Source organism: Lotus japonicus, chromosome 1, assembly GCF_012489685.1.
Source record: "Lotus japonicus ecotype B-129 chromosome 1, LjGifu_v1.2".
NCBI classification, from domain to species: domain Eukaryota; kingdom Viridiplantae; phylum Streptophyta; class Magnoliopsida; order Fabales; family Fabaceae; genus Lotus; species Lotus japonicus.
Genome location: NC_080041.1, coordinates 69209481 through 69281569, shown reverse-complemented (window position 1 = coordinate 69281569; position 72089 = coordinate 69209481). Strand labels below are relative to the sequence as shown.

At 36.1% G+C, this 72089-nt stretch overlaps 3 protein-coding genes, 1 long non-coding RNA gene and 1 pseudogene across 6 annotated transcripts in view; 4 read left to right on the top strand and 1 right to left on the bottom strand.

Annotated features, from left to right (window-relative positions):
- The first annotated feature begins 18315 nt into the window (after window positions 1-18315).
- Window positions 18316-21518, top strand: LOC130743624 (protein BOBBER 1). Its single transcript, XM_057595861.1, has 6 exons — window positions 18316-18806; window positions 20079-20251; window positions 20402-20450; window positions 20674-20840; window positions 21020-21103; window positions 21269-21518. Exons 1-6 carry the CDS (start codon window positions 18428-18430, stop codon window positions 21305-21307), a joined length of 891 nt encoding a protein of 296 aa, XP_057451844.1. The 5' UTR covers window positions 18316-18427; the 3' UTR covers window positions 21308-21518.
- A 15847-nt stretch (window positions 21519-37365) lies between these two features.
- On the bottom strand, window positions 37366-39992 carry LOC130743596 (uncharacterized). Its single transcript, XR_009021486.1, has 3 exons — window positions 39767-39992; window positions 37784-37898; window positions 37366-37686 (listed from the first exon to the last, which is right to left on the bottom strand). It is a non-coding gene; the product is annotated as an uncharacterized LOC130743596 (long non-coding RNA).
- Window positions 39993-47770: 7778 nt separating this feature from the next.
- Window positions 47771-50316, top strand: LOC130743577 (uncharacterized; annotated as a pseudogene).
- LOC130744010 (uncharacterized) lies at window positions 50312-50956 on the top strand. Its single transcript, XM_057596209.1, has one exon. The coding sequence runs from the start codon at window positions 50312-50314 to the stop codon at window positions 50954-50956; it is 645 nt and encodes a 214-aa protein (XP_057452192.1).
- A 19787-nt stretch (window positions 50957-70743) lies between these two features.
- LOC130743544 (uncharacterized) overlaps window positions 70744-72089 on the top strand; it is a 5383-nt gene continuing 4037 nt past the window's right edge. The window contains exon 1 of one of the 3 annotated variants that reach the window (XM_057595798.1): window positions 70744-71034. In XM_057595798.1, coding sequence (XP_057451781.1) covers window positions 70915-71034 — 120 coding nt within the window. In that variant the 5' untranslated portion in view covers window positions 70744-70914. Of the gene's footprint in view, window positions 71035-71104; window positions 72062-72089 lie in introns of those variants that run through there. The other 2 variants (XM_057595794.1, XM_057595805.1) reach the window with 2 other exon arrangements.

Sequence of the window (72089 nt, the reverse complement as noted above, 5' to 3'; positions counted from 1 at the left end):
TTGAATATACTATGAAAAGAATTTATGAAAATCTTTCTTAAAATGATTCTCAGTTTATGTTTGGAAAACAATTGTAAATCTTTCTTAAAATGATTCTCAGTTTACTTCTCCTCTTTCTCCTTCGTGGAACTTTTCCTTTTCACTTTAAGTGGGTTTGCTTTTGATGTATTGTGTATACGATACGTTTCCTATGACGTCGGCCTCTAAGTCTCCTTGAACTTTACATTCATTGCTTAAGTCCATAACTTGCTTCAGAAGCCTTTGTGAGATAGCAGAGAAAGGGTATTTGGGACTCTAGGCTCCTAGAATATATCTAGCTAAGTCTAAGATACGAGAATGAGGTTCATCTCTCTGAACATCATATTCATATTTTCTATTATATCTAATTAAACATTGTCCAACAGATTATTGTCATAGAATTGGAAACTCAGAGTCATAGTTCTACAATAAATTATGAAAGATTTGAACTAACTTAGTGGCAGTCAATCACTACACCTCAACTATTATCTTAACATAAGTTGTCTGCCTAGGGTGATATAAAACTTCAAAAATTCATCAAAGCACATAGACACTTTCATCAAAATCACAACACATGCAACCAACACATGCTCTCCTTACTATAGTAATTTCTACTTTCAAAGATAGTTAACTTACGTATTCGCAACAAAACTGCACTAAACTCACTACCCATTTAATGAATAAATGAATTTGATAACAATACAAGAAAGTGAACTGAAAAACAACCTAGCTTTTCAAAACTGCAACCCATTAAATAAAAGGATAATAATCTGGTCTAGTATTGAAAATTTTTTGCTTGTATTGTTTTTTAATTTGCCATTTTTAGAGATGAACATGCAGCATCAAAATCCCTTTTTTCCTCAACATCTGATGATAATAATTTCTGTAAAGTGGATTGTTCCCATACTCAATATTTGCTCTAACAAATCTGCAAAAAATAGTATCTTGTAAGTTATAAGTAATATAGAACCCAATGAGAATGAAGTGCTAAATATGAAAACGTAAATAATAATAATACATGTTATGAAGACTAACATACTGGGCTTTCAAATTCTTTTCCAATACATGAACATGAAGAGAACATGTCCAATATAAACAATAGTCCTTGCTCCATCGTTATTTAAGGTAGAGAATACTTCAATATGAACATACAACTTGGTCTTTGGTCTTGTGTGTGGAAACTAATAAGTCAATGGATTTTTAATGTTTCCACTTGTAATTTAATTTCCACGTGGCAGGTTCAAAAAATATAAAAAAAAGCCAAATGAGCTCATTCCGTTAGTTTTTTAACGTTGACTGACGGAGGGGTAGACGGTGCACTGTTTGAAAACATGAGGGGTAGAAACATCGACAAAAATAGAGTAGGGGCAGAATTTGCACAAACTTGAAACATCAGGGGCCAAAAGTGTTTTTTAGCCAAAATAATATTAAAACTTATTGAAGGTATGAAAAACGGTAGAAAGGGGGGGTTTGAATAACGTTTTCAGTACAAAACTTCCACCTTAAAGATTTTGACAAATCTTTCGAGAACTTAAGTGCTAAAGATAAGAGATAGAGAAGCACACAAGGATTTTATCCTGGTTCACTTGATAAATCACTCAAGCTACTCCAGTCCACCCGTTAAGGTGATTTCTTCCTTCTTAGAATGAAGGCAATCCACTAATCAGGTAAGAGTTACAACTGCACTTGAAACCTACAAGTGACTAACAATTACACTGACTTAGCTCACACTAAGATTCACTCTCTTAGTCTTCTCTAGGATCCGATCAACCTTGATCTCCTAAAGGAACTAAACAAACTGTTTATCAAAGAATTGTTTACAAGAGATTTGCTTCTAAAAAGCTAATAGTAAACTCAATGAATTTCAGATGAAAGAAAGCTTAGAATAATTTGAATATGTCTTGCGCGTGTGTATTGCTTCTAGCCACTTCTTTCAATCTTCAGCCTCTATATATACTCCAAGGATTAGGGTTGAGCAATGCATGGGAAATGCTACCGTTGGAGGGCAGTTCTGGAAAATCCAGCTTCTGCTGTGGCTGAGAACGTTAGGTAGGTCGTCAGGAAGGTACACTGCTTTTGTACTTGGATAGCGACTTGACCTTTTAACCTAGGAGACTTCTGATCAGAGGAATGCTTCGTATTGGAACTTGTGAAGCCGGTTGATCAGAGTCAGAGGGAAAGCACAGATCCTCTGACCATTGTTTCTTCTGATTCTGAACTCAGAGGGAAGAACATGGCCTTCAGAGTTTCTTGCTTCTGGACTTCAGAGTTTCCACTATTCAGCTTCTGGATCTTCAGAGTCTTCTACACCATCAGAACATCTGAACCTTCAGTGTTTCTTGGTTATCAGAACTTCTGGATCTTCAGAGCTTCTAGTGACTGAGTCCTCATCAGAGTTTGTATAACTTCAGAACTTCTGAAGCTTTTCCACTGTTCATACTGAACATGGTGAATGCGAAAGCGTTGCTTGGGTCACTCTTTATACACAGTGCTTCTGATTTGTGTGAGATTGAGTTGAGGTCAGAGCCTGTAAATAGCACACTCAGAAAAACACGTTAGAGTACCACAATTGTTCATATCAAAAGGTTAACTTGTAATCATCAAAACATAGAGTTGTACTACTAGATCAAAACTTGATCTTACACTTATTTCATGATTTATTAGAAAGTATAAATATATTCATTATAAGTGAGGGAATTAACAAGATATACAACTCTCCTCAAAGGGATCAAAAAAATGGCAAAGCCAGATAGTAACCATTCTCAAAGCCTAAGATTACTAACCCAAAGAACAACGAAAAAAACTTATTTTATGATATTTTTTTTGTTACAATTTAATGATATTAAACACTTATTACTTAACCTTTTTTCCTAAATTTAAATATTTTAAATTAATTTAAATAATTTTTCATATTAAAATTACAAATAAAATTACAAATTGTTTTTATACTAATAATAAAATATCAATAATTAGATTTGAGTATTATTAATTATTTTCACACAAAAAACTCTAATTATATTTATTGAAATTTCTTAACACAAATTTTCTATATTTTTAATGAAAAACAATTTTAATTTTAATTTAATTTAACTATAATAGTTTATATATAATTTTAAAAAAATATTGTAAGTAAACTCGTGCGTTGTGTAATATCTAGTTAAATGTAAAGGAAGAAAAGGGGCTTGAGCGAGATAGACACAATAAATAAATCTACCTACCTCCACGCTTGTTCCATCCTTAGCTATATGTTGTGGTGGAACAAATTCAACAATGTAATCACCCACAGATAAGAGTGAGTCAAATTCTTTTCTCTACTCGTTCTTCCTTTCTAGAGTCATTGTCTCCAACTTTGAAATTCTCTAAAAACGTATGTTGCATTGTATCAAGAACATATATAGTATTGAATGTACATTTCATTGAGAGAACATATTTCAGATAGTCAACTCACTGAAAATATATATCAAAAATTGAATGAAGGTGACTACACTATCATTTATAATGTTCTACAAATCAAATCACATGTAGCATATGATATAAACATTGTTTTTCAATTAGCTCGCATAGATTGGAAAAAATGTATATATCAACATATTTGTTATGACTTTAGATAAAGCCAATGGAAAATTAAAGAAAGCATTTTTACAGATGTTTCAATAAACAAGCAACATACTTTTAATCCTTACTTTCAATTTCTAAGTCTCTTTGGAGTCATTCACTTATACAATTGAGTTAACTCTTCGTGCCATACCTGATTAATATAGATCACAAGATCAAAAGAAGAAGAAATAATGTCAAAATGTGCATAAATCAAGAGTAGAAAAAGAAAAAATGATCCAAAACCTAAGAATCAGATCAAGTGGGGTCAAAGTCCCTTTAGGGACTGCTGGACCATTCAAACTTCTTTGCCTGAATTTTAGCCTACTATCTTCCACCATACTCAGTCACTTCATTTTGCACTCCAATTTTTCAAGATTGTAGATAGTCTAATTATCAATATCACACACACACACACACTTAGTCACCACAATTTCATCACTTAATTTTAAATTCAACTATAAAAATTCATTAAGATTATGAACTCAAGTATTTGTACATGGGCTATCAATACACTATATTTGACCTGGCCATTTTGCCCCATTAGGACCATAAAAAACGTCAATGTAAAACGTAACCAAGAAAGCAATATTATTTTATGACTACTGACTTCATTTTTACATGGTATTAACAAAAAAAAAAAGATCCTATACTATGAAAGGTTAGATAAATTTTTATGTACAACTATAGTTAAAAAGCATCTAAAGAGACAGTGACATTGTTGCTATGCATGAAACCTCAGTCTCACTTCATTATTGCCATCATGAAGAGACTAATGCCTACCAATTGCAACAGCAAAATATGCAATGGAACTCACGAATCCATCTAATTGTTGCTTCAATCATGGCTTAACTTTAAAAAGTTGATAAACAATGTTTAATTTTCTTAAAGACTAACAAAGCAAAAATTAAAGATAATAATAAAATATGAAACTACAAAAGATATTAAATTCAATCCCGCAATCATAGGGATGGCAAAACGAGCTGGCTCGTCCCGTCCCGCCAATAGCCCGCCATAAACGGGACGGGTTGGGCTAGCCCGCCAAAAAAAAGCGGGCTCAAAATTCTAGCCCACCCCGCCAACGGGCGGGCCAGCGGGCCAGCCCATGGGCCACTATGTTAAGGAAACAAAAAACAATTATTTTAGTAGAAAAACCTAAAATAATTGTTCTATGATATTTTTTTCTAAATAATATGAGAGGATGCAAATAATAAAATTGTAACAAAGAATAAAAACAATCTTTTTGACAGTTGACATATATACAACTATAAATATATAATATATAGAAGAATGCAAATAATAAAAACATGCAAAAAGAAATAATGTATATAGAGCATGGGCACACCAACTTACAAAGCAATACCATAGAATGCAAAGCCAAAGATTAGAACCTGTGAAAGAACTTATTTAAAAACAATTCAAGTCAAGGATACATATTGCCTCACCAACAAAAAATACAAAGAACAAGAACTGGTCAAAGTTTCAATATCATCCATATTTAATATACCAAAGCCAACCATCATCATAAATTAAAGACAACAAATTATAGTCCTTGCCTCCATGACATGACTCCACACACCATAGTTCACAAAATACAAACCAAAAGATACAAAGTTGACATCACAAATCATAATTCATGTCTCCATGACATGATTCCACTCCACACACCCCATTCATAAAGTACAAGCCAAAAAGTACAAAGTTCACAAACAACCACATTCAAAAATCTAAACTATGAGTGGATCATTCATTATCTTCCACATCTACAGGATTGGATGCCGTCGCCTTGGGTGGTTCCACTCTTCCATCATGATCACCATCATCACCATCGTCATCCCCATCTAGAAATCAAAATTACAAAAATAAATAAAATTCAAAAACATATATAAAAACAATAAAGTGAATAAACTAAGCCAAATAATTATATTCATTCAAATTAGATAAGTTACCTTCACCAGCAAAACCAAGCATCCAATTGCGAGTACATATCAAAGCTTCCACATTTTTTGATAAAAGTCGATTTCTATACTTGTTAAGGACATGTGAGCCAATGCTAAATGAAGATTCGGAAGCCACCGTAGTAATTGGAATGCTTAGCAAGTCACGAGCCATTATTGATAGATTTGGAAATCGACTCTTATTATCCTTCCATCATTTGAGCACATCCATATCTCCTCCACCAAAATCCAATGTTGCTTCATCCAAATAAGTATCAAGTTCAGACTTTCCAATCTTAGAGCGTTGTTGTTTCTTTTGCCTATCAAGTTCCTATCATATGTAATAAGTAAAACATGTGAAGAACAAGTAAATTACATAATATTAAATAATTACATTACAAGTTCAAAATACACATAACTTACATTAAACACGTAGGATAGGTCGTGAAGTAAATTCTTTGATTCTTGAGACACTCTAGAAGTAGATGTTGAGGTTTGAGAAGATTCCAAAGAAGTCACTTTGCTAGAATACTTATCAAATAGCATGTACAAGTTTCTCTTCACCAAATCCATCTTTTCTTCACAAGTAGAAGCCTTAGCTTCAACTTTACTATAACAATAACTCAATGTATCAAGTTTCTCCCTTGGATCAAGAACCGCTCCCAATGCAAGCACAACACTATACTCTTCCCAATATTTCAAAAACTTTTCATTCATCTTTTTAGCCATCTTTTTTATGACTTCATCTTCATCTCTTAAACAATCATTTATGACACATTGAATCTTCCAAACTTGCATAAAATACAAGTTGGATGTAGGATATGATGTTCCAGAAATCAAGGTGGTAGTCTTATAAAAAGGCAATAAGACTTGACAAATTTGTGCTCCTCTTTCCCACCCTTCTTCTGTTGGACAAGAGTCATAATCCCTCTCATACCCTCCAAAATTTTCAAATGCACGTTTATATTTAAGAGCACGTTTATAAAAAGCATCAAGTACGTTGAATTCCACCTAGTAGAAACATCAAGACACAAGCCCGCTGAAATTTGAACACCACCAATCTCCTCAATGCATTTCTTGAAGGTTAGTATTCTACCTTCTGAACCCCTCACATATTTGACGCTCTCTCTAATCTTTTGTAATGCAGAACTAGCCACTGTCAACCCATCTTGAACAATCAGATTTAATATATGTGCAGAACAGCGAACATGAAAGAATTGGCCATCACACAAGAGCCACTTTTTGAGACAAAGTCGCTTTTTCAAATCACCTTGCAATTTATCATTGGCATATGCATTATCTAAAGTAATAGAGAAAATCTTCTTCTCTATGCCCCAATCACTTAAAAAATGAAGAATCTTCTTAGTCAACTCATGTCCACTGTGAGGAGGAGGCATATGGCAAAAGTTGAGAATTTTGCTAGTTAACTTCCAATTAGTGTCAACATAATGAGCAGTCAAAGTAATATATCCCTCAGTAGTACATGATGTCCACAAATCAGAGGTCAAAGATATCCTAGAATTAATCTTGGACATTTCTCCTTTAAGTTTCTCTTTCTCTCTCATGAAAATTTTTAAGACACCGACCTTGCAAGTGTTCCTAGAGATAGGAACTGCATCAGGATTCAAGTACCTTATCCAATTTCTGATTCTCCTGAACTCAACAAACTTAAAAGGCAAATCATGCTCTATTATTGCCCTAGCACACATCTCACGTGACACCATTGGATCAATCTTTCTTGATTTCAATTTCCCTTGCATATCTACCATAATCTGATCAATGTTTTCATGCTGGAGTTTCACACACTTAAGAATATGACGCTTTAAATGTGAAGTCCCATAAACCTTACCACCACCCTTGTATATTTGCCCACATCCAACACATTTTACCCTATCAATTCCATCTTCTTTTGCTGGTCCTAACTTCGTGAAATTTTTCCAAACACTAGATCGTGTTTTCGGCTTTTTCTTACTAGGTTCATGAACTTCATCTTCATCAACATCCAGATCATAATCATCATCATCATCATCGTCGTCGTCATCATCAATGTCAAAATATTCATTTTCCCCATGCAAAGCTATTGGAATATTGAGTTCTTCCATTTCACAGTACCTACAAATACGCATAACTTCGAATTTAATAACAAAACACTTCAGATAGGTACAAGAACAAAGTAATATAAGCTAAATTTTATTAAAAGCACAAGTGCCCAGGAAAGAACAAAGTACAATAACAAAGCACCAAGTATTCCTTGGCTAGACATACTGTTACTTGCATATTAAAATATGATTGCAGATCAAAATATGATAAGGCCATGTTGTTTTCGGATTATTTAGTCACATTGCTTCTACTGACTAATCTAGTCTTTTTCAAGTTGTATTTGTAAAACAATGGTGATTGCAGTATCTGGCTATCTACTCACTTGATCCTACCAGGAGCTCAAGTTCATGTGATTGGTCTTGTATGCTCTATGCTATTCCATTTAGAGCAACAATGACAGTTAAAGTTTTGAATGATTTTTTTGGTGTATCTAAACTGTATAGTTGCTGCAATATTTTGTTCTGTAAAATAGTGTATCTAAGGGGAACCCACAAATCAAACAAATATGCTTTCTTAGCCATTAGCTAGTACCATACAATTTATACAGTTCCAGAAATAAAAAGATGGTGCAGTGGATATACACCAAGAAAAATTATTTTTATAGATGTTAGTTATGCACAAAAGTTTACCCAGATTTATGGATTTTTCATTAAAAAAAAGAAACAAAAGAGAGTTATTCAGACTTTTTAACACTTACAAACACACTTGATGGAGGGAGCACCAACGGTGGACGGTGAACGGAGGACGGTGAGCGAAGACAGTGAGCGAAGACGGTGGACGACAAGCAGTAGTGCGTTTTCAGTTTTCACTTCTCCTCAATATCAATTGCTATCCTCTCAGATATTGTAAGATTAGGTTTTTTACTTTTTTAACTTGTTATCATGTTAGGAGACAAAGTAGAAGAAGATAAGAATCCTTAGCCACCCACGTAGACTCTCAATCTATCATTCTTTTTATTTTTTTATTTTTTTCTATTGATTGATTATTCAATTGATTTTTTTAGTGTGTTTACTAAACTTGCACTCTGCTGGGGGCTGTGAGCATAGGAGAATTTTTATGAAAGAGAAAAAAAAATTCAGCCCAAATCAGCCCTCACCAGCACACACCAATAAAAAAAACGAAGCCCGCGGGCTAGCCCGCCCCAGCCCGCCTTCAACCCGTTAAATTGCTGGCTCGAACGGGGCGGGTTAACATTTTTTTTGGGCTACATTTTTCAGCCCAACCCGCCCCAAAACAGTGGCGGGGCGGGCTGAGCCCATATTGCCATCCCTACGCAATCATGAACTATGTGGACCTTGAGATGGACATGGCTAAGAAAGAAATTATATGGTACATTAAAGGAGCTCAAACCATGACTATTTCATACTCTATTAAGTCTACAAACATACCATAATTGTTGTTCCAACACACATCACCGATCAAAATCTCAAACATTCAGCAAAAGCTTTTATCAGCACATACCATATTGAAAAATTCCCTAAATAAACTACAACAATTAAACCCAAGAAAAAATATAAAATAATTTTAAAAGCCTGTGAACACTATAAGAGTTCTTTTTAAGTTACATCTTCCACCTGTAATCCTTTTAATGCTTCCTTTTATTTCTCGTTAAAAAACTCCTTGTATCCCAAACACCCATTCACATGATAAAATTGCTTTCTAAAATAAGCCTATAAATAAGGAACTCAAACTTCAAATATTAAAGACCAATTATAACAACATGATTCAACAGACCAATTATAACAATATCTTCAACTTTTAGGGAAGCAAAGACATATATAACGATAAACAAAATTAATAAGTGAGTGTAATGTACTTAGTCAAACAACAAATTGTTCTTCATAACTCATAATAGAAAGCATCAATAAAAACCAGTTGAATGACAAATGGCTAAGAGAATAACACACATGTCCTACATATGAAGCACTCTTACTCTTACCTTTCATGTGTCTATCACAGAACAAAAGCTCCTAATAGAGTTAGTGGGCCCAACAATTACTTTGCCTTTTTTTTACCCTGACAATCACAATAAAGATAATCAGGACATCTACTACAACTCAACAGATGAATAAATGAACATCCATTAAAATTAAAGAAAAAGGCTACGATGAAAGATGAGTAACAGAAGATTAATAATGATTGATAAATATTAAAAGAATCATTCTGAACCAAAGCATCAATTAGAACAATGCGGAGGGAAAATGGACTCAATGGTTTATTCATAGGACACATTCACCATATCCAAATAACCCTACTCCTGAGTCTCCAGGTATTTTTCCAGGACACACACTCTTAATGGGATTCACATGCCCACTCTTATCTCTCATTCATATCAAAACAATAGAATCTAAGCAGCTGAAAAGGAAGGAACTTGATTGACAATGCCAGATGAACATGAAGAGACACAATAGTTCAACTTATAGCAAAGAATTGGGCGTGATCCAAATCAAATCATAAAAGTTGTAAATGAAATTAGATGGGAGGTAGGGTGTAGGCTCAAAACCTGTAAAGCATAAGCCATAATTGTTTCCGGAGGATTGATGAAGGTTGAATATGTCATCGTTTCGGAAAAGGGAAAATGGAGGATATATGGTAGATGAGCTTCGTAGGGTTGAAGCATCAAACAGTGAACGCGAATCCAGCAAGAGAAAGTACCGGAGGAAGCAATGCAGCTGTGATTAGGTTGTTGGAACGCACGTAATGGGTGTAGGAACAGTATGAGTGCGAGACTGGCAAGTTGAGCGGTGTCGTAGAGGTGATGGACTGACGGCTGCCGAATTTCACGGGAGAAAGCTGATAGTGATAGTATGTGCTAACCCTAGATGACCAATATCTTAGTATCCATTATTAAATAAGGCCCAACAATGACCTAGGCCCAATTCAACAGAAACGGGAACAAAAAAAAGTTGCTCGTGAACAGTGCAATGGAACTCTGTTTTTTTAATTAGTAGATTTTATAGGTATTGATAAATGGCACTATACTTGTTTTGAAATCTCTTAAAATTATGTCATGTATTATGTAATGTGACAATCCAAAATTTGAAATCTAATTTGACTACATAAATCTACTATATTTATTGTTTTCTTAATAAGATATTTGTTTTTCCCTATAAATATAACAAAATAAAATAAAAAACTCTAATGCTTAATTTTGTATTCAATCTTCACACAAAAAAATACATAAAATTTGCTTTAACTGACTTTTCTAAATCAAATACATATTATTATACTTACTCTTTTTTTGAAACGTGTGGGCTGCGTTTGGAAATGATACATAAATATAAGATTTATCTTTCCAGCTAGTTTTAAATATTTTTTTGGTCCCTCCAAAATAAGATTTATTTGGTGTACATCCCTCTAAAAAATTCATTGGAAAACAACGTTAAATTGAAAATAATACCGAGTTTTAGTCTCTTCCGTCAACTTCTGTCCATTATCCACTGAATTATCTGACAGACGATGATGTGGAATGATTTTATAGGGGCCTAAACCAAGCAATTATCCTTTTAGAAGGACTTAAACCAAAGAACCTTGATTTTATAGAGACCTAAACACAATTTTTAACTTGGCTTATGCCCTTATCAAATCATGTTTATTTGGTTTAGGTCCATCAAAGGATATAAGTTGACTGTCAGGGCTGAAATCTCAAAATTATTTTCTACTTAGGTGTGTTTTTCAAAGGAAATTTTTTATAAGGGCCTAAGCCAAAGAACGCTAATTTTAAAGGAAACAAAAACATACTTAAGCCTTCCATGTTTGTGCATAAAATAAAATAAATGTAAGTGTCTTAAAGTTAAATTTACCTCTTTTAGTTATTATTGTAAGTTAAAAACTAAAATACATTTATTTATCAACTAACAGGTTAATTAAATGATTTTTTTATGTAAATTCAATTATTTTCTATGTGTCCATAGTACTCTCTCTGATATCATATCTATCCAATGTTGATTCAATTTATCAACTCAGCAGTAAATAAGTGTTTATGATATTGGTATGTGGATTGATGGTAACGGACAATGGAGGCTAGAATAGATAAGAGAACTTAGAGGCAAAGAGATAGGATTGCTAGACCAATTGAAGTATTGGATGTTGGGTTTCACACATTTAAGGCCTCCTTAAAATGTTAATGATCAAGACTTGACCGACTTTCAAAGAATGCAATGAATAAAATTGTTTCCATCCTTTACCAATCTTAGTATTTCTTTTTCCTCGGCGACCTTTTGAATCGATTATATTGCATGGAATTATTATACCAGATGGTCCTTGTAGAGCCATGGATCCTTCCCACGTGTTCGAATATAATTTGCAACACGCCTAGGGATGTACTGGAAAAAAACATCCATATCAATCAGATTTCAGTCATTTATATGCTAACATAAAAAATAATTCAAAGAAAATTGCATATACCAAATCACTACTTATAGTTTTGTATGGAGTCATTTCCACTATAAATTGACAATGGTATCCAATAAAAGATGTACGTTCTCTTGCTGTATATTGAAGACCCGATGAGCCATTGCCATCTGATATGTAATCTCTTGCATATTGTCATTATATACCACCATAAAAATGTTGAATTTGATATGGATTTCAAGAGACACCAATGAAAGCCAACCAACCCATAAAATTCTCTAATCTCAAACCATCCACTTAGGAGAAAAGGATTAATAACAAACCATATGAGTGTTTTGGTTAGGATCAACCAAAATCCAATCCACTACAAGCTCATCATTGAAGTTTCTAGCAAATGTTACAGGGACCTCAACAAATATCTGTGATTTGAAATGATAATTCAGTATAACATATATATGTAGAACAATGTAAGAATATTATCAATCCAACATCTGACTTTAACATTCGAAACTTATTCAAAATTTGTGATGATAATAACGATAAAAAACTAAAAAAATCCTATATTTACATATTGTTCCATTATATTGACGATTCTTAAGGACTACCATGACAACTAATTCAAGTTAATAGATATAAGTAAATATAATTATATCAATTATTTTTTTTAAATGATATAATTTTATTATACTTCTAGAAAGACATAAGAATATATAGACACAAAGCAACTGGGCATACAATTTAAGCATGCTTCCTCTGTTTTATTTTTTTCTCTACTTTACTTCGTCCCTCTTTATCCCATGTATCTGTTTCTTACTTTGTTTATGGGTGGCACCCCTTGTGCCCATTAATACATTTTTGACTTACCTAAAACATCAACTACAATTTGAGCTACGTTGGTAAAAATCGAGCTGCTTGCCACCACTTTTTTTTGGCAGCTTCCTCTTCCCTTTTGTTTCATTTTTATGGGTGTACGAGTTTTTTAGCACCCATGTTCCTAATTATTAATCAATTTGGCTTTAAAAAACAATACATCTAAACTCATTATCTGTTAATAATGTCCTAACTGAAACTTCATAGAACAAAACTTCTTAATTTCAGGTTTCAAATCATACTAGGCATACCAATAAAAAAAAAAGAAGCTTACTCATAATGTAAAGAAGAAAACGAATCAATACTAAACATGAATAATCTCACACAAGCAAATAAAAACCTGTTAACAAATTACGAATTTGAAACAATATAATTATATTAAAGAACTACTATAAATACATTAGGTATATGATCATAGTAGCGCTTTAATTTAGGATTGTTAGAAGTTAAATTGAAGAAAAATCAAATAAAATATCATACTTTGATAAATGATGAAAACTCAAACCACTTTCACACACACCTTGGCTAATTCGTAGACTTGATTAATTAAGCTGCAATTAGAGGTATTAAATGGTGATTTAGTGCATGGATCAGAACACTTGTCTTCATGGTAAAAAGACAAGTCCAAGAACACTTGTCTTTGTGCATGCACTTTCATGGCCACTTGTCGTCCAACTTTCTTCAACCCTTGGCTTATAAATTCGACCATTCTGCAGCCCTAAGGTCACACCACAGCTCAGGCTCAACCTAGCTTCAGAAATAAGAGAGAGACACTCTTAATTTCTCTTACAAACCTTCAATTTGTTCTTCATTTTCTCATTTTGGTTCTTCACGAAATCTTCTTCCATTCTCTCCAAAACCACTTCAATTATGTTTCCGGGTGTATGAGGATTAAATCAGGAGAGTTTGGCAAAGTTCTGAGAACGTTTCATTGAGTTATGAGCTTCAAATTATACATATTTTTCATCTTCAACTTTTACCCATTTTTGAAACCTTCTCAAATTACTCTGAAACCACCACCATCATGTTCCTGGAAGCCTAAAAATCAATTCTGAAAAGTTTCACAAAATTATGGGTTGATTTGGGCTGTTTTTTAGCTCATTATTCAAGTTGTCCATCGTGTTCTTCACTGCCACTATGCTGTCTAGTTTTCCTGTGAGAATCATCACTTAAAACGTGTTTTTCTCCCTCGTTTGATCTCTGATTGCGACGATTCAAAAGCCTATGTTCTTATGGAAGGAAGAAGAATCAAAATCCTCTCCCCATTCACCTTTGTTGAGGAAAGCCGCCGCTGCGGACGCCGCATCTTCATCTTCTCCGGCGAGTCAGTTTCTAGAAATTTCCAGATTTTCGATTTTGAGGTTCTTTCCCTTCCATAATCTATTTTTAAGCTTATATTAATTATTTTAAGCATGAAAAACATACCTTATAGCCCTTAGTTCATGAAAGATTGGACTTTAAGCTTAAATGGTCTAAAAATTGTGATTTTCATGATTATCACAACTTGGAATTTTATGTGATTTCTTAAACCTAACAGATTATGATTATGTCAAAATGATGCATATTTTGTTGGCTTTTTCTAATATTAATTTATGGAATTATTAGCAATTAACTAGTCTAAGTGGAAAATTTCTAACAAATCTCAATGGTGAAATGATGATCTCATCTAATATGGAATTGATGGTGAAATGTTTAAGCAAGAAGGGACTAAATTGAAGAACTTCCCCAAGTATGTCAGAACTAATAGAAATTGATTAGTGACTATAGTTACTCAAATGAATTAGGAATCATTGCCTTATTCATATACAATATTAAATTATGAAGTCTAAGTAAGAGGAAATTATTATGGGGACATTACAATAGAAAGATTAAGTAATAAAAATGAACAAAAAGTAATTAAGAAAATCATATTTTCATGAAGTTGTAGAGGAAACTCACGAGGATTGACGGAGACGATAATTATCCAGGAACTAAGGTAAGGGGGGAGAGGTCCTCAACTCAGGATAAGAGAATAGTATGAATAAATGGGCGTTGGACCCTCCTTAGGTCCTTGTGTGTTGATTGATTTTATATGCTTGTTTGTGTTAATTCTTGATGTTGCTATGGATGATGACTTGAGATGATTTGCGATATTGATGTTGTATGTGCTGTTTGAAGATGTATATGATATTGTGATGATTGACGATGATTGATGAGGTATGGATATTGATAAGCTGTATGATTGTGTTGTTAACTTCATGTTGATAATTAAAACTGTGGTTTGTTGATGATGATGACTTGAGATGATATTGATGATATATGTGCTATGTGATGATGCATGTGTAGTTGTGATGATTGATGGTGATTGATGAGGTATAAATATTGATAAGTTTTATGATTGCGTTGTTAACCTGATGTTGATGATTAAACTGTGATTGTGGATGTGCTCCTCTTTTGAGGAGGTGTTGATGAAGAATCCCTGGTATGGTAATGGTTGAGGAACCTCATTTGAAGAAAGGAGTTGTCTTGAATATACTATGAAAATAATTTATGAAAATCTTTCTTAAAATGATTCTCGGTTTATGTTGGGAAAACAATTACAAAAATATATTTTAGAAAATGAATTATGTGCATTGCATCAATCCTTGATATTATTGTGTTGAATTGCTTTTCATCCGGAGCCTAGTCATTCCACAGGCTCCCTGATGATCATCATGGTCGGTCAACATGAGTTCAGGGAGTTTCAAACTCTATTCGCGACGACTTTCCGATGTGATGAGATGAGTTGTTCCCCGTATGGGCCCACATGCATGATAGTTTGTGAATTGCATATGATGAGTTATATGGTGTGAAGCTCATTTATATTTTGTTATTTCCTGATATGATTGTGTTGAATTGCCTCTCACCCCTCTGTTGCTTGTTTTGTTGTTTCTCTCCTCTTTTTTCAGTGACAGACACTGAAGATGGAGATTGTGCTGTTGAGAGACGTGAGGCAAGTCTTTGGGTGTAGATCGAGTTTTGTGCGCCGAAGTTATTAAGCCATGGTGGCTATCTGTGGGTAAGAGCTTAAGACTCAGGATCATGCATTATGTGTACACCAGGAATTAGTCTTTGACTGTACGACTTAAGAAAGTTTCTAATTGATATTATAATTCAGAGATATATCTAAGTCTTTATATTGTGATTAATTAAAGAAAAGTTTTAAATTTCCAGCAAAATAATACATCAGTAGACCTTAATTTGCATCACAAAGAGGGGGGGTATAAAGCAACATTATTCTTTTCGATTGTGTGTTGATCGACTGGACTTTTATTGGTGGGTTGTTAGGGGCTCATATTTCTACTTTTTCAAAGTGGAAATGGTGTTCTTAGCGTGCATCTCCTCTCTAATGAAGGTTTGGACAAATAAGCACCGAGTTGTTATGTTATTAGGGTGGACTTTGTCCCTTTATGTAACATTTATTTTATGTTTTGGACTGGTTTTTTAGACTTAGAGTACGTTCTTGTGTTTGCAATAACTTCTTTAAATGTATTGGGATGCTATCCCTTTACTTCTTTATCAAGATTTTGGTTTTTTTTTTTAAATCACAAAAAAATTAAAACCCTAATTGATATAATGGTTTAAATTTTTATTTATGTTTGATGGTACAACCATTGTTTCCCAAACGGTAATCCGTCAAAGATAAAAAAAAATTAATATTACAAATAAAAAATAAATTAATTGATATAATGGCTTTAAGTTTTTTTTGGAGAACCAAAATATTATATAATAATGAGTAGTGGCAAAAACCGTTACTGCAAGTTCAGGATACAAACAAAGACAATAAAAATAAGGGTTAAATATATTTTCCGTCCCCGAACTTTCAGCGAGTGCTGGTTTCCGTCCCTCCCCGGACTAAAAGCTGAAAAGGGTCCTTGAACACCATGAAAATAGCTGGCTTCCATCCCTGCCGGAGTGAGGGCTCCGGCCACCGTGAAAATAGCTGGCTTCAATAAAAATTGATTGCAAAATAATTTCCCAATAAATGTTTTTTCGTTATAAATTAACATAAATTAATGTACTAACATAAATATATATATTTTTTTTTGTTACAAATGGAAATGAAACAACGAAACAAACTAACTAAGCAAGAACGTCCTGGCAAAGCAAGGACACTACAAATGCCGGAGGCAATCTCCAATATATAAAAGCATATTAAATGACTAATTATGGTTTAATAACCACACAATCACGATGAGTTGATTTTTGTTTTTTCATGTGCTAGATAAATATAACACTTAAAGTCTTAAACGTGTTTTACCATTAAAATTTATCCATTGCGAATTTCAAATTGAATGTTGGTATTCAATAAAATATTTGCATTTTATAATTTTCCTCAATAAGCTTAGATTTTTTCTATTTTATTGAAGTAATTTATTATTTTAGATTATTATTTTTTTTTTCTATTTTCTTATCTTATATTTTTTTTATAGTTTTCAATTTTCTATGTTGTACTTTTTTCTCTTTTTTAAATATTATTTAAATTTTCATATATTAAGAGCACGAGTTATTCCATTAGTTATCATAATTGCATTACATTTAGCTATTGAACAAGATAATTAGTATGATAGTTACAATTAATTATTTTTTAAAATTCACCATTTAACTATAAACAGATATGAATTTGAATTTATATTAAAAAATTCATAACTAAAGTATTTCATAATCGATAGTCGTGAGATTAATCTCTTATCCATGATCAGCTCACTAAATGTAAGGACGGGTCAAAGAGTTTTTTCCATCCATAAAAATTGAAAATTAAATCCCAACCACTTGCTTAAATGACAAAGTGTTAAACCACTACACCTACACAATTAGTTATTTAAATAATACTTTCAAAATAGGGATTAGATTCAAAATTATAAGTATTAGAAACTGAATATAGATAATAACAATATAAGATAAATTAAATTTTGGATAGAATAATGTAGTACAATTGTTAATTTTGATAGAAAATTATATTTAGTTATGGATTTCAATTTAATTTACATCATTTAGTTGACATTTTTTATTTCGTTCTGTTATAAGTGATATTTTACAGAATTAAGATTATTAGTATATAATTTTATATATATTTCTTTTCAATGTATCACACAACCGATAGTTATGAGACAAATCCCTCGAGTTTTAAGTAGATAGACCTTCCAACAAATGTTTCTCTATATATATCGCCCTCGAGTTTTAAGATCACGTTTAGCAGGTAGACTATCATAGTAATAAAAAAGATAAAAAACAAATTTAACAAATAAAAAATTAAATCTAACTTTTTTGAAAAGTAAATCTAACTTATTTTTAGTTCAAAAAAAATCTAACTAATTTTGAGGTAAGAGAATATCACTTAAAAATAAAATAAACTCAAATAACCTATGATATTGTAAATTTATTTACTTCAATCCTAAGTATCCCGAATGTTCTAGACTAGTTCAGTTCTACACTCAATTCAACTACATAAACACTTGAACACTCCAATTCATTCAACCTTTAAACCCTAACACACACCATTCCAATCTCTCTCTCTCTTCTCTCTCGATTCAGCCATGGCGATCATCTCTGATTTTCACGAAGAAGAACCACAGCAGAACAATGCTGCTCCTTCCAAAACCGACGCCTCTCCGTCGCAATCGAAACCCTCTCCGTCGCCGACGTTCGCCGCCACTTTCGATCGGTCAAACCCTGCTGCGTTTCTCGAGCGAGTCTTCGACTTCGTCTCCCGAGAAAGCGATTTCCTCGCCACGGAGGCGGCCGAGAAGGAGGTAGCGTCGCTGGTGCGCGCTGCCAGGGAGAAGAGGAAGAAGAAGAGGGAGGAGGAGCTTAAGGCGTCTGAGGAGAAGGCGAAGGCTGAGAAGAGATTGAAGGAAGCGGAGAAGAAACCCAAAGCGGAGGAGAATGATAAGAAAGAGGGAACCGCCGCCATAGGTAACAATGTGGACTCTTGTTGTTTGCCCTAGCTTTTTTTCTTGTGTTGATTTGATGCCTGTTCTTGTCAATAGGAATAGCAATTTGCTTTATTGATTATGTACTTGCTCTGGTTAAGTATTAGTATGTTTGTTTGGTAGAGGGGTTGTGCTTTTGTTGTGATAGATAGTAATAGATAGTATGTAATTTGAATAAGCTTCAAATTGGGGGTTGAGGGGTTTTGAATAGTGATGTGTTTGTGCGTTTTGTGTGATAGATAGTACTATTTAGAATAGGCTTCAATTTGGGGATCAAATTGATGTCACATTCAGGATGATAAGGGGTCGAATTGTATTTGCAAAATCTTGTTTCTTATTAATGTTGTGAGGCACTTTCTTATAGAGGGTAAGGGAACAATGTGGACTTTTTTGTTTGCCTTAGCTTCCTTGGTATTCGGATGTTAGCTTGGGAGAGGGGTTGTGAATTGTGATCTCTTTGTGCTTTTGGTGTGATAAATAGTATCTATTATGAATAAGCTTCACTCTGGGGATCAAGTTGATGTCTCATTCAGGACAATAAGGGGTCAAATTGTATTGGCCAAATTTTGTTTCTTATTGTTGTTGTGAGGCACTTTCTTTTTCGACTGTATCAATGGCCCTAAATCTTGTTTCTTATTAATGTTGTGAGGCACTTACTTTTTCTGCTGTATTGTTCTCCTTTAGCATGCTTGCACATATGATCTATATTATTCTGCTGATTATGTTGGCATTGTTGAATGGCATGCTTTCTAGTATTATGATTCTATCGTATATCAGTAATAGTTAGTGAGTTAGAGTGTTGAATTACGAATTTTATGCCTCAAGATATTTTCTTGTATGTTGTTTATTGTTAAAATATGGATTCTTTTGAATATTAGTGGTTTGCTTTCAAAAGTGCTTGCAATTGAGAGTAATATTCTTTAGTATGTATCTGTTTGATTGTTGATCAGCTTGATATCAGTAGGGCATGCTTGGTTTTCATTATCATCTTCTCTTTCTATTTTCAGTTTCACTTACAAAAAAATATCATTATTTTCACCTTGTTTCCTGTATACAAAGTTTTGTTGTGAAAACAAAATTCCTTCTGTTTCCATTTTCTGGTTTCTCTTTTGAAAACAGGAACCAAACTGATAACAAGCTGACATCTTTTAAATAAAACTGAAAACATGAAATGGAATTAGAAGCAAAATAGGCATATAAGTTTTAACTTTTCTCTAATTTACATCCTTTCTTATTTTTTTCAATATGTGGACAGTTCCAAACAAAGGTAATGGCATGGATCTGGAGAAATATTCTTGGACTCAGACTCTGCAAGAGGTCACTGTTAATGTTCCAGTGCCACATGGAACCAAATCGAGGTTTGTTGTCTGTGAGATTAAGAAGAACCATCTAAAAGTTGGGCTCAAAGGTCAACCTCCAATTATTGAGGTTAGTTGGCCTAGTATGAAAATTTATATCCTTTTGCTATTGTTATTTTTATGGTTGATGAGATGATGTGTTTCAGTTATTATTTTTCTTTTTTAATATTTATGTTAAATTTTCATGACTGCGCTAATACATAATTTTAAAATTCTACAGGGAGAGTTTTTCCGGCCAGTCAAGCCTGATGACTGCTATTGGAGCATAGGTACAAGACTACTTGGGACAATTTCCTTTGAATTGACTATTATCCATTTGCAAAAACACTAAAATTTTGAGTTTGCATCATTATCATATTAATATTCAAATGCTTTGTGTTCATGCATGATTCAATATTGATGGTGGAATTTTGGATAGTTTTACTTATTGATAAGGAGTCATGACCTCTTCGTATTTTACGTATCTCATCAAAATCTGAATTTATCTTGCAGAGGATCAAAGTGCACTTTCTATTCTTTTGACGAAGCATGACCAAATGGACTGGTGGAAATGTCTGGTGAAGGGTGATCCTGAAATTGATACCCAGAAAGTTGAACCTGAGAACAGCAGACTTTCTGACCTGGATGCAGAGACTCGACAGACTGTTGAAAAAATGATGGTAATGAATTGGTGCTGTTTAATTTAATTGGGATATATCATTATTTCATATGATCATGTTGATATTTAGTATTGCCAATCCATCTATTCTGGCGTTGAATATATATCTTCTGGCTTTGCTTAGTATTTGATGATGTTTCTTTGCTAGTTTGTTTAAGATTCTCTTGTACTGTTATACAGTTTGATCAGAGGCAGAAGTCTATGGGCCTCCCTACCAGTGATGAGCTCCAGAAGCAGGAACTTTTGAAGAAATTTATGTCTGAGGTAGACACTTAACGTTTTGCTAAACCCTCTTTGGAATCTTCATTGTCTGTTGCTTTACTACGCACTTGACTTCCTTAACTTTTTGCTAAACCCTGTTTGATTTCTCATTATCAATTGTTTGTCTGATCACTAAAATCTGTAATGTTCATTGGCTATGTTTTGCAGCATCCGGAGATGGACTTCTCTAGGGCAAAATTAGCATAGACGGTGTTACTTTTGTCATTGTTTTTCGGGACTGGTCTTACAGGCTTGCTCACCTCTTTTCCTGTAATGACAGTATCTTTGGTTGTAGTTCGTTAACTTAATATCTCTTTTTGGATTGTGAACACATTGAACTTTGTTCATAACAGTTAACCATATGCGTGACGAGAATATATGGTGCAAATAGTATAAATATTACATCTCTTTTTGAATATCTATCCTTTTGATCTTGATGTATGTTCTGGGTTTAAAGTTAATTCTAGTTTTTGAATGATTGGAATGAGGATCTAGTTGTTTTAAACCTCCTATCCATGAAAGGAGTAAGAGTGAGTGGTGGATGGGTTTTCCTACGTGTATTAGGTTTGTTTTTATTGGTCTGTTAGTTTTGCTTTGGTGCAGCAACGAATCCAAAGCAAGTAGCATATTTGGGCTTGGACAAAATTAGGATTAGAAGGGAAACGTGAGACAAAAGGGAGATGGGTGAGGTCTTTAATTGGATGTTGAGAACACGGATAGCTTGGCGTAAAGATTGAGGGTCTTATTGGATAATCAGCGGAAAGTGTAAATGTTGAAAGCAAATTGAAACAAGAGCTTTTTTTTTAAACTTTTCTAGGTTCGTAAGAGGGTTACTTGTAGGTTTTATATTCTACCGTGGTCCACTTAGCTTTAAACTGAAAATACAAATAGCCTAGAACTTTCTTTGTTGTGGATTGATGGCGTGCGACTGTGATGATTTTACAGTAAAAAGGAACTGATACAGTGGTTAAGTTTGGACCATACAACCAGTCCACACGGTGGCTTTTGGTGGAGGCGCATCAGAAACATCTAGAGATTTTGTTAATGAATATTTTATGGTGGCCGAGGTGTTAGGACGGGAGGAAGAGTGGTTGTTGATGGTGCTGGATAGAGAACGAAGAGTGGAATCAAAGACAATATTCGATGATGCAGTGAGAGTTTGCATCTTTATAAAAAGTTTGCATGCAATTAAGATTAAAAAGAAAAAAACATGAAGTTCCCCAACACAAGAAAAAAGTTAAATTCTTGAAAAAAGTAAGCTATAAATTAATTGTTCATGTAAAACAACAATTCCTTTTATATCAAAATATGAGAAACCAATTTGAAATACACCAATTATAAATATACTATACCAATTTTGACATGGATCATTCTTTTTTTTTGTTCAATACATGGATCATTTCAAGATCTTGCATAGTCAGGGAAAAATAAGGGCCTATAACCTTATTGATCTTTCAAAATCCAACCCATTCAAAGACTATTCCATGATGCAGTGAATTGGTCTAGAGTTTCGCAGTCTGAAATATTTAATTTTATATTAGTCTTAAATGTAATGTTTTATGTAAAATATTCCTCCTGCGGGATCTTTTTATTGTGTAATCATAAGTAATTGTAATTATATATATATATATTAAATTATTAATGTTTTCTAATTCTCATACTACATATTTTCACTATCAAATTTTCACACATATGTACTTAGTCCTAAATTTATTAAAATTGTACTTAAATCATATGAAAATTTATTTTATATTAGTTTTAACTTTAAAATATATATTTTTTAGAAGGCAAAATGAAATATATATATATATATATATATATATATATATATATATATATATATCAAATACTTGGCAAGTCAAGTAGAGAGGAATACAATGGGAAAATAAAGGTCAGTGTAACAAAAAGCTAACCCACAATCAACTATATAAGCAACCCTTCAAAGGAGAATAAAGACACATACCCACCAACGGCAGCAAAGCAAACAAAAAAAACCTATAGACAAAATTCCGACAATTAGCCAAAAATTGATCAACCAATTAACTATGCAACAACCTACAAGACTACGGAACCTAATATTTTCTTATAAAACGTTCCTTGCTGTGAGAGTTTTTACCCTAAAATCTTTTATCGTGTAAAGATTTTTTTTCTAGTTATATAAGGATTCATAATGCTTGACTATTATAATATCATTTTTTAATAATCTAACAGATGGACAGACGATCTTCATTTTTTGAAATTTACTAAATAAAATTGGCGCAAGCCATGTCTACCAGTTAATAAGTTTTACATTAACTAGAGATATACTTAAGATAATTTTCATATATGGAAAGACGATCCTCAACAATTCGATCCTTGTTGTTTCTATTATTCTAATTAAAAATTAACTAGATGTACTTGTGTTTTGTCTACGCTTCAAGCTTATTCAACAAGTTCTTTAAATCTTGAGATTATCTATCTATGGGGCATCAACTGTGATCCTTCTTACTTAGAGTGCGAAAATTGAGATCTTTATGCTGATTAAAATGGATGGGATATGTTGAGCTCTTACCACTTGAGCTAACCTTCGGAGATAAGAATAGGTCCTACATAAAAACTAGCTAGGAAATGCCCAGTCAATAACGTAGGCTTTGAGCACTAACCATGGGTCTCTATGTATCTCATCGTCGGGTAAATAGGAAGAACACATCGTCTAGACACTTTAAACATGGTATGGTTATTGTTTCTAAAATAAGAAAACTTAGCTAAATATTAAAAGAATAAGGGAACACGGTATGCAAAATGCTTTAATATCCTTTAACTACAATGCTTGCATATTTCACATAAAATGTTCTATCCAAGAACATAGAGATGAGGTACGGTACCTATAGTGAGAGGATCGTGATGCGAGAATTTAGAGAGAGTAAGAGCGTAACCGCTTAGAGAGAGAAAATAACTGAATTTCAAGCTTGTATTTCTCAAATGAGCTAAGAGTCCCTTACAATTGGTAACCGCTCCCTATTTATAGATTCAAGGGTTGGGCTTGGCGCCCTTAACTCCTCCTAATGGGCCAGTTGGGCCTCCCGGGAGAAGGCCCAATTCCCTGGATCACTTGTCGCCCCAAGCTGGCGCGCCTGGGCGAGGGACCCTAGGGTCTCGCCCAGTCCATAAAAAAAGTCAAAATCGAGAGAGTGCGAAGTAGGTCTAGGTCAAGCTGAAGAATAAAAATAGGAAGAAATAAATAGAAAGAAGGAGTTGGGTTGTAAATAGAAAAAGGCTTGTTCATGGGGATGAGGTGGAGGGATGCAGTAGCAGGAAAAACAAATGTAAGAACACTGAAGGAAACCCTTCAAATGATTCGGTTTCTTAAAAAGAATTTGAAATGCGCGGCGGTGGTGGATCGTCGAGGCAATCGATTACAACACAATAGAGGTAGAGAACTAGGTATAGGTGTGAAGTCATTCTCGAGAAGATGAGCAAGTATTCAAATGCGGGCATCGTAGCGTTCTCTTCCCATTGAAGAAAATTTGATCGGAAGACTTGGTCCAGGTTCGAAGTTAGTCTGGAGAAGATCAACAAGTAGTCAAAAGAACAAGTTTTCAAAAGCAGGCCTCGTAGCGTTTTCTGCCCGTTAAAGAAAAGTTGGTCAGGAGACAAAAAAAAAAAGTCAAGACGTATACATACATAACAAATCTTATCCTTATACGGGGCTTCGCAAGTGAAGGAGCCACCTATTTACAAGGTGATATAAGACGCAAGAAACGGTAGAAAATCAGATATCGCTAATGCATCATAACAAAAAAATTAAAATTATTGCGCTAAAACTACTGCCATAAGTTCTACAGAGTACGTTAAAAAAAGTTCCACAAAGTTAGAAATTGTCATCAACAAATATTAAAGTTAACACAATCCATAAGTTTAGTCTAAACACAAATTAAAATAAAGGGAAAAGCATAATTGTCATCGCATACCATACATTAATCATCAGCGGAACAATTTATTAATCTGTCTGGTTGACAATCTTTCATACCTTGGCAGAGCCTTCGCGAACGCATGGTGTTTCTCCGCGTGGCGAGTCAAAATAAATCATGCATTCAGTTCCCCCTTCTTGAGGGTCAGCCTAATATGAGATTAGATCATTGAGTCTCATATCAGGGCTCAGTAGCTAATCCAGATAGTTCATGCTAATTGGCCATATAACCATGTCCATCTCGAATCGGGTGATCATGTGAATGGCCACATACGTTGCCTTTTTAAGGTCGTTGGAAGCCCCTATGGTGATTTCATCCCGCCCAAAGATATGTCTTCCGCAACCGACCACCGAATGCTATATTTATCCACGCGAGAAGACACGCATCCAAAGTAATCCATGGTGGTAATAATCGTCGTTCCTTTTATAGGGGCAATCCCCTCTGTGTATCAGATCACGACGACGTGGTGTCGCAACCGGGGGTCGCAGCGGGACGGCGCGCTAAAACTAAATCAAGTGTCAGAAGAGTCGCCACTAATGTTTTTAGGGAGAACATCAGAGAACCCAAATAATAAAAGAAACAAAATCTAGATTCGGGAGTCGGTTATGTTTAAGGAAGTGCTAACGCCCTACAATGTCCGTTAAGAAACGGTTACCTATGGTCAATTATGCAAAATTTCTTAGCTTTCTAAATCATTTATTTTACCCTTAAGAAAACGTCTTGTATTTTATTTAAAAATAAAGAATATTTACAAGTTGCTAGTGTGATGAAAAGATTATTCTACAAAGAAGAACAAAATTTAGATTTTTGTTTGGAGTGCCTGGCGGGAGTGACCCCGGGCCTACGTATTCTCTATCAACAGAGAAAATCAAGGCTACGTAGTTCTTGATAGAAAAACATGAGTTGGTTGTGATATTTTTAGTTTTTTAAAAGATTAATCTTTTTGAGAAAAGATTTGTTTTTTTTTTATTTGCAAAAGAGTTTGACCTTAGTATTTTATGATAGATTATTTACAAGATTAAAGAAAAAATATTTTTTTTATAGATTTTTTAAGCAAATAATTAATTGGAAAGAAAACTAGTGATAATTGATACCCATATTTGATAATTTAAAGCAATCTGGTCCATATGGTACCAAAAAATAAAAAAATAAAACATTCAGGACCACGTTTTCAAAAAAAAGGGCCCTCAGATGCCAACAATGGGCTGTTTCGTTTCATACAAAATGAAAGGGGCCATCAGATGTTTTTTTATTAATGTCAAGAATAATAAAGAAAAGAACTAAGCTGTGTATTAGGAAAAGGGGTCGTCAGATATTAAAAAAAAGAGTTAAAGACCAGCAGACCAAACATAAAGAAATAAGGAAGAAAAAAAATAAAAAAATAAATAAGGGGATGTTAGAAACGAATTGGAGAAAGAAAAAAGAACGGGCCTTTGGCCCATGGTGCAATCAGATGAGTCAATCATAAAAGAATGGTAGTAACATAAGTGATAACAAACCCTAGCCGTTCCTAAATTCAGTCTTATTTTTCCTTGTTCTATCACTCTCTTTTTCTCTCAATTTAACGCTTCTGTTTCTTTCTCCCTTTCTCTTCTTCCTCCCTTTTTTTTTTTGAAACCCTAGCCTACGCCGACCTTCCCTTATGCGCGCATGGCCATGGTGGCTGCGGCCATGGCAAGGCTCGTGGTGGCTGATGAGGGCCGCCACCACACCAAAGCCGCCGCCTTTCGGCGAGAGCAACGCGAAGCTGAGAAGGGGGGTTAAAACACTCAGATCTGTCATGTGTTAGTGGTGATTTATGCAGAATCAGAACCGTTGAGTGGAGAAAGAGGAGGATTGGAGCAGCAACACAACCACAACGACAAAGTCACCACCTTTCAGTGATGCTCCGGCGAGGGTTAGTGAAGGTGACCCAAAAACACACCGCCACAACTCCGAGCCACCATCCTCCATCGGTGACTCAGTGAGGGCGTGAAGGACAAGGCCTTCCCCTTTCTTGCACTGCACTGTATTTGGTTACTGTATTTTATTGCCCCCTTTTTTTGTTTTGTTTTGTTAGGTCATGTATATTTTAGTCTGCCTTCCTGTATCTGTATCTGTTTTTAGTCTAGGTCATGATAGAAATTTATTTTTCATTCTCCATACGTATCTGGATATTATCTATGAGCAGCAAAGATTAGTCTAGGTCTTCATATTACAAAAATTTATTCTTTCATTCTCTGTATTTGGAAAGTACAGTACGATAAACAACCCAGATGATTCACATGTATTATAGTACATAAACAACAAAGTATAATAAAGTGTTGGGGAAGAAAAAAAATACCTTAGTGAAAGTGAAAGCTAAAAACAGGCTTCTTGGTTCTCTTATCTGGTTACTTTCAGTCTCTGTTTTTTTTTAATGGTCTTTTTCTTCTCAATTCTCGGTTTTTTTTTTGTCCCCTGGTAAAGTAAAAAAGTTTCTATTTATAGGGGATGGCTATACTTACTTCAGAAGGATCCGGAACCCACTTGCTGTGCTGATCATCTTTATCCTATTATTTTTCTTTTCTTTTTGTTCTTATATCAATTTTATCATTTTCTTCTGATGAGCATTTTTTGGTCGAAAATGGGCTAAAGGCCCACTAACCACACACTCTCTGGTTTTAATTGGCAAAGCATTTCTGGTAAAAAAAAAATATGGGCCAAAGACCCACTAACTAGACATTCTTTTTTTTTTAATTATTGTTACATGGTTAAGAAATCAAAAATAAAGTAACTCACTTGATCGCTAATACCAAAGAGTTCACTCTAACTTTATATCCCTATTTAAGTTATTAATAATTTTTAAATTCAGACTATTAACCCGGACAAAAAGGGGTATCCACAGCTGCCCCTCTTTACTTGTCTCTTACCATGGCAAGAGCTAAGTAAAGACGTGGATACAAGGCGCGAGGACTTTACTTACACTGATATAAAGTCGGGTAACCCGCAGTAGGTTAGAGAGCAAACCTAGAGCGCGCAAACAACCTCGAGCGTCGGACTAAGCACCAACTCGAGTTAAACAAAGACAACATAGGCATCGACATTCATATACCCGCCTAAGTCAAACAAAATTTAAACAGGCATCGACAAATAACACACCCGCCTGAGGCTAACAGAAACTAAACAGGCATTGACAATAATGTACCCGCCTGAGGCCAACAGATATCGACAAGAACATACCCACCTGAAGCCAACGAAAAGATTAAACAGGCATCGACAAAAACATACCCGCCTGGGACCAACATAAACTAAACAGGCCTTGACAATAGTGTACCCGCCTGAGGCCAACAGATATCGACAAAAGCATACCCATCTGAAGCCAACAAAAAGATTAAACAGGCATCGACAAAAACATACCAGCCTGGGACCAACAGGTATCGACAAAAACATACCCACCTGAGGCCAACGAAAAAATTAAACAGGCATCGACAAAAACATACCCGCCTGGGACCAACATAAACTAAACCGGCCTTGACAATAATGTACCCGCCTGAGGCCAACAGATATCGATAAAAGCATACCCATCTGAAGCCAACGAAAAGATTAAACAGGCATCGACAAAAACATACCCGCCTGGGACCAACATAAACTAAACAGGTCTTGACAATAATGTACCCGCCTGAGGCCAACAGATATCGACAAAAGCATACCCATCTGAAGCCAACGAAAAGATTAAACAGGCATCGACAAAAACATACCAGCCTGGGACCAACAGGTATCGACAAAAACATACCCACCTGAGGTAAACGAAAAAAATTAAACAGGCATCGACAAAAACATACCCGCCTGGGACCAACAGGTATCGACAAAAACATACCCACCTGAGGTCAACGAAAAAAATTAAACAGGCATCGACAAAAACATACCCGCCTGGGACCAACAGGTATCGACAAAAACATACCCACCTGAGGTCAACGAAAAAATTAAACAGGCACCGACAAAAACATACCCGCCTGGGACCAACAGGTATCGACAAAAACATACCCACCTGAGGTCAACGAAAAAGATTAAACAGGCATCGACAAAAACATACCCGCCTGGGACCAACAGGTATCGACAAAAACATACCCACCTGAGGTCAACGAAAATATTAAACAGGCACCGACAAACAAGTATCGACAAAAACATACCCACCTGAGGCCAACATGATCCACAATAACAAGCAAATGCACGATTTAACATACAATGATGCTATGCATGACATGCAGATGCAGTGCATTAGTGATTTTATTTTTTTTTCATTTCTTTTTTCTTTGTCATTGGTATCCATGCTAGACACCATTAATTTTTATTATCTTTATTTGGTGCTGATCCCCCATCCTTGCAGTCTCGAATGTTGTGGGACATTTGGATCAACTTTCCTTAAGAACAACTGTGATTCCTCATGACTCTTGTGATATTTGCATCAGATGCTCTCTTCTTTCTTCTTCTTTTCCTTTTTTTTAATATTCTTTAATCCCCTGATCACATATACCCTTCTTCTGGACATGCCCCAAATGCTCGAGGCGAACAGAAAGCCTTTAATCAGGAATAAACTCACCTCTAAAAAAATATATATGTTCACCAAACAAATACAAGTTGAACAACAAATATTCATATGATATCCAAAGAAAGGGAGTTGTGTTTACAAGGATAATATTCATAATGGAAGAAAGAAGACAAAAGTTTGGAAAAGAAAAGGCTAGAAGCCGGTGACACATGAACAAAGTAACGCCCTTTCAGTGCCAATGCCAGCCATTCATGCCCAAGACCTCAAAGCCTGTTAACCACTTGCAAACTTCCCCGCATGAGGATCCGCTTCATGGCAAAGACTCGCTTTTCCACTTCAATCACATTTTGCCCCATGCTTCAACATTAGTCTTTATTTCTTCAGCTTAACTTCAGTCACCTCAAAGTGGGCCGCTCTTTCGAGTTTTCGGCTCACGGGTTTGCTCTAATTTTTGCTTAGGTCGCCTTTTCAGGTTTTCAACCTAACGAGCTTTTTTTTTCTTTTTTTCATTTTTCATTTTTTTTTCATTTTTTTATATATATTCTCATCTTTTTCTTTTTACTTTTCATTCATAGGCTGCAACTGATTATTCAACCTGTCTGGCCGGCTCTAAGCGTAATACTTCTTGACCGAATCAGAATTGACAGGATGCGGGAGTTCATCGCCATCCATATTAGTAAGAATTAAGGCACATCCTAAGAACACCTTCTTCACAACATAAGGACCTTCATAATTCGGAGTCCACTTCCCTCGTGAATCCTTGTGAATTGGTAGAATATTTCTGAGCACCAAGTCCCCCTCTTGGAGTTCTCGCGGGCGTACTCTCTTGTGAAAGACTTTTTTCATCCGTTTCTGGTATAACTGACCATGGCACAACGCATTCAACCTTTTTCCTTCAATAAGATTCAGCTGTTCAAAGCGAGCTTGGATCCATTCAGCCCTTCTAACTTGGCTTCTTTTATCACTCTCAATGATGGGATATCTACTTCAAATGGGAGGACCGCCTCCATACCATACACCAAGGAAAAGGGGGTAGCACCAGTGGAAGTTCGCACAGAAGTGCGGTAGCCATGCAAGGAAAAAGGGAGCATATCATGCCAATCTTTTAAGTTACGACCATCTTTTGAACGATCTTCTTGATGTTCTTATTAGCCGCCTCGACCGCCCCATTCATCTTTGGACGATACGGAGTCGAGTTATGGTGCTGGATTTTGAAATCGTTACACAACTCTTCCATCATCTTGTTGTTTAGGTTAGTTCCATTATCTGTGATAATCTTGCTTGAAAGACCATATCGACAAATCAGCTCCTTTTTAATGAATCTCACTACCACATTCTTTGTCACACTTGCATAAGACGAGGCTTTTACCCATTTGGTGAAATAGTCAATCGCCACCAAGATGAAGCGGTGCCCATTTGATGCCTTTGGATCGATGGGTCCGATCACATCTATTCCCCACATTGAGAATGGCCAAGGTGTCATCATAACATTCAGAGACACTGGGGAAGCATTGATATTATCAGCGTACACCTGACACTTGTAGCATTTCTTTACGTGATTACAACAGTCTATTTCCATGGTGAGCCAGTAATATCCTGCTCTTAAGATTTTCTTTGCCATTGTATGCCCATTCATATGGGTCCCAAAGGAACCTTCATGGATTTCGTCGATGATTCTTTGTGCTTCAGTTGCATCCACACATCGGAGGAGTACGAGATCCAAGTTTTCTTATAGAGGACATCCCCGTTCAGGAAGAAGCTGGTGGCCAGTCTCCTCAGGGTCCTTTTATCATTTTCAGTAGCATCTGATGGGTACTCTTTGCACTTGATGTACTTCTTGATGTCATAATACCATGGTTTCCCGTCAGGCTCCCCTTCCACAACTTGGCAATATGCAGGCTTATCATGATTTTGAGTTTTTATGAGAGGCATCTCACCATCCTGGCTGACTTCAAACATTGATGACAAAGTTGCCATAGCATCTGCTAACTGATTATCTTCTCGAGGGATGTGGTGAAGGTTAACCTCATCAAATTCCTCCATCAACTCTCTAATGTAGGATTGGTAAGGGATTAACTTTGCATCTCGCGTTTCCCACTCCCCTTTCAGCTAGTGGATTACTAATGCTGAATCCCCATACACCTCCAAGTTTCTTACTTTGGTCTCCAGGGCTGCTTGCAATCCCATTGCACATGCTTCATACTCTGCTATGTTATTTGTACAATCAAAGCATAACCTGGCCGTGATTGGAATATATTGTTTTTTCCGGAGAAATCAATACAGCTCCTATCCCATGTCCAAGCATGTTTGATGCCCCATCAAAAAAGAGGACCCATTTGCCGTCTCTTGAAGTTTCTCCTTCTTCAAATAATACCATTATATCCTCATCTGGGAATTCACATTGCATCGACTGGTAATCGTTCAAAGGTTGAAATGCCAGGAAATCTACGAGTGCACTACCTTTTACAGACTTCTGAGTTACATACAGAATGTCGTATTCTGATAGGAGCATTTGTCATCTTGCAATCCGTCCAGCAAGAGCAGGCTTTTCAAATATGTATTTAATTGGATCCATTTTGGAGACCAACCAAGTCGTGTGACTCAACATATACTGTCTCAATCGCCGAGCGGCCCAAGCCAAAGCACAACAAGTTCGTTCTAACAATGAGTACCTAGCTTCACAGTCAGTGAACTTTTTACTCAAATAGTAGATGGCTTGTTCCTTCCTTCCAGACTCATCATGTTGCCCCAGGACACACCCCATGGACCCATCCAGGACTGTTAGATATATTATAAGTGGTCGCCCTGGAACGGGAGGCACCAGTACAGGAGGGTTCTGCAAGTACTGTTTGATCTTTTCAAAAGCACGTTGACAATCATCATTCCACTCCATCGACTGATTCTTACGCAGCAATTTAAAGATGGGCTCACATGTGGCAGTGAGCTGGGATATGAACCTGGCAATGTAGTTCAGCCTCCCTAAGAAACCGCGAACCTCTTTTTTTGTACGTGGGGCTGGCATCTCCTGGATTGCTCGTACTTTGTCTGGATCAACTTCTATTCCTTTCTGGCTCACTATGAATCCCAACAATTTCCCAGACTTCACCCCAAAGGTGCATTTTGCTGGGTTCAACCGAAGCTTAAACTTCCTCAGTCGTTCAAACAACTTCTACAGATTTTCTATGTGCTCTTCTTCAGTTGTTGACTTTGCAATAATGTCATCCACATAAACTTCAATCTCTTTGTGCATCAAGTCATGAAACAAGGTGACCATTGCCCTTTGATAGTTGTCCCTGCATTTTTCGATCCAAACGACATCACCTTATAACAGAAGGTTCCCCACAACGTAATGAATGTCGTTTTTTCCATGTCTTCAGGGGCCATTCAGATTTGATTGTAACCCGAAAAACCATCCATGAAAGAGAAGAACGAATGGTGAGCTGTGTTACCCACAAGAACATCAATGTGAGGCAATGGGAAATCATCTTTGGGACTGGCTCGATTCAAGTCCCTATAATCCACACACATGCGAACTTGACCATTTTTCTTGGGAACCGGGGCAATGTTGGCAACCCATTGGGGGTACTTAGAGACAGCCAAGAACCCTGCATCAAACTGCTTTTTAACTTCTTCTCGTATTTTCAGAGACATCTCAGGCTTCATGCGCCTCAACTTTTGCTTGACTGGTGAACATTCAGGTTTTAGGGGCAACTTGTGTACCACGATTGCAGGGTCGAGCCCAGGCATGTCTTGGTAGGACCACTCAAATACATCTATATATTCAAAGAGTAATGAAACCAACTTGCCACGCGCATCTCCCTTTACACAAGTGCCAATCCTGACCTCCTTTTTGTTCTCCTCGGTCCCCAAATTAATTGTTTCCATCGGCTCCTCATGCGGCTTGATTTCTCTATCCTCTTGATCCACGAGCCTTAAAAGATCGGGGGAGGGCTCCCGTTCATCTTCATCGACTTCATCAGCTTGATTAACAGGACGATCAAAATCATAAGATAAAGGGCTAGCACTGTCACTGTCAAGAGAATCACTTTCGTACCTGCAATGCCGGGAAATGAAAGAAAGAAAGAGAATAAGGGAAATGAATTGAAGGAATCTATGGATGGGCATGGGGTACAAAGATTAAACATACTTGGAAATTCAAAATGCATTTTATTGATAACACATAGATATTTTAAAAGGGTGAGCCCTAATACAAAGGTCTATCATGAAGCCTTGAGCATAGCAATAGGAGCGACTTTGCACATTACTTTGAATCAGAACCATAGACCACAGGAAGCTCAAGAACCTCCCAATTGCCGAGCTCTGTGTCTGGTGCACATGGTAGAACAAGATCAACACATTCATCACCAGGTGTCTCCGTTGCATTTTTTCTTCTTCTAAGTGCCTGCACAGCTTCCAAGATCTGCGCTAGTTGCTCCTTCATTTGGTTCACCTCACTCCTTAACCCTTCTTGAGATTTCTCGAATCTTTCCATAAGCTTGGTTCGGAGATGAGTCCTGTAAGGATGGCGGGGATACAACTTGCTTGTAAAAACTCTTTCATAAGTGATTATTCATTTTCATCTTTTTTATTAAAAAAATCTATTTGTTCCCTTGTATTTATTTTTGGGTTTTTATTTTATTTTATTTTAGGGTTAGTCCTTAAGCGTTGTTGCCTTCGTAGCGCGGAAACAGACCCATGTTCGATCAATAGAGTAGAGAAATCATAAGATCGAAACATGGTTGGCAACCATCCAGGGGAGGGCGAACACTTTTCCACAATGGATGACGCCTTGGGTACTAGCAATATCTTGACAAGCAAACGATAGTCGAAAACCAAATACTTCACTAATAAAGATGTCTGATACATTGAATTTCATCCATTACATAGATAAGAAAACTCAGTAGACTTCTCTCTTCAGCTCTTGTGGTTGCTTCTTCATAGTCCCCGCAAATCGCTAGTACCCACTCTTCTTTCCACTTCTGGCTAAACAAGGCAACACCGATGTCTTCAACATCTTGAAGGGAAAATGAAAGAAAAAGAAAGAAAATAAAACAAAACAAAAGATGAAAGTGAGTGAACCAAACAAGAAACATAAAATATTTACATATCCTATTTTATTTTCCTTTCATGCCTAGTTTTCTACTTGAATGCATGTCACACAAGTGCAAATATACCATATGCAACATTTGAGTGTGAAACATGATGGCATTGGGATCTCAGACATGGGCACTTATTCAATTAGCATGAAGACAAATAGTGTGTGATAGCATGCATGCAAATTTGACAAATTGAATTATGAAAATGACATTATATGTACAAGGGTGAGAGATTGAAAATGATCTGCTCCCAATTGTCCTATCCGGGTAAATCCTAGAGGCTTCAATAATCATGGATTCTAAACCCTAGAAAGGTGGTTAACTATGGTCCAACTATAGTGTACGACACAGGAAGGATCTATACTCCTATTAGAAATGGTCCCCAGATTGCCCTTAACTTCCAAAGATAAGGTTCCAATATCATGAACTGGCCCGCAAGTACCACCGAAGTGATCACAATACGGTAGTCATAATACTAGTAACAATCCAAGTGGGGAGTCGACGAAAACCAGGGAAGTCCTTAAAAGGACCTCACAATGATAACATCGAAACCTCGTTCTAATCCTATAGCTCGTCAAGACTCGGGTATAAAGCCTAAATATGTGTGCAACACCAGTGATAGTGAAGTGTGTGCTAGGAGCATCCAAACCTTTCAAACACAAACACGAAACACAAACCCCCCACCTACAGACGAATAGCAAACACAAATATACAACAACCAGTTTATCTCAGCCATCGTCTACCCTAGGGTCCGCCACAACATGATATATATACAAGACAATAAATTAATATCAGGACAAAATAAATATATACAAAGCTAAGAAAGTTGCACAATTAAACATTTTAGGCTTGACTCTCAAAGTGTCCACAGCAAAGTCGCCATCTGTCGCAACCGGGGGTCGCAGCGGGACGGCGCGCTAAAACTAAATCAAGTGTCAGAAGAGTCGCCACTAATGTTTTTAGGGAGAACATCAGAGAACCCAAATAATAAAAGAAACCAAATCTAGATTCGGGAGTCGGTTACGTTTAAGGAAGTGCTAACGCCCTACAACGTCCGTTAAGAAACGGTTACCTATGGTCAATTATGCAAAATTTCTTAGCTTTCTAAATCATTTATTTTACCCTTAAGAAAACGTCTTGTATTTTATTTAAAAATAAAGAATATTTACAAGTTGCTAGTGTGATGAAAAGATTATTCTACAAAGAAGAACAAAATTTAGATTTTTGTTTGGAGTGCCTGGCGGGAGTGACCCCGGGCCTACGTATTCTCTATCAACAGAGAAAATCAAGGCTACGTAGTTCTTGATAGAAAAACATGAGTTGGTTGTGATATTTTTAGTTTTTTAAAAGATTAATCTTTTTGAGAAAAGATTTGTTTTTTTTTTATTTGCAAAAGAGTTTGACCTTAGTATTTTATGATAGATTATTTACAAGATTAAAGAAAAAATATTTTTTTTATAGATTTTTTAAGCAAATAATTAATTGGAAAGAAAACTAGTGATAATTGATACCCATATTTGATAATTTAAAGCAATCTGGTCCATATGGTACCAAAAAATAAAAAAATAAAACATTCAGGACCACGTTTTCAAAAAAAAGGGCCCTCAGATGCCAACAATGGGCTGTTTCGTTTCAAACAAAAAGAAAGGGGCCATCAGATGTTTTTTTATTAATGTCAAGAATAATAAAGAAAAGAAATAAGCTATGTATTAGGAAAAGGGGCCCGTCAGATATTAAAAAAAAGAGTTAAAGACCAGCAGACCAAACATAGAAATAAGGAAGAAAAAAAATAAAAAAATAAATAAGGGGATGTTAGAAACGAATTGGAGAAAGAAAAAAGAACGGGCCTTTGGCCCATGGTGCAATCAGATGAGTCAATCATAAAAGAATGGTAGTAACATAAGTGATAACAAACCCTAGCCGTTCCTAAATTCAGTCTTACTAGTGTTCTTTACCCGTGCGTTGCACGGCGATTAAATTTATTGTAAAGATGAATCAGTAGAAATATGTTTTAACTTAGTTTAGGCTCTTTTCAGTAAGTAGAACAGAGATGGAACCGAACATATGTTACAAACATGTAGATGAATGACCACAGTAAATATATTAATTTGATTAGGTTGTATAGACCTCACAATGGCAACACTTGAATAGTAATAAGAACTCAGTTTTTAAGGAATGCATTACATTGAAATTGAAATAAGTTAAACATAACAATGACAATAACATGAACCCTTATTAGAAGTTGTAGTCCATGATTAATGATAAAAACTTCATAATCAATCATGTTGTTAATCAAGCATATTTGAGCTATAGAACCTACAAAGGAAAAAATTTATATAAGAGTAATAATCAATAACCAATACAAATATAAATTGTGTATAATTTAAAAATGTTAAACAAACCTTATAAAAACGCCAACAAACCTTATATCTTGTAGTTAATGATCATACTTTAAAAAGATATAAGAAAATAATTATTTTTTTCATTTGTGTAGCCCATTAAGTTACTGAACGAAGACAAATCATTCATCTAAATGTAAACCTGTATTTTTCCAACTGAACCCACCCCATAAGTGGGTTGAGCTAAGCACACTCACAACCTGACTCCATTTTGGTCGACCTAATTATTACTCCACCTCAATTATAATATTTTTAATTATTACTTAAATTTCCATGCATTGAATTATTACTTAAATTTTTAAAAGTAACTTAACATCACATAATTGATTATTGGAATTGGGTCACAACCTACCCAAAGAATTAATAAACAAAACAACTTTTCATAATACAAATGAAAAAGGAATTATGTCTTCCATATTTCAGACCACGCAACCTAAATATCTCCACAGATACTTCATGGAGATGATGTTGTCGTGCATTTGTCGAGATTTATTAACAAAATAAGTGCAGTTATTTTGTTCACGTTCAGACGATAGCTAGGAGCGCTACTTGATCATGAGAGGTTCTTCAAAGAGTTGGTCGATACAAAATTCTGGTTGGCTCCATTCCAGCACATATCTATTGGAATTTCCTACATCAGTAAAAAAAACAACATTACAACATAGACTAAAAAAATTCTCATAAAAAATATATATTTTTCCGTTGAACAATTTTAGTGGTCGAGGTACCTGGGTAATTTTACCCTGTTGCAGAAAGGTCGATCAATTCGGACGACCTTCTCAATCTTTCTAAGGATTGTGAACTCTTGTACTCGTCCAACCTTACTCAAAACACCGATTATATCTAAAATTTCCAGATATCAGAAATTGTTAATACAATGCGAATAATATAACTACAAAATAATTAACAAAGACTCACTGATAGTGGACGTATCCTCTCGGAAGTTGAGTTCAAAAAGATGAGTATTTGATGAGTAATATTCAGAATTTTCAAAACTAATAGTTGGTGGGAATTGGAAGGACTGATAAAGTTGAAGAATATCATGAGGTGATTTATATAGAAATTTCAGAATTAGGGTTACTTCTCAATGCAAGTTAAAAAAAGGAAGGAAAATTAGGGTAATATTATGAATGGTATTTGAAATTAGCCGGCGCAATTTTTTTTTTCAACCAAAATTTCAATCGTACGCTTATAGTGACTTTTAATAGCATGAGGTGATTTACCACTCAAAATAGGAAATTCAATCAATTCCAGGGTAATTTTTTCTTCATAAGAATGGAATGTATGAAACATGATATTAAAATACCACCCCGTGCGTTACAAATCATGATATTAAATAGTGATTCCATTTATTAAAATATTACAAACGCACGGTTCACTTATAATTATTATGAATGATAGGTCAATATATCTCATTTATGAAAATGATTAATTATAGGAAAGATGTTATTTAACTGAGAAACGCATTGATTTAAAAAAAAAATTGAGAAACACGTTGTCGACGGTCCTCGCACAGGTAATGAGTTATTATAGGAAATTCGAAACTATTTCGAATACTTTTGAAAAATAGTAATTCTATTTAAACACATGGATCTTGTGGTGCAAAATAAAAATTATTTGTAATTAAATAGTTGAAATAGTCAAAATGTTAATTAGCCATTAATGTGGATATTTTATGTTAGCAATTAATGAATGACTAAAAAAATAATAATAAAAAATCACCATTCAATAAGCTTTCAATAATGGGCCTCCATACAAAACTGAAATAAAAATGGGCTTTGTAATGTTTTGGTCCAAATCAATAAGACGGTGACACTTGTCAGGCAAAGAGAGAGGTTGGATGAAAGTAATTCTTGGAGTGCCAAATCAGTAAGGTGGGTCTCACATCCTTCCTCTTTTCTAAAGTATATAGATTTTTCCTTGTTCTATCACTCTCTTTTTCTCTCAATTTAACGCTTCTGTTTCTTTCTCCCTTTCTCTTCTTCCTCCCTTTTTTTTTTTGAAACCCTAGCCTACGCCGACCTTCCCTTATGCGCGCATGGCCATGGTGGCTGCGGCCATGGCAAGGCTCGTGGTGGCTGATGAGGGCCGCCACCACACCAAAGCCGCCGCCTTTCGGCGAGAGCAACGCGAAGCTGAGAAGGGGGGTTAAAACACTCAGATCTGTCATGTGTTAGTGGTGATTTATGCAGAATCAGAACCGTTGAGTGGAGAAAGAGGAGGATTGGAGCAGCAACACAACCACAACGACAAAGTCACCACCTTTCAGTGATGCTCCGGCGAGGGTTAGTGAAGGTGACCCAAAAACACACCGCCACAACTCCGAGCCACCATCCTCCATCGGTGACTCAGTGAGGGCGTGAAGGACAAGGCCTTCCCCTTTCTTGCACTGCACTGTATTTGGTTACTGTATTTTATTGCCCCCTTTTTTTGTTTTGTTTTGTTAGGTCATGTATATTTTAGTCTGCCTTCCTGTATCTGTATCTGTTTTTAGTCTAGGTCATGATAGAAATTTATTTTTCATTCTCCATACGTATCTGGATATTATCTATGAGCAGCAAAGATTAGTCTAGGTCTTCATATTACAAAAATTTATTCTTTCATTCTCTGTATTTGGAAAGTACAGTACGATAAACAACCCAGATGATTCACATGTATTATAGTACATAAACAACAAAGTATAATAAAGTGTTGGGGAAGAAAAAAAATACCTTAGTGAAAGTGAAAGCTAAAAACAGGCTTCTTGGTTCTCTTATCTGGTTACTTTCAGTCTCTGTTTTTTTTTAATGGTCTTTTTCTTCTCAATTCTCGGTTTTTTTTTTGTCCCCTGGTAAAGTAAAAAAGTTTCTATTTATAGGGGATGGCTATACTTACTTCAGAAGGATCCGGAACCCACTTGCTGTGCTGATCATCTTTATCCTATTATTTTTCTTTTCTTTTTGTTCTTATATCAATTTTATCATTTTCTTCTGATGAGCATTTTTTGGTCGAAAATGGGCTAAAGGCCCACTAACCACACACTCTCTGGTTTTAATTGGCAAAGCATTTCTGGTAAAAAAAAAATATGGGCCAAAGACCCACTAACTAGACATTCTTTTTTTTTTAATTATTGTTACATGGTTAAGAAATCAAAAATAAAGTAACTCACTTGATCGCTAATACCAAAGAGTTCACTCTAACTTTATATCCCTAATTAAGTTATTAATAATTTTTAAATTCAAACTATTAACCCGGACAAAAAGGGGTATCCACACGTGGCTACCCACATGGTAAGCCACTATTACTCTGGCTTTTTTGCGTATGATGGGCAAGGGCAGTTCAAATTCTGATTCATCTTTTAGTCAAGGCACATAAAAGAAGAAAATGAAAATTAAAAATCCATATTTTCAAAACGGTACGAATCATTCACATAAACAAAATAAATGTGCTAGTTAACAAATGCTTCATCAGATTTTCCTCCAACGCTTTCCTTAAAGCAAGAATTGGGTTGTAAACAAATAAAGGCTTGTTCATGGGAGGATAAAAGTATGGTATGTCTTAGCAGGAAAACTAAATGTAAGCACAGTGAAGCAAACCCTAAAAATGACTCGGTTTCTTGAAGAGAATAAGAAGCACAAAAGAAGAGTGATATATGAAATGTGCGGCGGTGGAGGATCATCTAGGCCATCATTTACAAAATGAGAGAGTGTGAGAACTTGGTCTAGGTTCGAAGTCAGTCAAGAACATATCATCAAGTAGCAAAAGAACAAGTATTCAAAAGCAGGCCGAGAGAGTGAGAAGTTTGTGTAGGTCAAGCTGACGAAAAAAATGGGGAGAAAGTAAAAGAAATCAAGAGTTTGGCTGTAAACAAAAAAAGGCTTGTTCATGTTCATGGGGAGAGAAGAAAAGCATGGGATGCTGTGGCAGGAAAAACAAATGTAAGAACACTGAAGTAAACCCAGAAAATGATTCAATTTCTTAATAAGAATAAGAAGCACAAAATAAGAGTGATACCTGAAATGTGTGGCGGTGGAGGATCATCGAGACAATCGTTTACAAAATGAGAGAGTGTGAGACCTTGGTCCAAGTTCGAAGTCAGTTTGGAGAAGATAAACAAGTAGGCAAAAGAACAAGTTTTCAAAGTAGGCCTCGTAGCGTTTTCTGCCCGTTAAAGAAAAGTTGGTCAAGAGACAAAAAAAATGTTTGTTTTAGAAAATAGCTTCTTTCAAGTAGTGAGTATCATAAAGCAGTTTTTACCAAGGGTCAACCATGGTGCTACAAACTTACAAGTTTTTCTAACATGGTAGGTTACCAAACAAGACATCTAACTACAAAATGCAGTTCCAATGTTGTGGAACCTAAGCTAATTGAATGAAACGACTCTATCAGCCACACATACATAGTCTTCTCTATTCCACCTGCTAGCGCTCTTTAAGAATCTGAGTCAACCGCTCGTTTATTTCTTTGAGATTATATTTCACTTCCGACGTGTAACAAAATTGCAGAACCCCACATCTCTTGGCTTCTACAACAAAGGTTTCAATGTTGCTGCAGAGCTTGTAGAGAGCCAACAGAGCAGAACGAACCCCACGTGGTGATCCATATCCGAATGTATAAGCTAGAATTCTCGCACACCCAAGAAAATTTTCCATCTAATTTCTCCCTTCTATGTTCAGAGCACACAGTGCATATAGAACATTAATGCTCCATTCATTCCCACGGTCCGCACTATGGAGAAGAATGGGCACATCTCCACGTTCCAATGTTCTTTGCTGATTATCGGGGCAGCCATGACAGAGAGCGTAGAGTGCGGCGACTGCTTCTTTCTCCTCTATCCTCCCTTCAAATTCCTGAATTACGGATATCAGTGTCTCAATCGCTTCAGGATATACGCCGATGGTTGCTTGATTCACATTCTCCATGGCTAAGCTCGTTAGAAGGTTTGCAGCAACAGCAGGTGTTAGGGGCCAAGGGGCCAACAGCCAAGATAGAAAATATGGAGCTAATGATGTCATTGGTATTCAATTCAACCTTGTAATTGTGGTCGAGGCTGATAAGGAGCAGAAGTGACATGGATTTTAGATGAAGGCTGTTGGTCAATTCGCAAGTGTACGAATACCTCCGGGTTTTAAAATATCGAACCACAGGGATTGTGAGTGAGAATTGTTGATTTAAGCCTAAAGTTTGCAAGTTTCTAAAGCGATAAAATTCAGAAATTGGTTTTGGTTGTTTGTGACAAGAGTTTTGCAAAAGAGCAATGATGAATAAATTGTGAAAAACAAATGATAAGAAATTGCCTTGGGTTGTTGATCATCTAATCCATTTTAGTCCACCTATCCTATGCACGTGCCACCTTGATTTATCTCTTGTTGTTATAGTCTATGTACTTACTAGTTGATTCCTCACAAAAGTAATTCTCTCAAACTGAAAGTTAAGCCCAATTCCTTGTGTACTTAAACATTCATAAGAGGTTAAAAAGCATGTATATTCAGGCCAACAAAACCCTCCCCTCACTCTATGCCTAGAAGCAAGTATAGAAGGATCTATTTCAATTCATGTCCCTAAATCATAACAAACTTCCATTTGATTATAATCTAGCCTATAGCAAAGGTGCACCAAAGCTAAACATGCAAAAAGGAAATGAAATACAAGATTAAATCAAGAACTCATGCATAGAGATATGATTTAACAAACTAAAACTTCATAGAATCTCTTAACCCAAAGCAAAAAGGAAACTAGCCACTCATGGCTAGTGAATTCATGCAGAAAATGTAATGAAAACCTGATAAAAATACAAGTTGGAAGCCTTCCTACAGCCCCAAAGTTCTCCTCAGCTCTCAAACTTGTTCCAAAAATGAGTAACAATGTCTAACTCCCAAAGAAATTGGCCTAAAACCTTATTTATACACAAAAAATACGAGTCTGGGCGCTCAGGCGCCAATTCAGAGCGCCTGAGCGCCAATTGCATGCCCAAAACATGCTCTCTGGAGCTAATTGGCGCCTAGGCGTCAATTCCCAGCGCCTGGGCGCCAATTCCAAAGGCTTCAGGAAATTGCACTAGCGCCTAGGCGCCAATTCCCAGCGCCTAGGCGCTCAAGCTCGCTTGGAAAAGACTATTTGGCTTCTGTAACTCCTCTTTCAATCCTCTTTAAGTCCTCCTTCAATTCCATGCTTCTTGGCCTTCTATTACCTTCAGTTTCTGCTCTCCAAACCTAACCAACAAGTCAAGGAAGAATCTAGAAGCTCAAAGAGCTCATTAGCACAAGAGGTCCTTCATAAAACAAAAGAAAATCATGCAAGTCCTAAACTTAACTTAAAATACAAGAAAACTCCCTATAAAACTACAAAATTACCAAAACAAAACAAAGACTCAAGAAAAGATAAAAATGCATGAGAATGCATGAAACACTACATGAGACTCAACAAAAAGACTCAAAACTATCAAAGATTGACCCTAAAAACACTACTAAAATAGGGTCATCAAAGGCAGACACCGACTGGGTCAAAAACTCATGCATTCGATCTAAACAGGGAGAGGAGGGTAGGGACGAGGGCGGTGACGAGGCGGGGGCAGAATTGGGGGACACTGTTGTAGAGGTTCTTGAGGTAAGTGAGTGCCTCTACTTTGACTTGTATAGTGCAAGCATGGTTGGTGATTAGGTTACGGACAATGAAGAAAATGGAGTCTCGGAGAGTATGGTTGGGGATGAGGGGAGCGAATTAGTCTAGGGCTTATTTGGTTATTGAGCATATTGCTTTTACGAGCAACCATTATTGCAGGGCTGACCTCTCATAAGTTTGCCCATTTCAAAGGATTATCGGGTCAATCAACAGTTCATTGGTAATTTGACATTCAAGGTGGCGAAGAATCTTATCATCCATGACTTCCTCCATGATCAGTCAAGCGGCGGCGGCGGCGATGGCGACGGCTTCTCCCTCAACGACGGTGATATCTTCTCCTTCCCTTAAGGCTTGCGATGGCTTTCCAATGAATGAAGAATGAGAGAAAGAACATGGAGTTTTATGAAGAGTGTGTATTAAAAAAAAGTCAAAACGTATACATACATAACAAATCTTATCCTTATACGAGACTTAGCAAGTGAAGCAACCACCTATTTACAAGGTAATATAAGATGCAAGAAACGATAGAAAATCAGATATCGATAATGCATCATAACATAAAAATATAAATTATTGCGCTAAAACTACTGCCATAAGTTCTACAGAGTACGTTCAAAAAAAGTTCCACAGAGTTAGAAATTGTCATCAACAAATATTAAAGTACACACAATCCATAAGTTTAGTCTAAACACAAATTAAAATAAAGGGAAAAGCATAATTGGCATCGCATACCATACATTAATCATCAACGGAACAATTTATTAATATGTCTGGTTGACAATCTTTCATGCTTTGGCAAAGCCTTTCCGAACGCCTGGTGTTTCTCAGCGTGGCAAGTCAAAATAAATCGTGCATTCAGTTCCCCCCTCTTGAGGGCTAGCCTAATATGAGATCCGATCATGAATCTTAGATCAGGGCTCAGTAGCTAATCCAGATAGTTCATGCTAATTAGCCCTATAACCCTGTCCATCTCAAATCGGGTGATCATGTGAATGGCCACATACGTTGCCTTTTTAAGGTCGTCGAAAGCCTCTATGGTGATATCATCCTGCCCAAAGATGAGGTCTTCCACGACCAACCACCGAATGCTATATCTATTTGTGCGAGAAGATCCTTAAAAGGTTGTAGGGTATATTTCTTATAAAAAAAGACATGCACCCAAAGTAATCCCTGGTGGTAATAATCGTCGTTCCTTTTATAGGGGCAAACCCCTCCGTGTATCAGGCCATGACGGCATGGCTGGTCACATGATAAGTCATTATTACTCTGGCTTTTCCGCGTAAGATGGGCAAGGGCAGTTCAAATTCGAATTCATCTTTTAGTCAAGGCACATAGAAGAAAAAAATGAAAATGAAAAATCCAGATTTTCAAAGCGATACGAATCATTCATAGAAACAAAATAAATGTGCCAGTTACCAATTGCTTCATCAAATTTTCCTCTAGCACTCTCCTTAAAGCAAGAATTGGGTTGTAAACAAATAAAGACTTGTTGGAGGTTGGGAAGTACATCTTCAACATAATCCGCAACAGGTGATCTCGCTTGCTGCAAGAGGAAGAGTTTGCGACCTAACAGTGAGGAACATGAGAGTTCATCATTGTTTTATGCTAGGAGATAGAATAAATAGGTCTAGTGACCTAACATTGAAAAACTTGAGCTTTGTTATGTTTGCATTGTACTTATGTTGATTTTGAATGATTACATGTGATAATAGTATATATAGGTCCGGCGACCTAATACTGAAAATCATGTTGATTTTTAATGATTATTCATATTATTGTACTGTTGGAACCCTAAAAATCAAGCAGGAGTTGGGCTCTAAACAGAAAAAGCCATGTTCATGAGGGGGAGAAAAGCTTGAGATGCAATATCGGGAAAAAAATTTAAGAACACTAAAGCAAACCCTAAAAAATATTCGGTTTCTTAAAGAGAAAAAACAGCAGTGGTGAATCTCCTTGATAAGTTGATTGATTCTAGAAGCTACTATAGCCAGACAACTTGAAGCACACTTTCATGCGAGCAGCAAACAAGTGCTTGAGCATGCTGTTACATCTAGTTTTGAAACATCAGTGGTTGATAAGTTGGTTTATTCAAAACTTGAAGCTACTATAGCAAGGCAAATCGAAGCACAATTCCAGACTAGGGGAAAACAGGTGCTTGAGGATGCTGTTACATCTAGTTTTGAAACATCAGTGGTGAATGAACTTGTTGAGTCAGTAAACTCAAAACTTGTAACTACTTTAACATGGCAAATTCAAGAACATTTTAAGACGTAAAGAAAATCCTTGCTTCATGAGATGAACTTAAATCCTTATTGAAGACATCAGTTGTTCCTGCATTTTAGAGCTCATGTAAAGCCATGTTGGAACAAGTGGATGCTACATTCCAAAAAGGGAGTCCATTGCTGCAGTTTCGGAAGTCCATTATAGTTTAACCAAAGTGCTTGAGGATCTGAGAAGGTTGATGACACTTCATGAAAAGGTTGTGGTGCTACTATGTCCTAAAGAGGAGCGTTGATTTCTGCTAGGGAATATGAGCATGCATTCATTATATCTCTACAAAGAGATGATGCATCCATTATATCTTGGTTATGCTCTCAGGTTAATTTTCATGAACTCATGTCCATGGATCCTTTGCCTTTAAGCTAAGATGTATCGGTTCTCTCCTACAAAAGTTGGTTATTGATATTAAGAATGACACTTCTCAAAAGATTGCCTGGATGGTAGAGGTAGTCGCTTCCATACGTCCAACTAACACCACAATCAGACCATTACTCGCACCTCTCATGATGCAAACTTCGGTCAACTGAAGATCACACAGGTATCCTTCTTTTGGGGCATGTTGTCAATCCCATCCTTGAACGTGCAAATGATATTTCTTTGCAGAATATGTCCAAACTCGCCCTTTGAACTTTGAGTATGATGAATTTCGAACAGAGCACCCTTTTGACTCCAAAAAAAAAGAAGTAAAAAAGAAGGGTGATGCCTAGAATGTGCGGCAGTGGAGGATCATCGAGCAATCGTTTACAAAACGAGAGAGTGTAAGAACATGGTCTAGATTTGAAGACAGTCTAGATTTAAAAGCAGGTCTCGTAGCGTTTTCTTCGCATTAAAGAAAACTTTGTCGGGAGACAAAAAAAAAAGTCAAAACCGAGATAGTGAGAAGTAGGTATAGGTCAAGCTAATGAAAAAATCGAGGAGAATGAAAGACAAAGTAAGAGTTGGGTTGTAAACAGAAAAATGCATGTTCATGGGGGAAGAAAAACATGGAATGCAGTTAGGTGTGTCAAAACGGGCAACCCAACGCACCCGGTCTGACCTGCATGAGATGCGAGTAGAAAAAGTCTAGCCCGTCCCACACAAAGTAAAAAAACAATTTTTTTATCGATGAAATGATAATTTTACCTTAAAAACATATTTCGTTCCAATAAAAAAAACTGATTGTAGAATATAAGTCGGTGATTTTATCCTATTACCCTGAACTTGTACATTATATTAGTGTTTTTCCTTAATTTAAATCAGGATGATTGTAGAGTTAAGGGGACATGAGAAATTTGGAGAAACATAAAAGTATATCAGCTCACATTTTCAGGGAAACTGAAACATATATTACTTCCCTTCTAGTATTTATATCTTGTTGTTTCTTTCGCATTCTAACGAACTAATGTTTCTAACTTCTGGGCTGGCTAAGTAATTGTTGGTGTCAAAGAGCACATTAATCTTATCTGTAAGAGCCTAAGAGGTAACATCCGTTACTAATTTGGTTACAGTAGGTATTAATATATGTTATGTTGGATTCTAGACCTAGTCTCATTATGCTTACAAAGTTGTCATTCTTGGTGCCAAGGATGTTTTGGTTCTGTAGTTTAGTTAAATCAATTTCGTTGAAAGTTCATAATTTCTTATTCAAATTACCTTAGGAGATATCATAATGACATAATGTACTTTTTATGTATTGCTGGACATGTAATTTGGATCTCACCAGGGGCGGAGCTAGGCTCCGGCAAGGCTGGACACATGCCCAGACTTCTTGCCAAATTTTTTTTTCCTTGGCCCATAAGCCCTTTATATAAAAAAAAATTCAGATGGGCAAAAACAAAGATAGAATGACTCTGCCTTGTCCTTGCACACAACAGAAAAACAGTTCACGCTCACCCTCACCGCTCACGCTCACCGCTTACGCTCACGCTCACGCTCACGATCAGCTTGAATCTTCCCCAGTTTGTGCAATTTTGCCTGCTTCTTCCTCTCTCTCTCTCTCTTGTTCAGTTGTTCTATTAGGTATGTTGATTTTGCTTCTTCCCCTCTCTCTAAATTTGTCTCCTCTGTTGATTATGCTGCTTCCCCTCTTTCTGGATTTTTCTCTTCCTAGTTCTATTTCACTTGCTTTATATGATAAGGAAATTTTCAGCTTTATTCTTAATTGGGTATTGTAATTCATTTACTGTGTTTCATTGGTGAATGATGATGCTGATTTTTGTGTTTTTTTGTTGTTGTTCTATCCAATTTCAATATACTATGTTCCTATTGCAATTTACCTATCTCTGGATTTTAGTGCATTTCGTACAACACCCTATGCTTGAGAAAAAATTCAAGCATTTGAAGTGGACAAGTGGTCTTCTACAGGGTATTTTATTATGCCTTTTCAATGCATTTTGGCATGCGTAATTTACCTCTAAGCTGGTTGGTTTTGGCCTTATTTTGGTTTTGTTGGTATACTGTGTGTTGGTTAAAGTTGCTGTGTTGTGGATTTTATTCTTGTTTCTATTTGTTTTTTCTTGATGTAAATGTATATCATTATGTGACCATTGAAGATCATTAAGTTTCATTATTAACTTTAGATCATTCAATTTCAGAGATGAGGAGGTTTTTGGTTAATAAAGAAAGTATTGAGAATGTGAATGTTGTGCAACCGGAACCCGAAGTAGTGCCACCGCCTAATGTTGCCAATGAGTTTAATCCAAATGAGGTTGTGCGTGATCCAGGTCGTAGGAAACAAATTGATGAGTATGCTCCGGGGATTCAAGACAATGTGAGGAGGGCATATGTCACGAAGGGTCCAATGCGACCAAATTTGACAAAATTTCCTCAAACCGAATTTGGAAGGGCTAAAAGAGCATTTTCTAAGAAATGGTATGAGCAATACACATGGTTAGAATATAGTGAGCTCAAGAATGCAGCTTATTGTTTCTATTGCTTTCTCTTTAAGCAATCCGGGAGGGCCGAACAATTTGGTTTTGAAGTCTTCACCAAAGAGGGATTTACAGATTGGAAGCATGCATCTCAAGCCTTGAAAGATCATGTTGGTAGTTGTAATAGTAGGCATAACTCATGTGTGAAGCAATATGATGATTTTATTAATCAAAGACAAAGTGTGGGAAGTTTGTTGGCTAGAGCAACCAGAGAATCTGAAGAATTGTATAAGATCCGTTTGATTTGTTCTGTAGATTGTTCAAGATATCTCATTGCACAAGGCATGACTTTCCGTGGTCATGATGAATCATCTACTTCTCTAAACAAGGGGAATTTTAGAGAGTTGGTAGATTGAGTAAAATCTAACAATGAACAAGTGAGAGATGCTTTTGACCGTGGCGGAAAAAATTGCACAATGACTTCCGGTGACATTCAAAAGGAGATTGTAATGTGTTGTGCACATGAAGTTACTAAGGTGATTATGAAAGAGATTGGTGATAAATATTTCTCAGTGCTTATTGATGAGTCACGTGATATATCTTTCAAAGAACAAATGGCGGTGATGTTGAGGTTAGTAGTTGTACTTTCCATTACCTATTATTCTTCATGCCGCCAACTAACCTTGTTCTATTTTTCTTACTAGGTTTTTTAGCGACAAAGGGAAGATTGTGGAACGATTTATTGCACTACATCATTTCAAAAATACTACATCTGAGGCACTAAAGGTTGCTCTTTATGGTATCCTTGATTATTACAAGTTATCTATTTCAAGGATACAAGGGCAAGGATATGATGGGGCTTCAAATATGAGAGGTGAATATAATGGTTTGTAAAAAAAGATTTTAGATGAAAATCCTTATGCTTTCTATGTCCATTGTTATGCTCACCGTTTGCAATTGGTGGTTGTGTCCGTTGCTAGTAGTTGCTCATCTATACATGATTTCTTTAAGTACATCTCCTTGATTGTCACCACAACAAGTGCATCATGCAAGAGACGAGATGCATTGACGGAGGAACAACACAAAGATATTTTGAATAGACTTGAGAGTGGTGAGATATCTACAGGAAGGGGCTTGCACCAATCATCTAGTCTCGCTAGACCCGGAGATACTAGATGGGGTTCACATCATACTACCTTGCTTCGTTTGGATAACATGTGGTCCTCCGTGTTAAAGGTGCTTAGTATGGTTGATGAAGATGGACGTGGACCATCTCAAGCAGCGGGTTTGATAGAAAAAATGGAGAGCTTTAAATTTGCTTTCATTTTGAAGCTTATGTTGAAGTTGTTTGGTATCACAAACGAGCTTTCAAAAGTCTTGCAAAAAAATGATCTTAATATTGTACTTGCCATGGATTTAGTTGATGATGTCAAAGCTCGTTTGACCACAATGAGAGAGAGTGGTTAGGATGATTTATTTGGTGATGTCCAAGAATTTTGTGTTGATAAAGGTATTCCGGTGCCAAATATGGATGAAGAAATACCGGTTCGAGATCGTTCAAGGCTAGAAGGGAGGACTGTCACTAATCTTCACCATTACCGTGCTGAGATTTTCTATGTTGCTATTGACAAAATATGTGTGGAGATGGATCACCGCTTTAGTGAAGGAAGTAATCTTGTGCTTAAATGTTTTTCATGTCTTGATCCCAAGAACTCTTTCTCCAGGTTTGATGTTAATAAGCTTGCCCATCTTGCTGATATTTATCATGCTGACTTTTCTGATGATGACCGTGGAACAATAAGGGAGCAACTTGCCACTTATATACTTCATGTGAGGAGACATGTTTCCTTTTCTACTTGTGATGATGTTAAAAGTTTAGCTTTGAAGATGGTTGAAACTGAGAAAGATTTGTTATTTCCATTGGTCTACAAACTTATTGAGTTGGCTTTGATTTTGCCGGTGTCAACAGCATCTGTTGAAAGAGCTTTTTCAGCAATGAAGATTATCAAGTCTAAATTGCGCAACAAGATCAGGAATGAGTGGTTCAATGACTTGATGATATGTTACACCGAGCGGGAGATATTCAAGTCAGTTAGAGATGTTGATATTATTCGAACATTTACCACAAATAAGTCTCGCAAAGGGAATTTGCCTCGTGATTTTATTAATTAGCACACTATTGGTATGTTCCGTCTCTCTTTTTTCAAACTCTCAATTTTCATTGTAAAGTTTGATTCTAATTTCTTTTGATCCTCCTCTTTCTGAATTCTGATACAGTGAACTTTCAAGAGCTGCCAAGAGTGAAGTGCAAGAGTAGTATCACATTTAGGTTGCTGCTGCTACAGTTCTATTGTGTCCTGAGTCAAACAATTGCTGCTGGTTTTACAATATGCAACTTTTGATTGATTTCTGAAAGCTTTTGTCCAATCTGCCATATCTTTGTTTTGTGCTGCTGATATGCTGCTGAGGATTGTAGCTTGCAGCCCCCTGACCTGTATGCACTGCATTATTCATGGTACAGCTGCTTCGCCATGGGGACTGTTTTGCTGTGTACTTTTGCAGCGGCTATGTTGAACCTTGGGCGCTTCTATGCTGTTTGCTCGGGTGTTTTTTTGGTCCTTTGGGGTTAAGATTATTTTCTTAAATCTCTTGTGCTGAAGCTGCTGGTTCTTCTGCCTCAACTACTTGTTTCAATTACCTCTTTTTCTTGTTCTTTTATCTCAAGCTTTGTTGTTAGTTTGTCTAGTTGTCTCTTGTTTTTTTTGTTGAGGACTTATCTTTTGTTCTTCTTTTGGTGACTCTAGTTTCCTTTTCCCTACCTTGAGAGGGTTGTTCTCTTGGTTGCTTTTTATCTAATATATTATTCTCTTTTCTTAAGATATTATTCCCTTATGCCAAGAGAAAATTGCAGGAGCTCAACACTTTTGTCATATTTAGTTGTTCTTTATGCAGTTCAATTTTTTTTGCCCAGGCTTCAAAATAATCCTAGCTCCGCCACTGGATCTCACTACTATAGTAGGTGATTTTTTTTATTGGTGTGGATACTTTTAGAGCAATGTAGACCACATAATAATATATATAAAAAATCTGAAAAAAAAATAGAGAAACCGCGAGCTCACCCGCCCCGCCGCGGATTGACCCGCCATGTTTGCGGGTTCACTTTTGTGGCCCACCCCGCCCCGTTTCTGCGGGTTTATGGGTTGAGCCCGCGGGTTATGCCTACATTGACACCCCTAGATGTAGTAGTAGGAAAAAAATGTAAGAACGCAAACCCTTAAAATGATTCGGTAAGAATACGAAGCACAAAATCAGAGTGATGTCTGAAATGTGCGACGGTGGAGGATCATTGAGGCAATCGTTTACAAAACGAGAGAGACAGAAGAAGATTAAAAAAGTAGTTACAAGAACCAGTTGTCAAAATTAGGCCTCGTAGCGTTTTATGCCCATTAAAGAAAAGTTGGTCGGCAGAAAAAAAAAAAAAAAAGGTCAAAACCGAGAGAGTGATAAGTAGGTCTAGGTCTAGCTGAAGAAAAAAGAACGGGGAGAAAGAAAAAGAAAGAAGAGTTGGGCTGTAAACAAAAAAAGGCATGTTCAGGGGGGGAGAAAAGCATGGGATGCAGTAGCAGGAAAAACAAATGTAAGAACATCGAAGCAAACCCTTAAAATGATTTAGTTTCTTGAAAATAATAAGAAGCATAAAAGCATAGTGATACCTGAAATGCGCGGTGGTGGAGGATCATCTAGACAATCGTTTACAAAACAATATAGTGTGAGAACTAAGTTTAGGTTCAAAGTAAGTCTGGAGAAGATCAACATGTAGTGTAGTCAAAAGAACTAATTGTCAAAAGCAGACCTCGTAGCGTTTTCTGCCTATTAAAGAAAATTTGGTCAGGAGACAAAAAAAAGTCAAAACTGTGAGAGTGAGAAGCAGTTATAGGTCAAGCTGAAGAAAGAAAAATGTGGAGAAGAAAAGCATGGGATGCAGTAGCAGGAAAGTTAAATGTAAGAACACTGAAGCAAACCCTTAAAATGATTCGGTTTCTTCAAAAAAAATAAGAAGCACAAAAGAAGAGTGAAATAGGAAATGTGCGGTGGTGGAGGACCATCGAGGCAATCGTTTACAAAACAAGAGTGTGTGAGATTTTAGTCTAGGTTCGAAGTCAGTCTGGAGAAGATCAACAAGTTGTCAAAAGCATGCCTCATAGCGTTTTATGCCAATTAAAGAAAAGTTGGTCTGGAGACAAAACAAAGTCAAAACCAAGAGATTACGTTACGATATTTCTTGCTTTCCGCTGTACAAAAGCCACACCCAGGATCCACATCAATATGGCGCCGGAAAAACTTCTCCTTCATTGGCTAGAAACCCGATATAGCTCTCCATCAAGTCTCCTTACATCGAGGTAACACATGGGACACCCAGAACCTTTTCCAGAAGCTTGGTTCTATGGAACTCGAAGAGGATGAAGAAGCCTCGTCGCGGGAAAGCAAATTCCTGATGAAACCATAGCCGACTTTGGACGAGTATTGTCCGTCAATTGCACCTAGTCAGTAGAGCACGTCGATGCCACCAATAATACCCAAAGGAATGGAGAGGACCATCGCCGCTGTGCTTGGGCAAAAAACATACTCAATCAAATCTCTCCGCCAACAATGGTGCTCTTGATCAATAAGCTTTGCTACCTTGGAAAAAGTCAACTCATCCACAAGATCTTGCCTATAGATAAGAGGTGCTATCCCCGGTAACCAATTATCAATCCATATGTCGACTTGTGACCCATCCACAATTCGCCACATTCCCCCTCTCTCAAAGACCCAACTTATCTTTACGATGCTTGTCCATACATAGCTCGGATGATATCCCTTCTTGGCCTCTCGCATGTTACCTCTATTAAAGTATACTGCTTTAAACACTCGTGCTAGCAAACTACCCGGTTGGGTATAAATACGCCACTAATTCTTCTCAACTAAAACCATATTAAAAGACTTACTCTGCATACCAGGTCTAAAACGCAGGCCACTTCAGCCTTACTCCTGCATAGTTGAGATTCTCATAAGCATAATTGGCAACATTGATTAAGTCATACCCTCAGACACTCCTATCTCTTAGACTACCCACAATGGTGTTGAAAGTGGGTAGTTTAATGTTGAAAGTGGGTTTTAATGGTGTTGAAAGTGAGTGTTGAAAGTTGGAAGGAGGAGAGAGGTGTTGAAAATTTTCAACTGTGTTGAAACCTGCCCGCAGTGACACGTGGCACGGCCTGGTTGGTTGATGTCAGGTGCGTGCCACACACGCGCAGACAGGGCGCGTTACGGGCAGGCCGTGGTGGGACGCGTGGCACGCGTCGGTTGGGCACCGACAGGCGCGTGCGTGCCACGCGTCAGAGGAGAGAGAGGACGGTCTGAGGGTGACGCGTGTCACGCGTTGATTGGTCCGGGCGATTTTCTTTTATCCTAATCTTTCCAACTCAATTATTTCATTCAAAAAAAATTTAAAAAAATATAAAAAAATTACCAAAATTCATGATTTTTTTTCTCTCTATAAATAGAGACTTGGTTCGTTTGATTTGGACACAGAAAAAAAAACCAAGTTTTCCATCATCTTATTCATCTTATTATCTTTCTACTATCCCCTTTGCTTTGAAATGGATCCTAATAAGTACCATTTCAACACCCAGAATTCTTCTAACCAAATTCCCAACATCCAAATCAGTTTCCCAACAACCAAATTCCCAACAATTATCAACATCCAAATCAGTTTCCCAACAACCAAATAAAATGTATTATTGTGTGCTTAGTTTCTTTTTTTCCATTTGAAGTTAATAAAATAAAATAAATTATTGTGTATATTTTTTTAAAAAAATATTAAATTGTTAAGTGTTTTAATTTAATTTACGTTAAAAAAATATTACGTTAATTTAATTTAATTTAAATAAATAAAAAAAACATTAAGTTAAATTAAATCGATAATAGTTTATTTAATTTAATTTTTATCGTAAATTTTAATTTTATGAAATCATCAAAAGAAAAATATAAAATTAAATCAAAATATGAAATAAAAGTGGTGGGGTAGGGGGTAGGGTGTTGAATGAAAAACCATTGGAGTGGGTAAAAGTTGAATGAAGTGTTGAACTGGAGAGAGAAGGTGATGTGGAGTGTTGAGAAGAGAAAAAGTGAAGTGTTGAGGGTGTTGAATGTTGAAACCATCGTGGGTAGTCTTATTGATTTATCTACAATCTTGCTTTTGTTTAATTCTAGATTCTAGATATTGAACAATCAATCAACTCTTAATCAAATTAATAAAAATTCAACCACAACTCTCGTATTCTCTCCATCTAATGCACACAGCAACCATGTGGGGGGCACGTACCATATATTACTTGCCACATGTCCCTTTCCACATAAAGGTATGATAGCAAAGGACCCTCCACCTGTTGTCGTGTTCTCAGCTTGTATGTCATGTCAATGGTCCATACTCCATATAATTTCATATACACCCATCACGCTTCCCGAGAAATTGATACATTTTTGTATTTTATGCTATATTCATTTTTGGTCCCATAAGCCTATATTCCAGTGACAATTTGCAAAAGAGTTCAATTTTGTATTCTTTTCAAGAAAATAACAGCGCAATTTAGAATGTACCAATTAAGTGTGTGTTTGGATTTCAGTTTGTAAAACAGAGTTTGAGTGAATGTAAGTTTACAAAACAGAGTTTGGTTAAAAGTGAGTTTATTATAATGTGATTTATGTTTGGATATTTTTATTTCAAAAGTAAGTTTGACATATGAATATTGTTTGAATAATATTGATTAAAAGTACTTTAAATGTGTAAAATTATTAAGAAAGAACCTCAACCAACTTTTAATCAATAGAGAAGTAACAAGTTTTCTACTTCCATCAAACCCACCTTTGGAGCCCAAACTAAGTTGAGTTAACTAAGAAAAACAATAACCAAACAAGTGGGTGTAGAGTTCTATGCAAATTAAAAGTACTTTGAAGGATGCCAACACAAAACCAAACATAGCCTAAAATAGCGATTCATGAGTGAACCTCTAAGCCCTAATAATATTGGGGGCTTTGGGCGTATGGCTTACGATTGTGATGGAAAGGTTTTGTTTGTTTTAAGACCGACTGTTTATAGTTATTTGATCGCTATTGAGGAAATTTACTAGGAATTCATCTTACCTTCATACGATTCTTCAGGATTGTTGGAACCTAGTCTTAGTTTTTATTTTTTTATTTTGTTCGGAGGAGCAGTTATTGTAATGCAAACTTTTTAATTCGAAACTTTTTCACCTATTATAAATAATATATACTTGGGTGCAAGAGCTGAAGAGGTCCTCTAAGTCTTTGCTTCATTTATTCAGTGTTATGTAATGGCATATGTTCATGTTTCTTCTGCTTAATCTATGAAGAATATTTAAGAAAAAACTAAAATAGTTACTTACTCCTCCTCTCTTGCTCAATCTTCTTGCCCATTGGCAGGAATTTGTCTTATTTGGTTTTTTTTTAACATAGATTTTCAGAGTTCAAATTGCACGCCCAAAATATTGCAGTAAATGACGCATGTATTAATCACATCGGGTTTCAATAATTTCAATTGACATGTCTTCTTACACTGGGATAGGACGATCTGTCGTCATAAGATTGCTGGCACTGAGCAAGCACATACAAAAATACCAGCAATGGACATTCAGTTTTGTCTTATTGTTATACAACAACTTAAGTAAATTAAACAATTTCTTCAAACTAATACAACAACTTTTCTTTTGGTTACAGAGGAAAGAAAATTAATACAACAACTTAAGCATGTTTATCTAAATATAAATCTATATTAGAAAAATTAATAACATACATGCTAAATTTAATTACTCTTTTTTTTTCCTTGACGGATGTCATCATCCATTAAAAACAATTGCATATCACTTCCAACAAAATTCAATTGCTGGCCCTTGTACAATCCACGATTTATGCTATTTGGGAGGCTAGGAACCATACTAATGGAAATTGTTATTCAGACCCCCCCCACAGCTATTCAGACCGAATGAATTTTCTGAAACCCGAAATTACCTCTTTCGAACGCACCTTTAAATTGCGTGACAGTCGCAGTTTGAACCTCATGTTTCGAGTGCGTTCAAAACAGGTGAAGTATTTAAGACTCAAAACAGAACAAAAACATAAAGGCATTGAAGCTTTGACAGATAAGGGTCTAAGACGCACTCTCAGGGTGCGTCTTGGTCGCACCTTTAAGGTGCGTATCAAGCGCACCCTTAAGGTGCGTGTATTCTGAACACGCACCTTCAAGCTGCGACACAGACGCATCTACAAAGTGCGATAAAAACCATAACATAATGGGTCGGGTCGCGTAACGAACCTAAGTTTCGGGAAGAATCTTGGGTGGTTGACAGCAGAAGGTGGTGATGGGGGTGGCGGTGACTCCACTCGGTTGCGGTGTCGCTGGCGGAACCGATGGCGGTGGCAGTGGAGGAGGATGCATGAGAGAGGGAGGGAGATTTTGAATGAGGAAGATTTAAATGAGTGAAATGTGTTTGGGGGAGGGGGGTTTCGGAAGTTTGAAGAAGTGGGAGAAGTGGGAAGGGGGGGGGGGGGAGTTAGTGGGGAAATTGTGAAGTTTTTTTTTTTAAACAGGGGCATTTTGGACAATTCACCAATTTTGAGGGGTCTGAATAGCTGTGGGGGGGTCTGAATAACAATTCCTCATACTAATTTCCAGCAGTGGCAGTTCACGGTGGATAATGTGCTCAGCCGAGTAAGTTGCTTGACGGAGGAGGTCCAGGTGCGAGACCAGATGCGTGCCCCGTCGGTGGCCTTCCCCGCGAGGTGGAAGAAGCCGGCTTCAGGTAACATTAAGTGCAATTTTGATGCTTCTTATCATGCGAATAGTTCGACTGGGTTGGGCATGGTGGCACGGAACTGTAATGGCGAGGTGATGGCTGCTGCATGCTCCTATCCCAATTCAGCTATTTCACCACTTCTGGCGGAGGCTATGAGCTTGAGATGGATAATGCAATTGGCTATTGATCTTGGCTTTCGGGGGATTTTTTTGGAGATAGATTGCTTACAACTTTATAACTTTTGGAAAGCCAAGGAGGTTGGGCGTTCTTATTTGAGTTCTATTATTAGGGAGTGTCGCACGCTACTATGTGTTTTTGATGTTGTTTCTTTCTCTTTAGTTAGACGCACGGGTAACGCCGTTGCGGATTTTCTAGCTAGGAACGCCGAAACCTACGCTAATTTAGTTTGGGTGGAGGAGGTTCGGGAAGCTGCTTTATCTTTAGTTATTTATGATGTAATGACTTGTTTGCCAAATGACTCTTAATGAAATTTCAGTTTACCTTCAAAAAACAAAAAACAAAAAACAAAAATTCTATTACTCTATAAATACTATTACACTTTATATTTTTTAATCTAATACAAAATAGAAGTGAGAGACTTACATGTGCTTATTTAACACCATCTTAGTTAACCAATTATATGTTCCTCTCTCATGCTTTGTTTGAACAGAAGAATAGCAACAAGCCCCAAAAGCATATCGATAGGGCAGAGAAAGTCATACAAGCCCTGACCTAATTGTTGGGAATTCAAGTGTGACTAAGTCCCACATTGGAATATAATGATAAGTTTGAGTGGTTTATAAGTGTGAGGACACATACACTCATTGCCTTAAGGTTTTGGGTAAAAGATGTGGTGTTTGGTCCACTTATGGTTTGCTCTTTAAAGCCCAATGTGGAGTTTTATCTCCCAATTTTAAATTATCTCCTTTGTTTGGCCCTTTTTTTTGCCCAACACTAATGACTCAAAAGGGTTTGGCCAAGTGGAAACATGATATCCATAATGCTAATTAATAGTGTGTACATAGGTACTCCACCAAGAGGTTTATGCTCGATTCCTTGTAGAAAGCATTCTCTTGAGGAAGAGGTTTACCCATGTTGCTTTAAATTTAAGGGTTGTGAAGTTCTCCTCCAAAATTTTAGACAACCATAACTCAAAGAGCGAAGTAGTATTTACAGCGCACTATAGCATTATGTATTAGCAAATTATGAATGTCGCCATCCTCCTCTCGAGGGGGTCATGAGGTTCTAGAGTTAACCACTCATAGTTGTCTTGCTGCAAAGTAAGTAGTTTAGGAATTTCACAATTTTGATTTTTTTTATAAATAATTCTATTAGTCTAGCTAAATAACTCCAAACGGTAACTTAGACAATCCTGTATAAATATGAACCACGGAAGACAATATTTTGTTAGAGCCATAGACATCCACATTATCGTGTAATTAGTTCTCTTAGCGAATTTTTTTAATATACACAAAACTCGGACACAAAACATTCGTAACACCAACCAATTTGCTTAATATTACACTATATAATCACGCATGATGATCTAAAATCAATAATATATCACATCAAATTATTAAGTTTTGATAGTAAAAATATCATAATTAATATTTAATGTCCAAGTGAGCAGAATAGGACAAGGTGGACATAGCGATGTAATCATATGGCACACTATTTCTGAAACTTTCTAAGCACATATGGACAAGGAGGATTTTCTGACCTGTAGTGATGCATTCACTTTCAAAGCATATTCATTTCCATGCTGTGCCTCTCACATTATTTCACTCAGCTCAAAACCTCAAAACAGGACTTACGGCTATCGCTTGTGTCATTTTCTCTATCTCCTTGCCTTGCATGATTAAAGCGAAGAAAATCTGTCCTACCAATGATCAAACGATCATTTTTCTTGCTAGAGAAGACGGACAATGAAACAAGATTGACTATGTTTGTTCATGTGACTGTAATTATATGTATCATATTATGCAAGTGGATGGTAATATAGAATCAAAATGCTATATGATTTGAGGCCGGATTGAAAAATCAGCACCTTATGATTGCTCTTGGGAAAATGGTGTTGGGATTTTGTTGGGCCTTCACACACAAGGAGTACAATGTTCCAATATGTATACAAACATCATGTGTTTCACAAACTCATCATGTAAATGTAACTCGAGAAAAAGAACATGTTTTAAGCACAGATGTTTCAAAAACGTTTACTAAATATACTCCATTCTTTTCAAGATGAACATATGGGCTTTCTTAAAATTTGTCAACTGGCCTTAGAAAATAACAAATACTTTACTTTCAAAAAACACTAAGCCCGAATACGAAATACCAGAATCACTTGTAATCAAAATCATTGATGAAAGAGAGTTTCGAATAAATCATCACATCACATAGTAGTGGAATCATACAAACAGCCCCAAAAGGCCAAGATTATGAATAAACATATAACATGAGAGTTTAAAGGATACCACTTTCGAAAGTCACCGACACATATGTCATATCTTTTCACCCCTTTGAGACTTGGGCAGGGCGGTCCAATTTGCATCGCCCTACTCGCAATGAAACAACATCTCATTGTGGCATTTTATCAAACACTTTGTGTGCAATGTTGAAATCTGCAATTTTCACAAAACAAATGACAATAGCGGGTGAAAATTTGCTAGCCAGAAGAGAGCATCGACTCAATGGAAATGTGCAAAGAAAATTTTAAAAGGAAAAATAGTCAGAGATAGGGATCAAAGAAATCGAATGGCTTGAAGAGTCATCGTTCAGGGTCGATTTGGGCAGGGCGAGCATGGAAAATTTCGATTCAGAGGTGGCGGCCATGAGCGGTTGCAACTTCAAAGTGGCAGTTGAGAAAAAATAATCGTTTAAATTTAGAGTTGGCGGTTGATATTGAGTGGACGGTTTCAACCCAAAAGTTGGGGCTTCGGCGATTTGTATTGCATATCCTGTTATCAAGCATCAAATTTCGCCCACGTCTGGGCTTTCGCCCCGCCGTTGAAGATCACGCCGCCGCGAATTTCTGTTCTCCTCTTCGTCTCCTTCCCTTTTCCCTCGATTTGTTTCCTGATGTTGAATTTTTGGTTTGATGTCACCAATTTCGTTCGCCCTCCTCTTTGATGTCAAAGCATTATTTCCTTTTGAAACTGACATTTTGACAGAGATTTATTGCATCGTTTCCCCTTCAATTTCGTTCGCCCTCCTCTCTCAGAAGTAGAGTTGACATAGTCTCTTGTTCGTGGTAGTGGGGATTTGTTTTACAGTAGCCCCACGGTGGGCGTCAATGTTCCGGTCTGGAACTATCAAGCAAGGGCTAAACAGTTTGAGAGCGATAGAAAACTGACAAAATGAGAAAATGTGTGAAAAGTTAGATCCCCCACCTCTTGGGTGGTGTCTGATATTTATAGCTTGGTTCTGACCCGCTTGGGATCATGGATCGCCCGACCCATTATGTGTACAAGTATTGCGAAGCCCACAATATTACAAAGTTGGTACGCGTATATCAGTAATGCATATTTCCTAAGTTCTCGACGCTTATAGAATTAATGCGCCATATAAGCTCATACCAGTACACCTCTAACGCTTTGTTTGGTAGAAAATGGAGATATAAACAAGAAATGATGAATAAAGAGAAATATATAAAAATAGAATATATTTTATTGATTATTTGGTATGATAGAGAGAAAAAAGAAAATGTTGCTTCTGGATTTAAAATAATTACTTTCAATATATGACTGTTTCTAGTAGTCAGAATGTTATTACTAACAGTCTCAAACAATCAATAAAGTGCGGGAAAAAAAACAGAGACCAACCCATCTCTCCTCAATTTGGAGATACCATAGAAAGTTGTGGCCCACCAAAACCGTCTCTACCCTCACCTCAATGCTTCACCAAATAAGGGTGATTATTCAATTTCTCTCTTCTCTTTCTCTTGCATCTCTCACTTCGTACTCTCTCCTGACAAACATAGTGTCAATTTCAAACTCACATATTGTACTTAATTTAATTTTTTTGAAAACTCAACCCTTTTTCCTCATGTGAATAGAAGAGTCCATGGGTAAGAATCTTCTCCTGTCCACTCATGTTAAAATTATTCATATTAAATATATATTTATTATTATAGTCCCACTTGAAAAAAAAAACCTAATCTAATAGTATAAGTGTTTTCTTTAAATAATAATACTAAGTGTTTGTGTAAATATTTAAGTATTTTGAGTTTGTCAATAAAGTTTTAATTTTATTTTTTTACTAAGCGGCTAAGCGCTAATGGGATAAGTGCTTAATTAAAGTGTTTACATAAAATAAAAGCACCTTATTTTTTTAATGTTGAATATGCTAAATCTCAAGAATATTTATAAAATTTCATTTCTTTTTTGTTACAAGAGGTGACAAAGTTTAACATGAAAATATCCATTTTCCAAGAAAAAAACATGAAAATATCATGATACTAGAGTATCCCACCATATTACACACCACTGGCAAAAAGAATTAAGCACGTTAATTCCCACCCCACCCACACAGGTGGTGAGCACAAGGTGAAGCGTGTTCCACCAAAAAAGTTGCACATTTTGCTGATCCAACTGTGTTTATAATTTCAAAAAATTCATTAATTATTTTGAAAATAATTCATACAAATTTTAACTACACATCTTTATTTTTTTATAAGCAATGATATATATTGAAAAGAAGTACAAGGGGTACTTCAACCCAATTACACATCTACCTAATGAGATACTATAACTTATAAGAGGAGAAGTAAAAAAATATGAGATTTGATATATGATGTATAGAAAAAATGAGTGGAACTAAAATGTAAAAGATTAATGAGTGTTAACGTATCAAAAAATTGAATTCTTTATTTGTTGATTTAGTGATGGAGATAAGAATTTAAGATTATAAAAGAGGAGTCAGGATCAAATAACATAACATATCTATAGTGGTTTCTAATATATATAATGTATTTTTTTGGTATATCAGAAAGATAAATTGCACCCGCCAAAAATCGATCCCTAGACCTCTCATATCCAACTCATATGTCCCCAACTCCTCAAGTGAAAATCAAAAATTAAAAAGCTTAGGGTTTGGTGTGCGTGATGATGCTAAATGCATATCAACTTAATTAAAAATGTGTTGTAGGTCATGCTACAGTAGCGACATATGCCGAGACTGCTATAAAATATATATTTTTAAGTTTTTCACTTTATGACGATTTAAAAGTATCACAAAATGGATGTCTAGACACTACAAAATTTACGAACAACACTGCAGCAGCCAGGTGGTGCTACCCAACCTTACCCCACACATGGTGAATCCATTTAAACATGTGATAGATATTAAATGTCTGATTTGATGCCATCTTTTAATATCCTACCCATAGTGTAATGTCATTTTATTTTGGTTCGAAAAAATGGTAGAACGAAGAGAAAACACCTCTAGATTATTGGGCAGGGCGCTAGTGACATGCTGGGGAGACAAGCAGAGGATCATTTCTGGGTATGAGCGCTGATGGATCTCTTCGAGGAGGGATGCCTACCAACTAGGATTTTACTGACCCAGAAAGATTTGAACTATCAACCTATGGGGAGGTGAGAGTTAAACCTGGAACCTAAAGTCATTTATGTTGTAATTTCGTTTAAAACCATACATTTTAAGTTATAACTCTCATACTGATATTTTTTTTAATTGATATGTCATAATTTAATTTGTGGGAAAAAAATTCATGGATGAGAAAACTTTCAATTCTAAAACATGAAATAGACACATCTGAAATTAGCTGTGTTTTTCACTTTTTAAAGTTGTAGACATACTGCTGCTTTACTAGCTAGCACCAAGGTAAAAAGATCTTTTCTCTTATAGGAATGTTCCCAGACAGTTTCCTCCTCAAATTTCCTTTTTTCCTAATGTGGGACTTTAAGGTTATGGTTGTATTGTACCATCCATCTTCAACTATTGCTATATGACTTCCTATTCCTCCTCTTTGCTTAAAAAGGAAGGAAAAGAGAGTAACATATATATTCGTCTCTCCCTGAATTCCATTTTTCTGAATTCACTTTTAAAAGAGCTGATTGGTTAAAATTCATCACACGCTTTTCCTCCCTTTACTTTACAACCTGACTTCATATTCCATGGTTGGAACCTCCACGAGTTGTTTATGTCAAACATACGCGTAACTTCTGGCGTTTTTTTTTAATGTTTTTCCTAACTACACAAAGTTGTAACGGTTGAAATTTGCTACTCTACTATCTATGTGTTAAGGGTGTGTATCTAAGGAACTGAGATTGTATGCTGTCGCTAATTTCCTAAACTCACGCTGTCAACAAATCTTAACCGTACGATTCTGATCAAACAGCTTAAATTGTAAGTTCTCTTTACCATCTTATTTTAGTAAAAAAATATGAGCCGACCGATATTGATTTTTCGACTCAAATTTTGTGAAACGCGTGAATGTAAGAGATAGATTGTTAAATGCAGGGAATCCAAATTCATATCACTAAGTAGAGAGGATAATTATCATTATTATTATGAGTTTAATTTCCGGTACAAAAATTAAAAAAAAAATGCACCGTCAATCAATCATGTATTAGAAATATGTCAAAAAAGAGGAGGACTCCGTTTACACCAGTGTGAGTCTAAAACGCTTACACTAATTATTTACCATTGATCTCAATTAAATCTGATGGCTATCAATAAATACAATTAACAAGTCACGTGTCTTATCTTCTTCACTCCTCACTTCTCAATTGCATGTTACAATTCTCACTGTGAATTCTGTAGCCGCCATCGACCATACTCACCGTTGTCCCTCGAACATCTTTTGTGTTTGGTTACTGTCATGTCTAGGTTTATATATCATATTTCCTTCTTTTGATTTTCTTATTGTTTTCTAAAATCGATGGAAAATGATGGAGCAAAACACTAAATTGAACCAGAAAAGAATAAAACTCCAGTTGTAATTAACCAAACCATATATCATATAAAAATTGGTTTTGCTCTTCCTCTTGCTTTTCGTTTTTTGCAGTGTGCCTATGTTTTAGAAAGTTTATCCCTCTTTCTATTCAACGCAACACGAGAGAGCAACAATGGTGAGTATTGTTAATGGCAGTGGAAATTCACAACGAGGGCAATTGAGAAGTGAGGAGTGAAGAAAATAAGACACGTGACTTGTTAATTGTATTTATTGATAGCCATCAGATTTAATTGAGATCAATGGTAAATAATTAGTGTAAGCGTTTTAGACTCACACTGGTGTAAACAGAGTCCTCCTCGTAAAAAAAATCATTTAAAATTTAAAATTATTTTGATTAAATAAAATATCTATTTTTACCCGTTTTCTTGAATATAATTGGCTGATAGAGTAAAACTCATTTTTATCTTATTAATGGATCAATTTTTTCCCTTATTTTCAATGAAGATGCTTAATAATAGTTTTATGTGGTTCAATAACATTTTAACATATTTCCGATGTATCGAAAAATAACATTTTAACATGTATTTTTTTTTGTTACAAGTATTAAAATAATATTGAACATGATAAATTAAAGTGATTTTATAATATATTTATTTAGTTATTTGGACAAACTCACATTCAATTTCCTAGGAAGTGCTCATTATTTTTTAGGTGACAAACAAGTTTTCTCTCTAAATAAATTAATGTTTTTCTTAGATACAATTTGCGATTGTGGAGGAATAAGACACGCCACATTGAAGGAGAATTATATTTGAATAATCTGATCATACTCTTCCTTAATAAATTCTAACTGGATTAATGATGTTTAAGATAAATGTCACTTATCTTAAATATTATTGGTGACACAAACTTACACGTTATCGATTCAATTAAAATGAAGATGGTTGTAGATGTAGTGGTGGTGGCGGAAGTGGTGGTGATGGATGGTGGCGGTAGAGTGGTGGTGATGCTAGCGGTGATGGTGGTATGGCGGTGTTGGTGGTGGTCGTCATAGTGTTAAAGGGCGACAATGGCAGTGGCAAAACGTGGTAGTGACAATAGGTGGTGGCAGTGAGGGGTGGTGATGATGGCAATGGAGTTGGTGGTGGCGATGGTGGAGATGTCAGCATCGACTGTGGTGGATGTGGTGGAGGGTGGTGGAGGTAGTGATTAAATAATTTCAAATAACTTATACGTCATAATCTTAATTAAAGAACCTTATCCATCATTTATGCAGTGAATTAAATAATTCATCATTTTTTATAAACTTATACTATCATGTCTAATATGACGCACCAAACGAGATCCCTTAATGATTATATATTTCAGCCCCTACTCCTAACAAGTGGAAGTTGATGGCACCCACCATACCTTACTTGCTTGCTCGGGGCACATTTTTTTTCTCACAAAAAGTACTACATCCTTGATCGTAAAATATCAATTTCTTGTTGAACCCTGTGAATTGGGTCCATGAATATAAGAAATAGCGAGAATTCTTGATCTCTTTCAATATCTCTCTCAATTCGAAAATCCAGGATTTGAATTGATGTCCTTTCATCGAATCCTCCTAATTTGCATTGATTTATCCGAAAGATTTCACTTCAATTGGAATTTGGTTATTCACCACGTACGAGGATCCCTGCTAAGCATCCATGGCTGAATGATTTATGTGTGTGTATGTGTATATATATAATGTTGAGAAACAACCTCTCTCAATATGGGTACAGTTACTTGGCCAACTAAAATGCTAACAAAAACCATATCCAATAGCAAAGACCATCCCAAAAACCTCTAAAAACCTCCCACAAAACCCACCCAAGGAACCCTATGCCTACACCACTTGGGGAGATCCCCATACGATATCTAACGTAGTTTTACAAACTATAAACCCACCATCAAACCAACCGCTGCAAAAATCTGAGGAACAATCCTCCAAAAGAAACCATAAACAAAAAAGATCATAAAAAAGAAAACCTAAGAGAATCTTCCCAAACCGGGACCTGAGAAGAAGTGGCGACACAGTCAACCAAAATGGAATCAAGCATCCAACTTCAAAGCATGTACCATGACGTAGGGGAGAACAAAAATCCAAGACCAAAGATCCAAGAGCACGAAGAAGCAAGGAGGAGCATCAATGAACCATCATCCGCCTAACCAGACAACTGAAACAACCCGATCTGGCCCAAAAGCCACATCCCAGCCAAAATGAACCTCGACCCGGCCACCCAAAGACGTTGCACCTAGTCAAGAGTCGCAGGCGAGGGAGGAAGGAAGCAGGACACCACACGATCATGACCATCAATAGAAAGAACGCCCCAATCCATTGAAACGAACCACCAATTGTCGCTGATCCGAAGAGAAACCCACAAAACTCCCAACCTCCGATCACTCAGGGAAATGGGGCCGAGCTACGCCGTCGCCGAGACGCGGGCCGATTAGGGAGCGATACTTCAAGAAGACCAGCGAACATGGTGAGGAAGGATCAGGGGTGATATGAAAGGCAGCAAAAGAGGAAAGCACAACCATGAAAAGAAGGGGGTTACTGTAGGGTTAGGAGGCAGCGCAGCGGCCACCCCGACCAAAACCCTAGCCAGAAACCTCTTGAGAAACGAGAGATAGAAGGATAGAGAGAGAAGTTAGAGAGAAAACTATTGTGATATTGCTAGGGCACTTTTTATGGTGCCACATAAAGAAATATTTATGTGGCATAAAATAATTGGACGTGAATTTAAAAGATAGTATATCAAATTAAATTAAACTTTAAAATTAATTAATTTTGAACTCAATAAAGTTACTTTTTTTTTGTCAAAGTGTGAATATTCATTAAACCTAAGGTGTAGGCTGCTTCGATTCTCCCTCTTAAGCTCAGATAAACCCAATAAAGTTACTTTTTTTTTGTCAAAGTGTGAATATTCATTAAACCTAAGGTGTAGGCTGCTTCGATTCTCCCTCTTAAGCTCAGATAAACCCCACAAAACTGAAGAATTGTTTGAAGCATACAATGCCTTTAATATCTCTTTTTTTTTGTGTTACATTGGCCTGCATGCCTCAATTAGAGTTAGATTATCAGACTTGAAGATAAACCTATAAATTGTGGGCTAGGAGCACTGCCTCTCTAGGGAAAGGGCCTCTACAATGAGTGGAGATTGAAAAGATGAGCTTCTAGCTATTCATGTCAGGATTTTAGAATGGTGATCTCATGCAATGGCTGGAATATAGCACCGGTTAGTATCCTTAGTCCATCATGCACCTGTGTTGAATTTAATGATACATGTTAGGGGGGCTTCCAAGCAGAAGTATTCTAGTTCTTAACTCTGTAGTTTCAACCATGGAATCGTGCACCTTTCCCCTTTGTTGTGCAAGAAGGGCATACAAGTTGTCGTTGATTTTTGGATCAAAATGCAATGAAGCGGGATCAATTGTATTTCGCATACACTAGCGAACAATGGTTAAAAGAACCAGCACAAAACAAAGATGATAACAAGAGAAATCCACCCTGTTATCTAATAATTTAGAGACCTCAACTTGGAGAGTGAGACACTCAATTCCAATACTCTCTTTCACATTTAGCCACGTCATCTATTTTTAAAAAATCTTCATACTCTCTCTCCTTTTCCTCTATCCGTAAAACACACGCGCCCTCTCCTTACTTGGTTTTTTTGATTTTACTCAGTCAGTTACGTTCTTCTCTCATTCTTCAAAATCTCTTTACCAAATCCGTTATTTTTCCATTAAATCTCTATTCGCTCTTCTCATTTATTTTTTCAAATCCCTCAATTTCTCAAAAATCAAGCTGTAGAGTGTAGATTCACCGAAATTCTTATGTCTCTTTTGTTTTTAATTTTTAAATTCAGTCTACCTTCAATCTACCAAAAGTCATGCTCTCTCCCATGGTGCATTTTCGCAGGTAGAAGATGAATTCATGCACTCTACCGCTTCATTAGTATCGGTAATTCTGATCTTGGCTTTGGATTGCATTTGGGGTTTTAGATTGAGTTTTATTATTTGTGGCAATAATGTTTTGTTCACCAATCAATTCCACCTCCACCTTGGTAGGTAGTGAAAAAATGAGAGAGAAATAAGTGGTATGATATGTGATGTGACAGAAAATACAGAAAGAGATAGAAAGAAAAATGAGTGAAAATGAGATGGAAGAGAACTGAGGTGTGTATAAATCATTACTCTCTATTTGTGGTGATAGGTTGGTCTTCTAAATCTGAAAGTTCTCTTTTTATGTTTTTGTGCGTCAATTTGGAATAGAAAACGAAACGCTACGGAAAGAGTCACAATGACCTCCGGCCAAATGTTAAGTGTAATTTTACCTTTAGTTAATCTAGAATTCCATAGATTTATGACTTATGATTTAATTTCATTTAGTTTTCTGAATTTTTTAATGTTTACTTTACGTTCTATTCTTTCAAAATTTTGAGTCCTCTTGGTCAAGAGATTGCAAATACGGTTGGTTTTGCCCTTGCAGAGAAGCACTTAGCTTTGTCAATTTATTGTTATTTTATTTCTTCATGTGACTATTACTATGTTAAGAATCTAATTTTGTGAGGTAACAAAATATATAAAATTTGTCTGCATTTCTTGGTGCAGATTTATTATATTTTCTGAGTATTTTTTTATATTTTAAAATTATCTTTTAAACGTATTTGATTCAATCATTTATACTTTTTAATTTTTTTTAATAAGATTAATATTTTGGGTAAGTGATTTTGGGTTTCATGGATTTTCTGTAACAAATGCTAAAAGAAACAATAAAAAGAAAAAGAAAACATGCATATTGACCGAGATACTCCATCCGCAAACGATCCGAGAGCAACACCGCCGCAATGTTCAATGGCCGCTCATCCCACACCTTTAATGAGAATGCAGAAGCAGCACCCCATATGGCCATCAGACAAATGCTAATTTACTTTTTAAAATATTTATTTGTAAATCTTTTGTCTTTCAATATGTGATCAAATATAACGAACATGAAGACACTAAAATGTTTTAATTAGTATTGATCACATTGAAAAATTATTTAAACACCCGTGCATTGCACGAGCTACTTACTAGTTAAAAAAAGAAGTAAAAACGGTGTTCTAATCAATAGTAATTAGTTTCAAGTGATATAAACAAAAGTTCAATATCTGACAACAATACTAAAAACCTTATAACTCTTAGGCAAATATACCTATTCATTATGTAGTTATAGTTATCAATCCACAAGGATTATAGTTGTTTAGTATCAATACTCACTAATTTTAATACTAGAAGAACGATTAAAACCAATTTCGCTTATCGTAATTCAATGATATCCACATGCATATTGATTCAATAAGAACGAAGAAGAAATTCATAAATGAAAAGAGACTCTAGTATAGAAAACAAAAGTATTAAAGCATAGTGAAAAAGTCAAATATGTTGTACACAAGTACAAATAAAAAGTTAGCCAAACATGACTTTCGTAGATATAATCAAAGAGAAAGAACATATTAGAATCCTTTAAAGCTCTCGGAAATCACCTCCTAACATGTATGTTTATCATGTGTTGAAATTCAATTTTTTATTAGAATAAGAAAGACAATAAGGATTAAACTTTAGCCCGCTTAGTCATGGAAGTCATGAAACAATTATCCTGAAGCTTAAGCTATTGAACAAATAATAAATGAATAATTTTATATTATATTTCTAATACTAGAGCGATATAGAAATTGAAAAGAAAGTAATGTAAAATATGATGAGAAAAGAAGTGAGAGGGAATAATTGTTCATTGAAGTCATGAGATTCAGATGTGTTTGTTAACATCTATTGAATTCAATGAATGCACATTTACATTGAGCCTAATAGAAATAACGAACACTTAAAAAAAAGAGCAGTGCTATTGAGCACGAGAGAATTGTGCACGAGCATCATTTAGTGGCGGTTTGAAACCGCCAAAAACTGTCTCGTGCACATTTCACAAAAAACTTATCGTGCCCTTCAGCCTTTTCCAAAAAAAAAAAAAAAGTGCAGTGAATGAATTTTGTTTTTGTATTTTCTTTATAAAGTTTATGACCAGAAGCATGGGGACACTGCATTATAACATGGTGGTGTCCTTTTCCTACTTTGTCCTTTAGTTATATGCTCTTGCATCACATTTTCCAAAAGTCCTGTAAGCATCCTCAAATTGCTACCCTACTTATTCACCTTCACCATTTAATATATAAATTCTCTCTCTTGCTTGTCATACATAAATATCATCAAAGCTCCTTTGTCCCCTTCTCCCTCATTTTGCTGCCCTTTCTGTATGTGTGTGAGCTTCTCTTCCTCTGCTTCTTCCAATACCATCCATGTCTGTTGGAAAAATGTATGCAGAGGCCAACCTCCTCTACCCATATTTGCACAACTTCTCTCAAGAGCTTCATCAACTTGAGGAGTACTGCACAACCCAGAAGTTCAATGACTCAATGGTGCCTTACTATTCCTTTCTTTGTCTCTTACTCTGTGTGTTTACTCCATTTGGTTCTCTACCTGTGCATTTATTTCACTGTTTTTCCCCTTATATTGATTAAATTTTGAAACTTCAATTTTTCTTCTGTACCCTGAATGGCCCCTTACTCATTTTTTGGATTTGGGTCACTTTGTATTTTAGAATTGAACTTAGTTCCTATGGAGTTTATTGCTAAATTTGCACTTCAATTTTCATTTATCACATTTCAAATTATTGTAAAGTTTCTGTCTTTCTGCTTTTTAATATATAAATTTGTAGCTCCTTGCTTACTTGATAATATCAAGGAAAACCAACAATTGAACTGTTTCAGATTATTGTAAAGTTTCTGTCTTTCTGTGTTTCTGTTTGATCATTTGATTATAGCACCTTCCCTTCTTTCTGAGTGTTTTCTCAAAGTAATAGCATAAGTGGAAACAGCTGGAGTTGGGTTCTTGTTCTGGATCTACAAAAGTATGAGAAAATGAAAGAAAGTGAGTGTGAAAAGGGAATATTCTCTTTGTAATAGTTCCGTGCTCTATAATCTTTCTTTCACATATTTTTTTAAGTTCCTACTTCCTAGTGTGAAGGTTCAGTGGGATTTGTCTTTTTTGTGCCGCACTGAGGGAGATTAAAGAGGAAAAATGCCTTTTTATATGCTTTTCTTTTTTATAGTGAGGAGAAAAGGTTGGAGGAAGGGGTTTGTTAATGCTCAACTTAATCATTTCTTTATGGTCTTTTTGGGTATAGTTATAGGAAGGCTATTTCTATTTCTGGTCATGTTAAATCAATGAGAAAAGTAGTTCTTTCTATATGGTGAGTGGTTTGCTGTTTATGGTATTGGAATTTCAATTGAAGCAATGTTTTTGTGTCAAGTAAGTTGCACCTTGACTAATCCACCTTCTGGTTTGGTCAAAAGAAGGCCATGACCATCCACTCGGCCTTACAACTTACAAGGATATTGCTTGGAGCGCAACCTTTAATATGAGGATACCTTTTTTCAGCTTATGGTATTTTAATAAGTTTATGTTTGTTCTT

Excerpts from the sequence above, each read along its gene's own strand:
- LOC130743624 (XM_057595861.1), top strand. The coding sequence starts at position 18,428 with ATGGCGATCATCTCTGATTTTCACGAAGAAGAACCACAGCAGAACAAT. Across the intron at positions 20,252-20,401 it reads GTCAACCTCCAATTATTGAG|GGAGAGTTTTTCCGGCCAGT; the intron begins GTTAGTTGGCCT and ends AAAATTCTACAG. Across the intron at positions 20,451-20,673 it reads TGACTGCTATTGGAGCATAG|AGGATCAAAGTGCACTTTCT; the intron begins GTACAAGACTAC and ends TTTATCTTGCAG.
- LOC130744010 (XM_057596209.1), top strand. The coding sequence starts at position 50,312 with ATGGATGAAGAAATACCGGTTCGAGATCGTTCAAGGCTAGAAGGGAGG.